General features: G+C 34.1%; 1 long non-coding RNA gene across 1 annotated transcript; it reads right to left on the bottom strand.

Moving 5' to 3' along the window:
* Positions 1–14520: 14520 nt before the first annotated feature.
* Positions 14521–68779, bottom strand: LOC149918112 (uncharacterized). The gene is made up of 4 exons (XR_016466380.1): positions 68744–68779; positions 18978–19118; positions 15835–15893; positions 14521–15103 (listed from the first exon to the last, which is right to left on the bottom strand). It is a non-coding gene; the product is annotated as an uncharacterized LOC149918112 (long non-coding RNA).
* Positions 68780–72089: the final 3310 nt, after the last annotated feature.

Raw genomic sequence — 72089 nt, 5'->3', positions numbered from 1 at the left:
TGCACATTAGTATATAAAACAAAAAGATAAATCATGTACTTAAAAATTCAGAGGCAAGTAGGAACGCTATACAATTGGAAAGTAAAGAAAGGAAATTGGGTAGCTTATCTACACATTAGAGTAGAAACACTAAAGTTATGACAAAAACAAATGGTGCCAACATTATTTTGTAAAAGACAACTATTTCTTTTGGCTTACAAATCCAGCACTATTTGGATTCTTTAAATACTTAACTACATAACTGTGAACAAATTACCTTTTTTGTACATCAATTTTGGCTTTAGGAGAAGTCAAAAGTACTACAAAGGTAGCATTCACAAAGCACACTGCTGGAATAAAGAGAATTTGAAGTTTGAATCTCAGCAGGCCTGTCTTCCACCTAAACAGTTTTAAATCACGTGCATAAATCTAGGAATGAGCAACAACTCTAAAAACTGATAAAACTATGCATGATCTTAGAGTTCAAGTATGACATTCTTACAGGGGATTATCTTGAGCCCAAACATCTCCATATTGAAGGTACATAGACCTTCTTAAACAAGCCTGAAACTCAGAGGGAATTGGCCTTATGGTACGGTCTTGAACTTAGGTTTTGCCCTGTAGTAACCTAATCAGGATGAAATGAATTCACAGGTGGACCTACACCACCCTTACTAGACCAGATGATTACTGGATTGCTCTTAAGTTCTGATGTACAAGTTCCCAAGTTTCCTTTCAACACAATGACCTTAAATCTTAACAGCTCTCAGTTCTTGGACATAGAAGGCTCTGAGAACCAGTACAAAAATGTTTTTTGTTCTTTTTTTTTTTTTTCCCCAAAATTGAACACAGATTTTAGGATGTCTTTTGCTCCTGCTGCATTTCTTTGTTTTACTACTTCAGTTTCTTCCAATACTACATATACATGCCAGCATCTAAACAGTTATAATTCGTAATTTAATCAGGAGAATATTGTTCCTTAACCTGAATGATAGCTCTTCTATTTTTTCTTGTTGCAGTTTAACAGAGAACTGGTTCTCCGACTGTAAATCAGAAAGTCACTAGTTACTTTACAAGTCAAAATCCAATAAGGTTACTTCCTAACTTCGTATTTGTAACTTCCTTCTTACATCCTTGTGGTATAAGATTATTTTATATATTTACCCTATTGTTCTCACACACCTAAATTTATGTAAATATTTATCAGCGTGTGCTTAGACAATTTGGAAAGAATCTAAACATTCACAGTTAGAGTTAAAACACAATGGGAATTAAAAAATATAATATAACAATGTTGTACAAGCTGGCCCAAGCAAGTAGAAAAGTACTGAGATCCTAGAAACACAGAACTTCACTTCAGGTGACATCTCAACAATTTAAAGACTGAAGGATTCTTGTGGGGAAAAAAATCTGACAGAGAGAATGATACAAAGAGCATGACTAATAAAGCATAAAGACAGTATTCAAGAGAATACAGTGTCTAAAAGAGCCTGACACCTCACACCCAAGTAAATCTATGTGCAAATGTGATGCTGCTTTTAGAGCTATTAAAGATTAGGTATAGAAATGTCAGCAAAAATTATTGTATACCAGTACTAGAAACAATTTCCTTAGTGAAACACATTTGCATGTGTATGTACATATATTTCTATATACTTTTCTCCTAAATTAAGCAACTTACTTAGCAAAAAATAACCTGAAAATTTTATACGTTAAGAAGTGGTGCAAGGAATTCTCCTTGCAGAAAACTCTCAGTGCCAAAAATCTATACGAAAATTAATCTGAAGCATTGTTTATCCAACAGAGAAGCTGAAATACCAGAAATAAAATAATTACATATATATATAATATACCAAAACAAAGGAATTAGACTTCATATGAGCAAACACAAAGGTTGATGGAACTTCTGATATATTTTTATGGTATTGGGTCCACATATTTTGAGTCAATATACATCAGTGCTACACTGAGGTCATGCTACAAGTTAGTTTGTGTCTGTAATACTCTGCTACCAAAATTGTCTATCAAGCGTGAAATCAGGAGTATGAAAAATAAGAGATATATTAGTCATAATACACTTCCCAATTTTTCATTCCATGTAAGGCATATCCTGCCCCACACTTTGTATACTGCAGGTAGCCTTACATGGAGGTATATAGCTACTTCTTTCTGAATCTTTTCATTTGTTCCTTTTTTCCTTCCTGCAATTCTTGCTGCGAGGAACATGCAGTTTTAGGCTTATATACTGCTAGATGCAAAATAGACTTATGTTCTGGACAAATCTGTATATTTTTCTCCACCATGCACTCATTTAGTCTTTTAAAACATGATTGTCGCCAGCAGCATGAGCACAACAAAGGTCATAGGTACCATGTAATTAAACTCAGAGTTTTCTTCAGGCAAAAAAAAAGTCAGAAAATATTCTGAGGACACCTGTTATTGTTGTCACTGGTAGAAATCCAGTGAACAAGATTTAAGGATATAATACAAAGTTACCCTATTTTCCCATTAGGATGTTTGCTCTCACTGTAATTCTCAAGATTATGATTCTGAAGAAATATAGAAAGATATAGGTTGCTATCTGCATATGTAAAAGCTACCTATATGACTTCTGAATTTTGAAAACGAAAGAAATAGTCTAGACCCTATACAGGGAAACAAAAAACACTGCTGCAAAACAAGGCCAAAACTTCTCACTGAATATGTATATATGTGACAGATTGTCATCCAAATGTTCACTTAAAGCTGCCTAAAGTTGTCAGATATTCCATTCTTTGCTTTTCTCAGCAAGAATATCAATAAAATAGTGAAAGAAGGAAATCCTTTATTGTTTTAAGTGCAAGCAGCTTAGTCAGCTGAAATAAGTGCATTTTTCAGAATGGTGAACTTTGCCTTCCATTGTACTAAAGATCCTTAAGTAAAACAATGCTGTAAGCCCTGCAGCAGAAAGGCCCAATAATGACCAGGACTATCATGGCACTCAAGGACTCCCAAGAAAAATAGCAATACTAAAACAAATCCTTTGATGGAGTATAAAGTAATTAATTGACAATCATTTCATTTGAGCATTTGCTCAGCCACTGAATTATACTGAGCTCTGCTGTGCTTGCATTTTCTTCCCAGTACTAGAAAAAATACATATGTAGTCTTTCATTTAAAGTAGTTTGCTCCTCCAGTGTTTCACTCTCTATTTTTATAGTCCAAAAACTCACTTAGTAAAAACATCCTACCAACCCACGCTACTTATTCACCACCCTTTCACAATTCCTGTGTTTATCTTAGCAAATCTTAATTCATCCAATGATTGTATCAGTAAAATTTGATAACACTGACCAAAGTATCTGTTCCCTTTGACTTGCTTGAAGAAATGTTGATCTATTTGACATTTATTTGATCATAGATCTAAGGAAAAATAATTTCTAGCCTTACATCTAAACTGCATCCTGTTCGCAAGCAAACTGAATTTTGCTGTACATCCTGTCATGGTCAATCAGAATTGATAGTCCATCTCTGGTGTGAATATACTCAGCTTCTTGAACTCAACATACACTGTAAGATGATATTCCCACAGAAAATTCACTGCTATAGACTAAGCATTTCTGAAACTACTCAAATGGCACACAGATGGCACTGAAATACCTTACATAGAAATTTTGTTGTTTCAAATAAAACAAGAATACCATTTTCATGAGAGCTATTTTGTCTTATATTACTTTGTATAAGCATCTAGCTTTCAAGGTCCTTCAAAATATGATTTCCATCACCAGTATTATTTCCACATACTACACAGAAGATATACTCCTATTTATTCCATATTTTAACCTAATTTGTTAAATTATGATATGACAGATGGGTCCCTTTCCTAAAGAAAGCCCAATTAAATATTTAAATTTTTCTGAAGTGTTATACTGGAACTTGTAATCAATAGATGCTATTACCTAGAGTTGAGTTTTACCATAAAAATTAGTGAAAAAATGATGCAAATTATGCAAAACGGAAACAAACACTGATCTCTAGAAGCTAACAGCAGGAGGTTATCTATTCTGTCTATTACGTTGGATCAAATAGATGTCAAAAATTTTTGACAAATTTCTTTTTAAAAAATCATTGGTGAAAGACGTTCTTTGACCTTCTTTGAAAGCCACTTAGGCTTTTTTTTTAACTAACAAAAAAAAAAAACCAACTTTTTAACTAAAAAAGTAAAACAAAATAAGCAACAAAATCATTTCCCTATTTTCTTTGCAGGAAAAACAGTTAGGCTTCCTATTACAATCTTCAAAATCATAAAATGCCCTGAATTGCAAGGGACACACAGAAATCACTGAATCCAACTCCTGATTTCACACAGGACCATACAAGACTAAGAGATATCAAAACACCTCTTGAATGCTGTGACCATTGCCCTGCAGAGCCTACTCCATGTCTAACCACCCTCTAGTAAATAATCTTTTCCTAACACTCAACACAACCCTCCCCAGTGTAGCTCCACGCTGTTCCCTAAAGCCTTGTCCCTGTAAATGAGATCAGTGCTGTACTGAGAGGAAGCTGTAGGGCACAAGTTCAACGTTCTGAGAGGGTGCCATGTAAATGGTCTATTAGGAACTACCAGAGATACTGTTGAGTCACTAACTATTTCTTTCAATGACTTGGTTTCCTTACTTGAAGTCCCAGCAAGGCCTAGCTTCAATCTAAATTTATAGACCATCAGGCACATCCTAAAATTAAATCAGTCCTTTGTTAAAATTCACAGGCAAGGTAGAAACCACCAATCTACTCTACTTTACACCAGTCATCCAGGATGTATTTAGTTTCAGTGGGTGAATTCAGATTGTTTTCTTTTCTGCTTCAGATAATGTTAATGCTTCTGCTCATGCAAAGTGTGTCTTGCCCTGTAGATTTATCATTAAAACAAGATAATTTGGCAACGTTAAGCCTCAAATCTAAATAATGTTGAAAGTTCTTAGCAACACTATATACAATGCATTTACATGGAAATGAAAAAAAACCTTCAAAGCATCACAGAAATGTAATGCAGAACTCTAGATATCCATGAAAAGGAAATGTAGCAGTCAGGGAATAGCAACCTAAATTTTTGCCTGCTAGAAGTTTTGCAGTAATCTGTTTATATACAACAGGTACCTACTGTACCACCTGGGAATCAAAGGCTCTGTGGCTACTTGCAGTCCTGTGATTTGTAACCAATTAATACTACAGGTCGCTCTGATCATTATTAGAACATGCCAGTGAAACCAAGTCTTGCACATAACTGGAATCCAAACATCCAGAGACTGAGAAAAGGTCCTGTTGTCTAGACTCTTACAGGAAGTGAAATACATTTCTGGAAGTTCCAATCTTTTTCAAATATCTTTGGGTTTAGGCCTCTAACAAATCTTTGGGCATTTATTTGTGACTATATTCATTCATTAGATTTTCCAGGTTTTTATATTTTCCAGGCTAGTTTATATTGTGCATTTTGCTTACTATTATTAACAGCAGTTTTTTAGAATGGATGCAGTCTTTCTTTGGGTTACATCCAAAACAACCAAGAGTCATCTGTGGCAGGGTGGAGAAATAAAAGCATTTAATTTGATTTCCATTTTCAAGGAAGATGCATAATTTGTTTTCCATTTGTTGCTTTCATTTAAGTACAAAATCGCAGTCTTGGAGAAATTAAAGATCATTTAGTTGATCTTAAGTGAAGATCATTACCAGCTTGAAAAAAATTGTCTCTTCAGATAGATGTGTTCTCTGATAAGTAAATCAAAACTTCCATATTTGAAATAAGAAAAATATGAAAAATAATTCTCATCAGTAGAATACTAAAAAAGTTGTCAGACACCTTTAGGCAGACAACATGTAAAAGAGAAATCTATACTTAGTCAGGATGGGAAGTAAATCATTCCCTCAACCCTCCATATGGATTTTTTTTTTTCCTTGCTTCCTCAAAATGTTGGAAAAATAAGTAAGACTACAATATAAAATACATTTAATGTGATATAGTCCTTAGGCATATGTGGTCCATCAATATAAAAAGATACTACCATATATTATCTAAAATGAAAGTGTTGCCAGTCTGCAAATATAACAGAAGAAAAGGATTTTGGTGCAATATGATAAACCACTACATTTTCTTCTTCCCAGCATCTCAGCTTACATTTAAACTAATACATGTGTAAGAGCTCTGCACTTTGAAAAAAGCATTATATAAACACAAAGACCACTGTTTGCAATGTTCTTATAAAATGTACCCTGTTGTTCTCATAATTTTTGGAAAAAGAATGTATCATCAGAACAATAATATTCAAGACACATTTATTACACACTGTAAAGTAGTGCTTGACATTCTCCAAGGAAGTGTAAGAAGAAAAGCTGTTAATCTGAAAGTCTCCCAACAGTGACATAGGAACTTGCCACTTTATTGTTTCTACTTAAAGCTCACAAAGTACGCTGAGTTATAGCAGGGAACACCTTTGAACTTCAGTGCACACATAACTACTTCCCCTCTTGCTCACCTCTAGCAATTTCCATTTAGAAATAGGAGCTCAGCCTTTATGATATGACACTTCAAAACAGTATGTAATTTAGCATCTTCAAACTTTCAGAAAAACAGGAACATACTCCAGAGTTTACAACTACTTGTGAAAAAGCAACACAAAACTTCTGTGCTGATTCAACCACTGAAACAATATTAGAAATTAAGATAAAATTCCTTCTCATGCTCAAGCATGATATCTTCTTCATTTTACTCAGTTGTGTCTCTGGTTTCTTTAACAGAAACAAAATCCCACCTTAAGTCAACCAGTTAACAATTTGCCTGAGTTTTTAATGAAAACATAACATCGAACATACTCTTTACTAGTAACTAAACTTGCAATAGCGCTTGATTCTGTGGAGAATGCTATCGGTCCTGGAACCAATCTGTCGATGAAACAGAAATCATTTTAATTTCCTCCCTTTCTGATTTGACTTTGGTTCCAAATGAGTCAGACCCATCCGAAAAGGTAATCTGTTACATAGCCTCCTCAAGGTTAATATTTTTGTACAGTTTAACTTAGCTACTGTTGCTGAGTCTATATCCAGTTGATTTGGATCATATCAATTACTACTCAGCATTTTATATGCAAGAAAAATTAAAGAGTAACCTTAATATTAGTATTCTTTTATAATCTATTATTTTGTCCAAAGTTCATGTATTACTTTTGAAAGTATGTAGATTCAGAATGAACAAGATATTAATAACCAGTCTAGTTATGACTAGTATTTCAAATTTTTTATATGCTTAAAGAACCCAGGTTTCATCAGTAAATTAAACAAAGTGTTCTTAAACTCGTTTATTCAATTGCTATTAGCAGCAGTGGAACAAGCAATAGTTTCTATCCACATGCTTATGCAGAAAATGCTTACCAGCTGTTGTTTTTTCTGTGTACCATTATGTCATACAGTGCGAAATTCTACCAAAACAGCTGACAGAGCATAAACTAGATGAGCAAGAATGAGAGATTTTTTTTTAGTTACCTTCAAAAATTGATTTGTCTACTGTGATATCTTCTGTTTCAACTTTATGATTAACTGAATTTGATGTGGTAAATCCAGTCTTATTATATTTAGAGTATAAATACATCAAGACCACCATAATTAAGCTATATTTTTTTTTTTTCAGGAAGATTATAATTTACAATTTTTATACTAAATTTTGGTAATTGCTTTTTGCCAAATATATACCACAGTTTAATGACTATTAAAACATTTCAGAAATGTTTTACAAATAGTACTAAGATTCTTGGAGTTTTTGTTTGTTTGTTTGTTTTGGTTTGGTTTTTTTGAGTTTATTTTTGGATCAGCACTTGGAGGATGCCTATCTGAGAACAAAAAACTCTCCATCCCCCAGAATAAGAAATCAGGCAAACAAGGCAAAAGACCATAATTCTACAATTTTGATATTTGTGAATATTTTAGGACAGGCCTGTCCAACCCTCAGTCCATGGGCTGCATGTAATCTTCAAGCAAATTCAAAGTCCTGGAGATAATTAAGCATATAGATATTGTAACGATCCATTTATTTTTAATTCTTTTCAATTGTTCTTGAAGAAATCAGGTTTCCAGACAAAAACAGTTCACTTCAAAATATCATTTTGGTGCTTTTCAAATACAAAAATGTGATTAAAAGGAATAAGCAAACTATTATCTAGGTGTATAAAAGCAAAGTCTACTTCAAGTGTACTCTAATTCCTCATTTTACTATAAGAAATAACAGATTAAAGGTACTTTAAAAGTTAATACTTATAGATTCCATCTTCAGTTATAAGTGATTATATTCAGTTTGGTTATAAGTGAAATATATGGGACGTAAGTCTGTATCATGAACGTACTTATCCATAACCATTGAAATTTTTCTGGAATTTTTAAGCGTCTAGATTAGCTTCCTTTTTAAATACCTGTTTTGTTTGTTTTTAAGTTTTTTTTTTTTTAAGTAAAAATATATTAGACATAATCAGATCAGGAAGTTCAATTTATTACAGCTATTGAACTAAGTTAATTCGTGTGGTTTCCTTTATCAGACATTAAGTCATCTTGAGATGAATTTCCATTTGTTGAAAAATACTTGAAACATGCAGTTTGTTATTTTCAATAACTGTTGGTAAGGTCCAACTCATTTTAAATTGCCATTCTAAAAACGTTGTTCATGCTTTGACAACTATAGATACTTATCTATTTACTAGCATATACATTGTAATTGAAAGCAGTAGGTTGGCCTAATGAAATCTGCTTCTAAGATTGCAAGTCACTTATGCTAAAGTTCTCTATGGACTGAGTTACTTCTTGAGTACACACATTTTACTGAAAGTGAAATATAATGAATTATATAGTATTTGGGTGCTTGTAAGTAATTTGCTTTTTTAATTCTACTGAAAACTACACTAAAATCACTTGTAACAAAACTAGTTCCAAAGAAATTGTTTAAATACTGTCATGCGATGTTAAACTAACAGATCTGGTCAGTCTAGATAGTCCCCAGAGAGATAAGACAGTTAAGCTTGTTTAGATCTATTTTTTCAGGGGTAGGCTGAGTAGATGTTATTTCATAGATGAATACAGGAATGCGGTTAAGTTCCATTCTGTGTAAATATGATTTGCAGAAAGTTTGTAGTAGCTATATTTGACTTCTGATTATTGAAGACATTTTAATTGTTGCTTAAGTACAGCCCTTTGCTGAGATCTTGCATCACCTTCAGAAAGAAAATGCATAAAAAAAGCCCACTGCACAATCAACTCATGTTAAAGAATGAAAGCAAAAGGAAACAAAGCTTTTCTCTTCTGCCAGTCAAAATAAGAATTGTCACAACTGCTTTAGAGCAGGACATCTTACTCACTGTTTTGTTGTTTCACAATCAACAAATATGCAAGATAGTTCCATCCTTGTAACAACAGAAACGTTCATTCAATGGAAAAAGTCCTAAAGCAGGAGAGCATCACATCTTCACTTTGGAAGGAACGGGCTCTGTTAAAGTACAACCGTCCTTCCTCACAAGAATTTAGTTAATCTTTAACTTCAGAGACAGAAGTCTAATCCAAAAACTGGCAAGTAAGCCTTGTGTGACAATATAGACAACAAAACCCACTGCACAACATAGGGAAGAATCTCTGATCAAGACACTACAAAACAGGACCCCTGAGGGAGCGTTTAATGGTCATCACTACTGCAAGAGTCAGGACCACATACCTTGGGTCTGTGCTAGCAAATTAAGCCTGCCTCAGAACATTCCCAGCCTCTGACACCAACTAGATCACCACATCCTACCAAAAGTTTGAGCTGCAAAAGATGGAAGCTGCCAACCAAAATTCTTGAAATTTCTACTGAACCACTTGTTGAAAATTCTACTGAACCACTTGTGAAAGTGCTATGTTGTCACTAACACCATTTAATTTACTAATACATACGCAGCTTTTATTTTCCAAGGAAAGCATCATTCAATACAATAGTTCCACATCAGCCAACATGAAGTAGGAAGAAATCGACCGCAAAATCATTTTAACCCCATCCTCCGTAGAAGTATATATATAAACAGAATCCAAAGATTGAGAAGCTGACTTAACTACAGCTACACAAGCATTACAGCTACGAAAATCCACAGTGGAAGCATCGTGTCTAAAACACATATCACAAATGTATCATACAATACTACTTGCACAGGTACTTAAATTAGGAACTAAGACACTGCCATGTTAGTTTAACATTAGTGTAACATCAGTCTGTTATGCAGTCTTCATTCTCCAGAAGTCCAATCATTTTATCTTTTATACTTGTTTATGTGAACATTGTTATTGCTTTCACTCACTACTACAGGAGGAGCAAAGACATGAACAGCACAGACATTCATTGCCACAAAAAATAAAAACAAATGGCAGAATGTTTCTGACACACTCCTTAATTCATATTCACAGCTTTTAGTCAACATGCAAAGTTACGACACATCTGCCAACCAAACTATACACATCTTTAGAAAAAACTTACATAGTTTACATCGTAGTTTTCAGGCAATACTTAAAATCCATCCATTTTGCACTGTATATTTTGAAAGTCTTTAGACATTAAAAAGCAATAATTTTTTTCTAAATATTTCCATTTGGCATAGAGATCAAACTGTGTTTTTCCCATTTAGTTTATAATTCTAATCCATTCTTTCTCTGACTGATAAATGGATTCTCAGGAATTTGTAGCACTAGTTTTGCGATCTAACCCAGCAGGCAGCTAAGTATCACGCAGCCATTCACTCACATCCCCTTCCCAGTGCAACAGGGGAGAGAACCAGGAAAAAAAAAGCAAAAAATCTTACTGCTTGAGATTAAAAAAACCTATTTACTAAGACAGAAGAGGAAGAGAAAAAAAAAAAAAAAAAAACAGTAATTATTATAGTATCATATGTATTTACCAAACAAGTGATGCACAACACATTTACTTACCACCTGCTGACCAATGACCAGCCAGTCCCCGAGCAGCAGCTCCCCCCTTGGCTAACTCCCCTTAGCCTTCAGGCCAGCTGCTCTGGTTCATTCCCTCCCAGCTCCTTGTGCCCCCAACTCCCTCCCTGACCAGGCAGCATAAGATGAAAAGCAGAAACATTCTTGGCTCTTTGCAGCACTGCTCAGCAACAACTAAGACATAAATGTGTTATCAATGTTGTTTTTCTTCCAAAGCTAGTACAGAGCATTGTACCAAACTGAAGGAAACAAACAAACAAACAAACAAAAAAACCTCCAGAACCAGAATAACAACATATGCTGGTCCACTTACTTACACTTTCACTGAACAATACTCTAGCTTTTAGCTCCATGGCTTAGATTAACACCAATCACAACCATGAGAACTATAGATACAATTACAATCCTCTCTCCTTGCTGTCCTCCAGCATGCTTATCCAACTAGCAACTTCTTGCCACGCAAATCAGGAAAACCTAACAGCAACATATCTATCATAAGCTGCAAGCTGCTCTCATCAACATCAGTACAGACTTTATCTGATGTCCTTAGTTCTAGTCTTAGAGTTCAGACAAACAAGAAACAAAAGTGTACAGCAAAAGAAGACAACAACAGTACCTTCTCACAGAATACAGGCACTACATACAAATAATAAATAATTTTAAAAATATCTTACCCTTTTCTGATGAGCAGCAACAATTCAAGAGTACCACTGTCTATCCAGAAAGATATTGCTCTTTCAGCTGGTGAGGAGGGGTGGATTTGGCTCCACTCCTCCTGGTCAATCAGGTGCATTGCTTGTACCTGAGCTCCCTGTTAGCCCTACCTGGTGTTCAACCGTTGGTATGAAAACAAACAATGATAACCAAAAAAAAAAAAAAAAAAAAAAAACTTTTTGCCAATTACTCTTCCATCAACAAACTCCATAAACCAGTAACACCAAGGATAATCTGGATCTTTCATAAGAATCAGATATATGTTTTGATAATGATCAGATTGAGAGTAAGCAGATGAGAGTAAGAGAAAAATCATTCTCTCTTCAGCTCATCATTACAATGATAAACTTACTTCAGTAATTGGATAGGCCTTGTGATACCTGGAGAATATCTTTTACATAAATTTAAACTTCTCAAAATGATGAGAGATACTGGATTACCTAAAGTATAGAGTGGTCCCAGATCTCATCGGAATTGTTCATTAATAAGCTCATACCTTGTCCAGCTTTATGATTCAAGAATGGATTTAGAAAGAAGAACCATTCTTGTCACAATGTATGCTTCTGTCAACATTGGAAATTTATTTACTGACGTGAGATTTCAGGTTCTTCTTATATCCTGCACAAAGCTACTGTAAGCTTCTGCTAGCATTATTTTTTCTGATTATTCTTTCATGGTGGACTGAACTTATATGATTTAATATATAAAAAATACATTTTTTTAATATTAAAACAGAATTGTTCTGTCATTTTTCCTTTGTTACCAAAGTTCATTGTGTAAAATATGCAAAACAAAAAAAAAAAGTTTTTAAAATGCAAGATACTTTAAGAAATAATTTAAAAAAAAAAAGTCAAGAGTACATTTTTCATAGATTTCTCCTGAAATTTTGTTTTCTATTGCCAAAACTTGTGAAGATGGCTCCACACATCTTACCACTATCAAGCATGCTCTCTCTCTGTAGGATGAGGTACACCGTAAGTTATTTATAGACAACTGTTATTGTCTTGACATCATTTGTTTACAAGTAAATCTTCATCCAGGTAACATACACCTCACAAGTCAGAACTTCCTTAAATCAGCATCTTTGTTGTGAGCGACCCACATCAAAATAGATTTTTTGTTTTATTGATGTGTGAAATTGAAATCCTTTATGCTTTCAAAATCTCAAGAGAGAACAGATTCAGTGAGTGAAGCAGATCTTGTTTGTTTTCAAAAATCTTGACTCATCAGCTGTCTAGCTGTTCTGCTCAAGCACCCACAAGGTTGAATAAGGTTCCTCAGTGTGTAGAAAAAAAATAAAGATCAGGCAGATTTGGAAGTGTGCAATAATCAGAAACTTAAGTTTCCAAAATACCATTACTATTTTTGATTTTTTTTTCAATTTTCAGGAGATTATATCTAGATTGTTCATTAACAAAAGTGAATGTGATAGATACTTCAATCAGTTAATATGATTAAAAGAGTGTAATGTTTGTCAGTTGAAGAAACAGACAAAAATATTTTTCCAAAGTAATTTAAACTGATTGATTGATCATTACAAAAATTTCAGGATGGAAAAATATAACCATTGTATATAAAGTATAATAAGCCTCATCAATCATCATAGATCATAAGGACCTGGCTAACTTTCAATAAATTGCAGTAGTGGTAATGTTTTGTTTTGGTCTGAGTTTTTTGGATTTGAGTGGTTGTAAATATCATAACAGTATGTTTTCTTAAAATGATGGGGAAAAAAAATATACAATTGCTTAATGAAAGATCAGGTGATACCCAGTAGAAAAGGAAACAGAAAGTTGAAAAGCAAAGAAAAAAACATCTCTGCAAAATATAATATTTTCCTTTTGAAAAGCATCTTGCAGCATTGAGCAAAATATGCTAGTGTGCTCTGATAGTTCTCGACAATTCTAGTGAAGGAAAACAGGAAATTTATTTTACCTGACTAGTGCATATATGAAAGTTACTACCATTTACTTCATATTACTTCCTCATGAATTTATAAGCCCTAAATTTTCCTTGACTTTTAGTTCTGAATTTGAGATAGTAGCACATAACAGCTAAGTTCCATTTTGTTTAGTCAATGTACATTTTACATATTTTAAATGAAAACTATAAATCAGTATACTAAGAAAATTGATGCAGAATCAATATAGAGATTTCTTTGAAGTGTCCAGAGGAGTTTTTTAAGGGCTAAAATGGAACAGGATCTTTTGCTTGGGTTTATGACACAAAACATCACTGAGTTGAGATCACTATTTTGAATGAGTCTGAATATTAGTTTGAAAGGATTCAGAAAATTATTCAAATACTTCATACAACTTTTTTTTTTTTTTTTTTTTTTTTTTTCCCCCTGTTAATAAACATATGTTTCTTCTCAGTGTTAGATTTTTCTAACCTGGTGTTTTTGCCGCGTCTCTACATACTTTTTACTGTCATGGTCTCTGATGATTCCAGGAGAATTTTTGGTTCAGGAGATTTGAAATATAATCATCAGAAGTAGTATACAGGTTGCCTTAAAGTCTGTTCTCAGGTTTGTTTTGGTCTACATTTGAAATTCAGGTTACTGTTAAAAAGATTTCATGTTCTCACTTAGGGAAATCATTTGTGCTAACAAAGTACTTCCTCTGCTTTACTATTGGTCCCTATGGCAACAGTTTCAAAAGACAGAATATAACCAGGTCAAATGTTCCACTTGTTTTATGTTTCTATTGCTCTTTTTTAACTTCTTAATGTCTTTTTTAATTGAAATGTATTTTTAAAGTTTTGTTACTTACATACATAAATTATATATATAACAACTATTTGGAAAGTAATGTCTCCTATTTTACAATGTTGGCCAGCAACATCAGAAGTGGATGTTGGTGGTATGGCAGTAGAGGCTGAACCTTCCCATCAACATTCCATTTTGTTTTGTTGCCATGTGATGAATGGCAGCAGAAGGGCAGTCTGGCAAACTGCTTGAAGTGGAAGTACTTATGAAGAAAGGGGTGTCATTGAATTCCTCCGTGCAGGAAAAATGGCACCCATTGACATTCATCAATGCTTTCTGAATGCTTATGGAGACCAATCAAGTAAAGTGAGATGGTAGGAACTGAGCTTCAGCAGTGGTGACAGCAACAGTGGATCACCTCCACAGAAGCAGATGTATAAGAGCGTTGCACGCAGGCTCTTGTTTATTACTGGTGAAAATACATAGCTAATGGTGGTGACCATCTTGAAAAAAATAGTGTTTTGTAGCTGAGAATTTGCTGTTTCAAGTACCATTATTGTGCTCTTCGTATCTATTTTGGTTTCCATGCAAATAAGCATGAGGCATTACTTTCAGAGTAATCTTCATAGATGTGGCACTGGAGAGCTCCTCTTCACTCACTGTAGTCCAGATAAGCCAAAAGTTCAGACATTCATGGTGTAATGCTTCACTTTATAGCAATCACTTTTTGGAGAAAATTTAAAAATATTAAAAAAATAAAAATAAAAATCAACTGTAAACCTTTAAAACAGTTTGATAGAAACACTAAATAATGTGTTTCATGTTGTGCCCTGCTAGAAAAGAACTGTTCTGTGGTATTTGTTTAGCCAGTGGTTTGTTTAAAAAAAGTAAATTTAAAAAAAAAAAAAAAAAAAAAAAAAAAAAAAAAGCTTATCAAAGAATATACACCAACAATTTTAACACTAATTCAAAATTGCTGTGAATGATCTTCACTATTAATGGCTACATTAATTTAATTCAATAACAAGAGTCTTCAAAAGCTAAAAGATCAGGCCCTTAAATATTTGAGTAATACATTTTCATCAGCTTCACGATAAAGAAAAAATGATTTTCCAGTCTCCACTTTCTAAACTCTGCCTCCAACAATATGCTTTTCTTCAAATTCACTATCACAATCAGAAGATCTTAGGGAGTATTGCAGCCACAAGAGAAAAGAAATAGAAGTCCAGAAAATGTCTTATAACAGAATTCAGAAGGAACAGGAAGATCGTTAGAAGGAAAAAAAAAAGGTAAATAACCATTCCTTGTTTCATCTCATAGGAAAAATTACTCCAGCATCTGAATTAAGTATTGAATGCTAACATCTGAGCACAAACCTGCCACCCATACATCCTCTTTAATATGAACAGTAAGACACTCAAGCGGACAATTTCAAAGAAAAAAATTTGTCTTACCAATCATAATTCGGAATCAACATGTGGCATTAATGTCATTGAAAACGGTGCAAAAAAATCTGAAAAGTAATTTACAAAGTTAGAATACTTACTTAGAAGGTTCAGAATGATTAGAACTATAATGCCTTTAACATTTTGGGGACAGACAATAAACCGTAAGTGTTGTTGGAAGATTAAATTATGAACATTTATTTCTGCCTGCCAATTTCACAGAAGTCATTCTCTGACCAGCTATTGGTCATTACAGATATGGCACTAAACAAGCTTCTGGTCCATTCAGGCATGGCGCTAATTATCTACCCTGTCTTATTGTCCTAAAGATAAGAGTTCCAAAGAACAAATTGAAATAACATTTAAAATACTCATTCAAGTTAAACTTTACAAAATAGAGTATTGAACCTTTTTATTAATCTGTAATGATGTCATTTTACTTACATCTTCAAAGTATATGCCAGCTTTAATTTTTTTTTTTTTTTTTTTTTTTTTTTCCTCTTTTCAAGGGCTTTCTTCTTTTAAGAGATATGTGATACAAAGTTCTGTCAATGTATCAAGCACAATAAGTCTATACAGAAAAAAATGTGTTTGAGTGTTAGTTCTCTCTGGTCTACACTGTTTATAAGGAAAGACAGCTCATATATTTCTTGTTATTAATAACTAAGTGTGCTGAATAGCAAAGAAGGAAACTTTCCTCTCACAGAAACCTTTTATCTTGACTCAGCCGAAAGTTAATATACTATAGTCTCAGCTAATAGATGATCAAAGACAAAACCCAGTGTGAGGATTAAAGAGAGTTCTGCTGTGACCATCTTCATATATTCTGCACAGCAAGGTATTAATGAAAGCAAAGATAAGTCCAAAAAGCCAATATTGATTTAAAAAATGAAACCATCTTTTCATCTGAAATAGGTGAATATGACAAAATGTCACCACGCACTTGAGAAACAACAATGAGAAGATAACAGCAGGAAATTAATTAGTTTACAGAAAAAGTGAAAATTTATTATATCAGGTACTGATTCAGGAAGCCAACCCTAGTCAGCAAAATACTTTACTGTATGTTTAACTACAAACATATTCATAAGTTCCATGAACTTGTTGGGTTATATCACACTCATTAAGTTTAATATTAAAGAACTGATTAAAGCTTAATACTGTTCTTGCTCAACTCAATAGCTTCTGTTGTAAACTACAGAAGAACTAAACTGCTTGATCCTTGCTTATAATTTCCCTTTAAAGCTAGTGTGCTAGCACTGTTTCTTCTTAGTCTTATTCAATTTTCTGTTGTTGCTTTTTGTTATCTGAATAATAAAGCATTATTGTAATATTTCATTCTTTTTATTTACATCTAAAAATTAAGTTTTCAAAGATAGGAGCTATTGTACATAATCTTCAATGTGGAATACATATATTGGCTTCGTAGAAGTCCCATGTATTTTAAAGAATCCAGAAGTGTTTTTGTTTTAAGAATTATTTTCCATTTCAGCTGTCTTATAAAGATTTCTGTTTGCTTAATTCATAAAAAACTGTTTTGTTTTGTTTTCCTGGAGTAAACAAAACTATCAAATATTGTTCATGTACATACCAAGGATGAACACTTGTATATTTCAGACTAAATGTACTATGAAAATAATTTTTCTAGAGAAATGTCTACAAAAAGCACAGACGTCAGACTGGAACACCAAGGGGATGGTACTATGAAGAAGTTATCACGAGGCATTTAGACTGCATTTATGCTTTACAAGTAGCACTGACCCTCACAGCAAATGAGGCAAAATTTGAGGTTGTGAATTCCTCACTGTAAGTGCAAAAAATTGTTTTTCATTATCACAGAAGATAAGAATAGAGGCTGAAAACTGTTCTGAAGTAGCCACTGCACTGGAAATCCTTATACATTGTAGTTTGGTTTTGATGATTTAGTTCACAAAACCAACTTGTACGTACTGTATGTCAAAGATCTATACTCTTAAAAAAAAAAATTTTTTTTTTTTTAAAAAAGGTTTTTATTCACATGTATATGGATAGCAAAAAAAAAAAATCCAGAAAAAAATATATCTTAAATTTTCAATTATATTTTAAATTTTAAAGATTAAGCAAGAAGGAAAGTAACAATTGCAGAAGGAATTATGAATGAATATATATAATTAGGCATATATATGAATACATATGCAATGAGCACGTTAGAATCAATATTCACCAGTGATAGATGTGAGATAGTCATCAAATATAAAAACTAATACCAGCTGAGTACACAGAAGAACACAATTATAAATTAGACAGCTATATCTTATACCATTTCTATTTTTAAAACCCAGAGAAGGTCAAATTGGCTATAATAACAAACTTTTTTAAGTTATGCCTTCTGTATGTTTTGAAAACCCCAGTGATGTGTCAAATATTCAGGCAAGCATAAAACTCAAAAGTATTCTGCCAGAGAAAACCTACTACTTCCTACTGGAAAGAATTTAATGTATACATCTGAATTCCTTTCTCCACAAGGCAATACAGTTACCGGAGACTGAGAAAAGAAAGTAGTGTACAGAACACACTTATGTTTTGTGTGCCTGTCCGCTTACAGACTAACGATGGGATGCATGCTGACAGGAAAAGCAAGGTAACTTTTAGTTCAATAGAAACTCCTACAGCTTGTAAAAGTAAAGGTACTTAGTTCAATTTTTTTGCCCAACTAATTCTTAACAAATAAGATTGATATTTCCTTTGATATTGCAGTTGATTACGTCACTGAAATTTCCACTTTCCTTATCAACCATTTTGATTTCTATTTGTTATTCCTTTTCAGGTTTTCATTTCCTTTCTTTTCTCACACACGCTTTACTGAAATAATAACATCAACCAAAGGACTTCAGTAATCAGTGCAAGAAAAGTATTTAGAAGTATTTTATTTCTTTTGTTTCAGTTTTGGATAAGGATTTGGAGCTATATAATACAAGGCACCAGGGTTATTTAATCCTTTATTTCACATTTCTGATTTTTGTTGTCTTTTTTTTTTTTTTTCCCCGTTGTTTGTTTTCTGAGTTCTGCTCACAAAGAAGCAACAGGTTCTGGGTGATACCAGACAAAGCATTTACAGTAGGCCAGTAGTCGCATACAGTAAGAAGAATCAAACACATCCATGTCAAACTCACCCAGCTAGCAATGGGGTTCTCTAGCTATACAGCATTCCTTCTCAGGAAGTAGCCTAGGTTCCAGCAATACTCTTCCCTTCAGCATCTGAATCTTCCATGAGCCCAGGGAGACTCTGCTGTGGGTCCACACCTTCTGATCATCTGTTAAACACAAATGCAAACAATTTGCCTGTGCTCTCTGCATCAAACATACCCTTTCACCAGGTGCTCAATTACTGATTCAACACCGGATCTAACAGTTCCCCTTATAGAACTGTGAAGTAAAACAGTGAACTTTACATGAAATGTTTTGGTAAAATTGTAATAAACTTGACTTCTTTTGTCTATCTGTTGATAGAGACTTCCTACTCTGCTCTACTAGCATAATACACATATTTTGGAAACTCAAATACATGATATAACAAGCCTATTATATTATAACTTGCATTGAATCTATTATACGTATATAATATATGTATAATATAAAATATACATAGATACGTATATTATACACATGCTACCTGATTTTTCTTAGAAGCTATTGTTCATACAATCCTTCCTATTTGAAAATCTAGATAAGGAGATCCTCTCAGCATCCAAAGAATTATATTCAACATATCAGCAGTGGAAGTCCTGAAGATAGCTTTTTCAGAAGTTAGGTACTTGCACACATTTCATTCTGTTTGTGGAAATCACTAAAGCACAAGGAAATTCTTGTGAATTTTAATTCAATCCAAGTTATACCAGATGCGAGTCTTGTCTTAATATTCTATAACAATTCTTCAACACAGTTTACAACTAAGTAACAAGTAGAAGACACAGATTTCAAGGCCTCTTTAGACAGAACTGCAAAAAATTAGCTGACTGATTATATCAATATAAGCATTCTGAGGGTATGCCCTTCTGTGCCACAGCTTGTACCAAATATTATATAAAAGAGATTTATGATAAAAGTCACAAAGCTATCAAATTCAAGGCGAGGAAAAGAACTATCTGTCATACTCCTTTAAAAATAGTATTTTTCTATGTACTCTAACTCTTATTTAATACAAATCTGAATGTGTGATTTCCATGAGAACAGCATATCAAAGATAATTTTATAGCTTTTTAGTTGAGCTGTTTTATCTAAAAAAACATCACCTGAAATTATGCTTATATTCATAATATAATATTCATACCACGCTTATTAAACCTCCATTTTTACAAAACTGAATAAAGTGTATCTACTTGTCATTTATTATATGATGAAATCACTGAATATTTTATATTATATACTGCCTTTTCAAATTTCTAGGTATTTGTAATGTTTACAAGGCTTTCCAGATATTTTGGATACACTTCTCTATTGACTTTGGAATAATGCAGATTAGAAGCAAAACATGACCTCTTAGAATGATTGCGTTTCATAATCTGCCCTCTACTCTGAAAGAACTGACAAAATACATAGAATGAAGCTGAAGAGTTTATGACTGTCTGTGTCCTCTTGTGCAGAACTTCTTTTTTTTTCCCCACATTGTTCTTTTATTCCTTTACCCTAAAAGATCATTCTGATTAACTATTTCCTCTTTGTATCTGTGAGAATAAAAGAAATATCATTGTGTGGTTGCATATGAGAATAGAATTTTAAAATATTCCACAAATAGTGACAGCTAAAACCCAAGAATAAGCATAAAAGAACTTTGATAAAGAATAACATTTGAAAAAGTCCCTGTAGTCTACTTGAAATTAAATAAAGCACAGATGCTGTTATTACATAAGATTACATAAACAGAGCAAGATGATGTTGAATTACAATGCATACACAGAAATTTCATAGCTGTCATCTGCACTTTTTTTCTGAAACTACTGTCAAATTTATATTTAAGACACAAAATTGTTAGGAAGGCACATATATTGATGAATCTTAGGTATGATATTTTATATTTTACCTTTTTTATGCTTCTATCATCTAGTGACAATAAAGAATGTTATCTTTCATTAAAAAAGCATAGTTCTGAATCACTGTTTTTAGATAGTCATTCACAGAGACAAACTCAAAGGCACAGAAAGACACCAAAAAAAAAAAAGTAAATTTTTCTATTGTTTAAAATAACTTGTATGTGTTAACAATGCTTTTAGCTTGGACTATATCAACCTATACTTCAGTATCAGAAAAAGGAAATTTGTTTTTTATTGCCTTCTTGTCACGGAGTTAACTAGATCAATTTATGCCTGTGACAGGGGGCAGTAGGCCCCTGCCCCCCCACCTGCCCTGGCCCCACAAAATGGGAAGGAAGGAAGGGAGGAAAAAAAGCAGCGGCAACTGTGTATGGAGGAAAACTTATTTTACTAACTATGATATCGGAATGCAAGATAACACAATATAATACAATCTAATTGAAATTGAGATTAATAAATCAAATAAAATAGGAGAGATAGAGCTCCTGAGACCGAGTCAAACCTGAAAAGCTTGGAACGGCTAGGAAAGCACCTCCAGCACCCACTGCCAGGCAGTAAGAGACCGCCCCACCCGGAAGGGTCAGATCCCATGACTTCCGTAATGTATAGGGATAGGTACCTGGAATTGGAGCATTAACACTTTAATTCCAATACATGATGTTTTGATGTGGAATACTGAAAAGCAAAAAACATAAAACCACGACACGCATACAGGGTGGCGTGTATGCCTTTACACAGTCTTGTGTAGCTTTTTTAGTTCAAGAAATTAGTTATTGCTCACACTGAAGCCTGTATGATCAGTACAAATCTCGTTACTCTAACCATGGTTGAGTCAGATCTGACCAGTATCTCTTGGAACCTTTGAGTTTCTAGTTAATTTGGAGCAGCATTTTTGCTGTAGCAACAAATTTAAAATAAGTCAACTTAAACCCTAAAATTTCCTAGGCATGTAAACACAATGAACTTGATTCAAATAAAAATATGTAAACATCAACATGCTAAATGAAGAAATGGAAATTTATGTAAAAGCCACCGAAACTGAATGAGTTTGAATGAATTTGTTATTAATTTTATTACAATATTATGTAATATCTTGCTGTTGAAATGAAAGGTCAGAGTCAAGAAGGTAAAAGGGACAATGTTGCTATCAAACTAAATAAAATTCTTCTACTTCTAAATGTATGTATTTCAGTCTTTTAGTTTAATTCATATTCATCAATATGCTTTTGAAGTACGTCTTTAACACTAAATAGAATGTTGACAAATAGTGCAAGTGGGGAACAAGAAAACAAGTAGCAAAAGCAGTTCTATAAGAATAGGCCACAAGTTATATCATGAGACATATATATTTGTTTTACTACAAAATGAAAGTGGGTTATCTCACTGAATACTGTCACTTGCCTTTCATAGTTTGTTCAAACTTTTCAGTAAGACTACCTAACTTTTCTACAAGACTGTTATTTTTTCAGCCCTAGTCTTGCATCATGTTAAGCAACTGTATTTACAATTATTTCAAACAAAAATAAATATAAGTATCAATCTTGTTTATATTATAATTGACATTTGTTTTCCTTTCTTATTATGATAACAATGATTTGTGCCATCTGGTCAAGTACCACTTCATTCATCTTTGATATTCTCCAGAACATCCTTCCCATTTATTTATTTATTTATTTTTAAATAAAACTTACTTAAAATCATACACCAAAATTTATTTAAAAGTTCTAAAATCAAAACGACCAAGATAGAATGCTACAAAATATTCTTAACATGCAGTGGCAAACTTCTGACTTCAATTTGAAAAATTTGGGCTTAAAATACCTAATCTCCTTATTTGCCATCTAAGTTCAGCTGTAATATTGCTATTGGAAAATGATATTGTTAAATAAAGGCACAGATATATTTTATACATTAGTCATTGCTCATACTTAATTAGCAAATTTTTATTATAATAACTGATACTTTTGTGGGTAGGAAAAAAATTTTGGCACATACTAAATGCTGACAAATATTGCCTCTTTGACAAGGTAATCACAAAAATAAATATTAGCGTACTTTTAAATTTGGCTGAAGATCATATTTGTATTATGGCCTATATTCAAAGCAGAAATTTACAACTTCTAAATTAGAAACCTTGAGATATTAAATATTTACTAAATGAAACACATTTCTGTTGCAGTCTGTGTTGAATTGATAAGTGTTAAATCATTTTGAGTATTTTGGAGTTAATTTATTTTGTCAGTTGGAAGACATTATTGACTCAACTGGCTTTTGTCTAGATTATCAAGATGCAGCTATCTACTTTGAGATTCTACTTGAAAGAGTCATCTACTTGACTGTAGTTGCTGATCATTTATAGAGCAGTCTGCTGTACTTAAAAAACTCTCAGTGAAGGAATTCAACTGAAGCATACATGAAATTCCTGTTTTCTAGAGACTTAAGAAAAAAAAAAAGTATTATTTTCCATGTACTAATGCATATAAATTTAGAGATGAAAATGAAAAGAGAATTCAGAATATTCTTTTGCATTATCAACACCATTCCAAGATTATCGAGGACACAGGGTGGAGTCATACTGACATGTGACTGATGAGGTGGAAGTAGGAATATGAGAGCCATTGAACACCATGAAGTTTTATAATATATCATCATTATGAAAACACCTGTGCTGAAGAACATTGTGCTGACACACAGAAAATCTCTTCTCTGTGCTTGACAGAATTTTCATTTTGCCCTGACACGATTAGAGAGGAGGACAACAGTGTCTGCCAGATAGTGTATATGGAAACTACATAAAAGACTTCTATGCTGATAACACATTGCAGATTTTTCTAGTAGAAGTGAGGCTGAAGGAAATCGTTCCCTTCTTTGAAGTCGCTGAACTGAAAAAGAGCCATTTCAGCAGGTATTTTTTAAGGATTTTGCAGTTCTAATCTTCTGTCTGTCTGCAAGATGAAAGGACTGAAGGTATTAAAAAAAGTTACTAATGACCTCAATGGGACAAAGCACATCTTCAGAAAGTCTGTAGATGAAACAAAGCTGTGAAGGATGGTTGATGTACCACACAGTTGTGCTTGAAGAATTCAACAGGCTGGAAGTGAGCCAGCAGGAACCTCAAAAATTCAAGAAAGGGAGATATGAAGCCTTACACGAGTGGAGGAATAATGCTATATGCCAGTACAATTTAGGGGATTACTGGTTGTAAAACAGTATTTCAGAAAAAGACCTGCAGGTCTTGGTATCCTAGTGGACACCAAGTTAAAAGTGAGCCAGCAATGTACTCTTGCAGGAGAAAAAAAAAAAAAAGGAACCAGAAGATTCTGTGCTAGGCAGTGAATCACCTTCAAATTGATCCTTCCCCTCTACTCATTCTCAGCCTTTCTTCATAAGGGAGGTGCTCGACACCTCTGATCATCTTCACAGCCTTCCTCTGGACTCAATCTAAGGTCTGTGTCTTCCTTGTGCTGAGGCCCCAGACTTGGATGCAGAACTCCAGCTGAAGTTCACTAGGACAGACTAGAGGGGGAAATCATTCCCCTCACTCTGCTAACCACTCCTTTTTGATGCAACTCAGGAAAAGACTGACTTTGACGTGGATTTTACAAATGTATGTGAACTTAAACAATTTTTATCTGCAACTGTATATGTTAGTCATGCTGTCTTGAAAAGATTAAGTACTTTTTTATCATCTCCAAAGAACATTCAACAAAAGATATACAAAGTATCAAACAAAGAAGAAAGATAGAAACCGCAATATAAACAAGCATATCCATTCTTCCAATTCTTTTATAGCTGAAGGTGCTAGACCTTCTCCTACTGGTTAGTATGGAGATCACAAAACTACAAAAGCATCTTGGATATTTTGATATTTATAGTCTGGTATCTACACAGCGTACTGTCCTGAAGATCATCCATTGTTTTCACATCTGAATATGATCATGCTTTACATTAAAATGTTATCTTTTGGCCTGAAAAAGTTTCTTCAGAGATATTGCATCTCCCTTATCTTTCCTCAGTAAAACTGATATACTTGAGAGATGTTCAGCAAATAATTGCCAAAAATAATATCTTCCAAAGAGTGTGAAATGCACACATATACAGAACATCCTTTCCTCAATATCATGATCTTATAGATCAGGAATAAGGCTCTCCCAGGTAAAGTACAAAAAGAACATTAATTCAGTTACTGACTGTAAATATCCACCACAGTTGAATATATAACTAGATATTTTTCTGTTTCATCCATTTTATGGAATGACTGATTCTAATACAATCAATTCAATTCTTTCCCTGTTTGTCCCTTTTGCTATTTCACTCTTCTATCACCTTTCCACTAATCTTTCCAATTGTAACAGCATAATTTTACTACATTACATGTAAGGTACAGCCTTACCACAATGATGATTCTTTTTTCACTCAGTTTATTATGAAGACAGAATTATTTATTCTTTATTATTTTACAGTTTTTATTATCTCCGTTACCAAAGTACCAAATATTTTTCAAAATTCCTGCTGGCTTGTGAGCTAACTACATAAAATTATGCAATACATAACTGAAGTATAGATATACTAATATTTTCTCTTAAACAAAAGCAGAGTCCTGGTATCCTGGTGTGAGACACCCTAGATGTCCTTCTGTAAGGGTGGGACAGTGTCATACAATGAGACATTGTATGTGTGCAATATCACATAAGCACTTTCAACAGGGGCAGCAATTAATTCATTTGCTGCTAAGAATCACTAGGAGGAATAGAAACTGCCCCATTCAGCCGGTTTGAGTTTGCTCATCCAATATTTCTGACTTCTCCTGGGAAGTCAGCCAGGTGTATTTAACTCTTTTTGAGTTGAGCCTACAGACTAGGCCCTTTCCTTTCGGGATACTGTTCTACTTAGTTGGTATTTGACAAATGCAGATTCTGAATTGTATGAGCTTGTACCCTAGGTGAAGACAGGTGCCTACTATTTAAGAAGAGTCAAATACTTGTACTTCAGAGAGTGCTTCTAGATAGCTACCTGATTACTATGGATTTTTGAGGATCCCCATGCTGATTTGTAGAGAACATCTTTTGATGCATTACAGATCACTCTTTGAAGACACTTTTTTCCTTTTTTCACTGTTTAAGAAATTCATAGGCTTGACTGTTTTTTCTTCATGTGTTCTACTGACAATTAATTGTGACATAAATGAATTGTGTAATTCTTTAACTATCACAGAATCACAGAAACACCAAGGTTGGAAAAGAACTACAAGATCATCCAGTCCAACCATCCACCTATCACCAATAGTTCTCACTAAACCATATCCCTCAACACAAAATCCAAACATTCTCTGAACACCTGCAGGATCAGTGACTCCACCACCTCCCTGGTAGGCAGCCCATTCCAGTGCCTGACCACTATATTACGCTTGTACTCGGAACTTCTCTGAAATCACTGTAACCAAAGGATTCTGCTGTAGCAGAACAAACAAATAACATCAAATATACTGGAATTTCAGCCAGGAGTGATTTTTATTTAAAAAGAAAAAAAAAGTAGCTTGTCAAGGTAACTGTATTTGGTGCCTTTTTTTTTTTTTCCTTTTTTTTTTTCTGAAAATATGCTGATTGGTAGTTCCATGACTGTGATTTTTCAGAGTTTAAAAAACCTCTGCCACTCAGAATAGGTTTACAAGCTTAAGTGAAATTGCTGTTTTTCCTGTGACAGAGATCCAGCATATTTCACAACTGAGTCACAATAAAAGTTCAGAACACAGCTTATCCACATGCCAAATTTCACATGGTGTTACCTATTCAGTGGCCAGTGAAGAAAGCCCAAGAGTCAACTTATTTTCAATATACTCTTTTTTTATAACTGGTATGACATGTAGAATTAATGCATGTTGATAATTAAAGTGCATCACTAATGATTTCCTAACTTTTCCTTCATTGTTATCCTAATGAGCAAACTTCTAGGTTGCTATCTTCACCATCACACCAACTCCAGCATCACATATTTGTATGACAAACTGATTCTACTGATAGGAAAGGGGAAGAATGATTAATCATGTAGAAAAGGATGTTGACAGAATCATTCCCACTTGGTATGAAGGTTATTTGTAAAATAGAATTTTTAGTTCTTGTCTGAGTCAACCCACCACTTCAGTTTGTCACAGTAACAGTCAAGGCAAGGCATCCTAAACACATGCACTGCATCTGTTAACATCAGTGCTCAGCACTTAATTAAACATAATTAAAGATTCAAAACAACAAAAAAGTTACCTTTTTAAAAACATATATATTTTTGTGGCTTCCAGGGGGGAAGACTTGTACCTTTTATTCATGCATTCATGCACTACTCTGTCCTAATATCTCAAATGTTGTAGTAATTTATGGACATATTAAAAAGTTGGAACACTGGGGAAAAAATGTGAGAACTGAGCAGCTAAGTGAGTTTAAGGCTGTTCTATATGAAATCATGCCAGAACAGTCATGCCTAGTCAAGAAAAACGGTAACAAATCTCAAATATTATAAAGGCAGCAGAGGAAAACATCTCTATATGTGACAGCACTAGCCATCTTATCCTCCAGTTTCAATATTTTCTAAATGCCCTAAATTTTTCTTTGTTCTTCTTTCCCATAAGAAGAAACATTTGAATATGACTCCAGCTTGATAAGCAACTTTCAATTTTGTCTTTGGAGGAGAATTTTTCAAATTAGAAATGTTGTCTACACATAACATTTAGTTTCATTAGATCTACATTTCAAATCAAAATCCAGTGATGGAGACCAAGGAGAAAATTCTCCTATGAACATCTGAGATATTTTGAAGTTTGTCCCATCTTCTTCAAAAATGTCTACTGTGAAACTTAACAGATTACAGCTCTCAGTGAACCCTTAACATGTTGAATTACACGTATGGGAAGCATTGTGCAAAACAAATGTAAAAAGACTTCTGATTAAGACCAAAGTTTCAAGATTTTTTTAGAAAAAAAGAAGGCATATAATTTGTAAGTCATGTATTATATTACTATTAACATTAATTTGAGCATAGACATATTTCAGTATCAATATGTAGCGTTCTCTGAATTACTCAGAGTTGCTATTTGGATGAAGAATAGCAGGATTACTTAAGTAATGCTGAAATATTAAAGAAATAAGTAGAAGTTATTACATGAGGGCAAATTTAACAAATCCAGTGTTTATTTTTATTTTATAGACTTCTGAAGAGATTTTTTTCAAGGAAGCATCCTTCCTAATATAAAAAATTTCTGAGATAGAAATGACTCATTAGAGAAATATGCTATCATTTTTATTTCAATTTTTGTTGCAATTTATAGAATTAATAAATTTTTAATATTACTTAGAGATCAGTCCATTTGTTCTTTTTTCAGTGTTTCCTTCCAGTGGGAGCAGTAGTCAAGTAATGAGTATCAGTCAAATAATGGTCATTCAAAGAATTTTTAAAAATCTTTTAGTTACTAAAAAAAACCCTTATTTATTTATTTATTTTAAGTGAAACATATCATTTGTGTGTGCTGTTTAGGGAAATGCTTAAAATATTTGTAAAGCTCTTCAGAAAGTATGTCATGGAAATCTGAAGGCTTAACAACCTAAATAACTATACAGAACACAGAAACTTTATAGAGAGAGTCAAAAATATATTCCATATTCTTTTGAAGTGGTTTTTGCTCCAATGACTGGAGCATTTAGTTAAACAAAATTGCTGCTAAAAATCTGACTGTACATTTTCTATCAAAGGTTGTTCCTTTTTAGGAGAGATCAACAGTGAGAAGGTTTATTATTTTTTTCCTCTCTTTTTGATCAGACATTTCTTTCTATTTTATATTACTAAGCATGCTCGGCATTTCAAATACTAGGTAATTTAACATTCCTTAGAAATGTAATATGTCAAAACATGTAATGCTCAAAGTTTCCCCAATACCCTACTAATAGCACAGATGTTGAAAGAAATTTAGACACTTTGATAAAAATTGCTGTTTTTTCTCTTAATACTTAGTATCATGAAATCTGTCTTCCACTTGGAAATAAAAATTATGCCAGTGTCTTCATTTTGTAGACTGCATCTTAATTCTATAATTTTGGTTTGTTACCTATATCCTCCCTGATATAATCCCACACATACTGAAGCTAATCTGGATAGAAATCATCTTTGCTTCAGAATTTCTACTGATCCTAACACAGGTGCTATACAAGTAAAACTATGATAATAACGAAGAAAAATTTTACAATGTCTGTTGCATCTTCAGCATTTTTTAAGCAGATGGAATTGTGCATCCATGTAATTCTTGCAAGATATAATTTTGTCGTTTCCTAAAGCTCCCAAGGGGTCCAGCCACAGAACTGGCTTCTTGTTAGCATCATTCTGTTGGAGGTCTGGTACTTGAAATTTCTTTAACTATCTACCCACCTCCATAGCATGTTTCATGGAAAATGATGATGAACTACAAAAAAAAAGTAAATTTATCTGTACTTAAAAACAATAGAATTATGATATTTCCACTATAACTGACTTTAAATCCCTCAGGTCTCTCAGTATGAACCATCAGCCTTGTAGAAGGAAGGCAAAACCTTCTGGACACGTGAAATTATTACAGACTTCTATTAAGGAATATGATGAATGTGCAGCATGCATGTCAAAAATTCCTTTGTTTCCTGCTACAATCAAATGCATATCATAGAATCATAGAATTACTCAGGTTGGAAGGAACCTCAAGGATCATCAAGTCCAACCGCAGCCTAACCATAGTACCCTAACTAACAATCCTCTGCTAAATCATATCTCCAAGCACCACATCCAAATGGCTCTTAAACACATCCAGGGACAGTGACTCAACCACCTCCAGGAAAAAGCACAAGTTCAGGCTAACGAGAAAATGTAATGGTCCAAGTTAGATTTCAGAACAGTATTTCTAAACCTAGAGTATTTGAAAATCTTAGTCATGCAAGGGGTTGATGCTGATAGACATATGAGTAAACAAAACGCAATTGCACTGATGGAAGGGAGTGGCATTACTATATCCCTGCTAGGCTTTACACATATTTGGGTTCTCATCAGTTACAACAGTCTATTTTCCAGTGTTACAAAACACTTACTAAACTAAGAACCTCTAAAAGAAGCCTGCAGAATTTACAATTATTCAAAAAAAAAAAAAAAAAAAAAAAGTTAATGTTCATACAAGTGGTCCTGTCCAACTCAGTGGGTGAGTCTTTCGAATCCTGCTGCACTCCAGGGGAATGACCCAGAGGAACAATACAGGACAATTTACTGAGCTTTCTAACAACAGCTAGCCAACTACTTCGAGGCAAAATTAAGGAACTTTCTAACAACAAGTTAGTAAGCATAACGGATTAGGGTTACTCGGCATAGGTGTTATTTTTTTTATCAACTACTTTAAGGCAAATTTAGGCAACAACTGCAGAAGATGATAAAGTAAAAGAAGATCGAGAGTAAAGAAGAGAGACAGAGAGAGTTAGAGGTAGATAAATTTCACCACTCCTCGATCCAGCGTTGTCTGGAGTCTGGGGTCTTTGTCTGCAAGTGGGTCGACAAAGGTAAACGTGCGTTTTCACTTTTATATAGTCCAGTTGGTCCAAACTCGCCTTCGGGTCGGCACACCACTTGCGTACTCGGGGGTTTTCCAACGAGGGTCCCTGGTGGTTTTGCACCTCCTCCTCCCTTTTCTGATGTTTATGAGCCATGAGGAGCCGCGACAGAAAGACAGTCTATGCACTCTGCTTCCAACCTTACAGCTTCCAACCTGAGTCGTTGAGACTCCATTCTTTCATTCTCCACCAGTCGTTAAGGCTCCTTGTTTGAGACAAGAAGATCCTTCTACAATCGTTAAGGCTTCATTCTGTAAGGCTCCATTCTGTCTCAAAGGCAAGCCAACTTAGTTTTTTAAAAGATGTGAAAGTACGGGAAGGAAGAGCAGAATGGAATAAAGTAAAGAAAGATAAATGAAAATAATAAAATCTTATCTATAACTTCATTAGAAAATTTGACTATGATGCAACTGGAGTTTTGCAGAGCAGTAGTTAAAGAAGGATTTTGTCGTGATCAATAAAAATTACTAATAGTTTGTATATGAAGAGCTTATTAAAGTCAAGTATCTTCCTGTGGATTTTACTGATGATTTTACTCTTCGGATAGTTATGAATCAGTAGCAGCTTCATCTCAATGTTCCAAAACTCCACTGCCTTTTCTGTGAAACTGGTGTATGAAACATAATATCCATTTGGCATAATAGTCTTATTAGGTAACGTCCAACTGCATTTCAGTAAATCACTCTACAAACAAATTATCCTGGAATATTTGTGACTCTCCTGTTTAATCCATATTAGTACTTGAAATAGAATGGCATTAAGTTTCCAGAGCAGCAATTGCTTCACATTATGTTTGCAGTATTAATAGTACTGGTTATGATTGAAACTTAATTCAACTTATGTATTGTTTTAGTCTGCAGTACATTAACAGCAGAATAATTAAAAAGTATTATGACCCTTAATAAATAAAGAGATAGCTATTAAGTAATAGGCTTATAACTGTGTAGTAATCTATACATTAAAAAATGGAACGTACTACTATAAACTTACAAAATGACTTTGTGCTCTGAATAAAGCAAAATAAAAAAATAAAAACATTAAATATATATATAAAAAGAACTCAATCATAATAGGTTTGTTCATTTTCTGAAAGCTGAGCAGACTTGGCACCTGCTCTCTAGTCCCAGTTGCCAACTGTATGGCAAATTTTTAGCTGTTGGCTTTGCCTCAGGAAAAATGCTTTAGCAGATAAGTCTGTCTGAATGTTTGTATTTTTCAGCTATCGCTGCCTCTGTGTTTTTATAGTTATATAGGCAAGATCAAAATAGTGTTCAGAGATTTAATGATTATAAGTTATTTCACTGGTAATTTTTGAGCAGTAAATTACCAGGAAGGTTCTTAAACAGTGTTTACTCTGAAACTACTCCTGTAAAAGTGGAAAAATGAAAAAAAAATCCTGTGGAAAAAAATTAACACTGGCATCTAGCTAGACAACCTTACTATGCTTCTTGAATATCAAATCTTACAGTAAATTTCTGGAGAGTCCTAATTAATTGTGATGAAACACAATCAATATCGAACTTATAAGCTTTTCTTGTTTTTGTTTTTGTTTTTGTTTTTTTTTGGGGGGAGGTGGGTTGGACAAATAAATTTGTTTTCAAGAAAGGCAATTTTCTTCTTGAAGCATTTAGTTTTTTCTGCCTGAGTTATTTGCCCACATAACATTTTCACGTATGGAAAACACAATTCATCCAGCCACACTGGAAAAGCCTTACTGATAACTGATTGTTTCACTTGATATTCATTCTCCTATAATTTCTCTCCCTTTGTTAGCTCTCTTTATATGTTCAGATACAACCCAACTCACAAACAACCTGTCTTTCTTTTTGAATTCATGTAACCAGTATCATGGAGCCAGCATGACTGAAGCCCTTGAACAATACAAACAATACGTGTAACTGATGATCAGTCCTATATGGTTATTTGATTGCTTTCTCTTTTGATGGAAAGGCATCATGGTAAATTCACTTCAACTTGTGCTTTTTAAAGTCCTTATTTTTTTCAATAATTTTAATAAATTGATTGCATTTTAATTAGGGAACTTTGAAAGCTATATAAAAGGAAACCTTTCCTTGAACTATTTTTCTCTATGCAGACTTATTTCCCAGACTGCTTTTCACTGTTATCACTAACAACAAACACATAACTGAGTTTGGTCAAAGGAACACACGGGGTAGATCTCCTTGGGAAGATCATTGGGAAGCTGTACCAAAGATCTGCCTTCCTTTGGGTATACATGCTCTTGACTGAATACAGGCTATATGGTTTGAATTTTCCACTGGCGAAAATGTTTTCTTTAGACATAGAGTAACTCTGTCTGCAAGCAAATTTTATACTTTTATCTGCCCAAGAATCAATAATACATACAAAATTTTCTTTTCTTGACTTGGCAATAGTCCTAAGGTCCTAACCTATAGCCAGAGGGTACGGCTGGCACTTGTAAAATTGGCAAAGAGCACTCATAATTTATTTAGTTGTCTTTTCTAATATCTTTATGTATGTATGTTTCTTCATGTTCAGGAAAAAAATTACTGGTTTTGTCTTCATCGACAAGAATAATATTTTGATTCAGATTATAGTAGTATATACCAAAAGAAGAACTGCAGTAATATAGTCAGTCCACTTGAATGAAATGCAGAAACATTCCTTTAGTTTAGCACAGATGAGTATGTTCAAGGAAAGCCTATGAGAATTCAAAACAAGAAGGATTCTTAGGGTTATATTTTCTTTCTAGACTTCCTGTAATTCTCAGTGACAGAGATAAAAATACTGTGTATACTGCTATGGGACAACATTTGGAACACAAATGACTAGGAAAGAGAGATGCTTTCTATTTATCAAAACTTAGTTTTTTATTAATATGGGAGAATATACATTAAAAAAAAGGAAGAAAATTTCTATACCCTCAGGTTATCTGTTGAATGTATATATATATAGATATATAGATATAAAATGAAACATAATGACAACAGATCAGCAGATACTAAAAGGCACTGAGATAAAAAAAAAGAAAGAAAGAAATGAAAGCAGAGGTGAGAACTGTCACTGAGAAGTGAAGAAATTAAACACTTAGTGCAATAAAAAGGAAAACCTTAGCTGACTGAAAGTCAGAATTGATGTATGAAACAGAAAAAAAAAAAGAAAAAAAAAACCCACCGCTTTTAAATATGTCTGCTTAGATATCTCAATGGACAATAGAAGTGGATGATTAAAATGCTATGTCCCAAACAGACCCCCTACAAGCCACAGCTCAGCCTCTCCTTTTATTCTCTCTCTTATGCATCTAGTCACAAACTGGGAAAGTTGTTTGTCTGTTCAAATTAAAGTAATTAAATAGTAGAGACTACACTTTTATATCTCTTTGGCATTCAGAAAGTGGCAACAGGACAGAATGTGATGTTAATTGCGAGAAGGAAAAAGAGGTAGGAGACAGACAGTCATCATTAGGAAAAGGACTGAGATTATTCTAAAGCCTGGAATAGTTGCAAAATTAGACTGGGGGAAAACAAACAAAACACAAGTCTTTGGCAATAAATGAGACTATTAATGTCTGCTTGCCAGTGTAGCCATAGTCTATTTCTAGGTCTTATCAAGCAAAATTAAAAGAATAGAAAATTCTGCAACCTTTATCTTGCAGCCAGATAAAACTTATTTTACTCTTTTGATATAGAATGTATTATTTATTCTGTCTCTAGTTATGCCAGGGAAACTGTATCAAAGGCAAAGAGATGGATCATCACAGCTATGATAGAGAAGATATAACAGCAAACCTGCCCACCAATATGCTCCCTATTTATTTGGTCTTGTTTTCTCACCAGATAACTTTGAAAAGCCCATTTCATTCAGTGCAATAAAAACTTTACAGAGACGCACATCTATCTCACTTCATTACGTGCTGCTGCGAGGACTTCATAATGATATGAATTAATTTACTTTTTATATAAACATTTGAAGTTTTGCTTCAGAATGCATAAGTCTATAGAATTGCACAGACATCTAAAAGCACAGTAAGAAGTGGTATAAAAAGAAATCCACATACAGGTATCAGAGCAATGTGCTTTCTTTCCAACAATAGGCTAATACAGGAAACTGCAATTGTTTTACTTTCTTTACCTTCTAAAGAAGCCCAAGAAATGGGCTTTGAAATATGTTTTCTGAGGTTAAGAAGTCTGAGAGATGACAGAACATAAGAGATTACTTCAAAGTGAAGACCCTTTCTGAGAGCCCCGTTAGCATTCATTTCTCATTAAAATGATGGACGTAAATGGCTTGAAAACATTGCATGAAACTATGAAAAACGTAGTTCTGTTTATCTTTTCATATGTAATTTAAATTACAGACACACACACACACACACACACAAATAAATATATAGATAATAAAAACAAAACAAAATCAAACTCACCACATCCCATTTCAAAATCTGTAACGTGAAGTTAAAAAACTACATTCACCAATCAGAGAAGAAAAAATTATGACAATAAAGATCCCAAAGATCCTGATGAAGGCATGAATCTGAGGGCACCTAGACTCTTTTCTACGCAGGATAAGCCATGTAACCACCAGGATTTCATGGAAGCGAAAATTTTGAAGGCTTGCTAATAACATTGTTTCACATTGAAGAATTTCTTCTGAGCCTTGCTGAAAATGCCTTCAGACCCCATAGATGAGTGCTCAGCACCTTTTTAACAGATTTGATGTAGGAACAGAAACCTGTTCTGCCATTATTTCCTTCTCCAGTGTAAGTGGTAGAGAGAAAGGGGACCAAAAATCATTGTATTTCCAAATCACCCAAATGGATTCAATTTATCATATGAGATCTTAATGGTTGTGAGCTCAGAGTATATTGAAGGATCTTCACATTTTGACTGTGGTATAATTGAATTCACCCGTCTAGAACAGGACTTTTTGCATGCAGAAAGGCAATTGAAAACTCCATTGAATGCTACAGATCACAAAGATACATAGAATTAGGAAGGAAAACTGATGTTTATGTAATTTAGAATTGCTTTGATTTAATTAGATCTTTAAGCCATTACAAGTATTTAAGTAAAAATTATTTATTAATTTACAATGCTATGCGTTTTAGTACAGATGTACATTATATCTGCATAACTGCAGATTTTTCTCAGAAAAACATGGATATCCAGTGATAAAACAAATTTAATGCACAGTTTCAAGTAGTTCATGGTATTCTTTGCCTTCTGAAATGCGTAGTCATGCTGAGACCTTTGGGAACTAAGAGACAGAAACCTCCAGGCATTTTGAATTCAAAGCTTTTCAAATCTAACATATTCCAAGGTTATTCCAGCTACGCTAAGAGAAATGACTTAACCCATTCTAAATATGAGTCTATAGCCCATTCTAAATTTTTAAGTAGTACATACCATACAGAGGAAAGAGTCCAAGCTGGTTTGTAAAACAAAAGTCCAGTCTTCTCTTTGGCAGAGAAAATTTGAGATTCAGGTATAAGCAATATGTTCAGGCACTGCTAATGATATCCCCACTGAATGTTTTCTTATTTGTCAATTTGTGTAATAATTTTCTTCTTTCCTACAATCATTTTTATTCAGTTAGCAAATTCATTTCTACATTTGTCAGAACTACAGACAACTCTATCTCAACTCTCTACTTTTTTTTTTTCTCATGAAAGTATCAGTTTAGATCTGATTACTGCAAACCTCACTACTGAAATAAGACACAGAGCATTTATCTGTGTAGCTATATCACATACAAAATATAAAAACAATTTGCAAATCTGCTTATTTTACAGCTGCAGCTCTGTCAAGCTTCTCTAACAAAACTTCAGCTTTCAATATATTTACAGTTCACTAGGAAGATATAGATGGGAAGAATGCCCAGAAGCGTTGATCTGCCTGGGAGTAGGAAGGCCCTACAGAGAGATCTGGACAGGCTGGATCACTGGGCTGAAGCCAGTGAGATGAGGTTCAACAAGACCAAGTGTTGGTTCCTGCACTTTGGCCACAACAACTGCAGGCAATGCTACTGTCTTGGGACAGAGTGGCTGGAAGACTGTGTAGAGGAAACGGACCTGAAGTTATTGGTCAATGCTCAGCTAAACAAGAGCCAGCAGTGTGCCCAGGTGGCCAAGAAGGCCGATGGCATCCTGACTTGTATCAGAAATAGCAGGAGCAGGGAAGTAATTGTACCTCTGTACTCAGCACTGGTGAGGCCACACCTCATGTGTTCAGTTTTTGGCCCCTCACTGCAAGAAAGGCATTGAGGCCTTGGGGCATGTCCAGAGAAGGGCAATGAAGCTGGTGAGAAGTCTGGAGCACAAGCCTTATGAGGAGCAGCTGAGGAATCTGGGATTGTACAGAAGAGGAGCCTCAGTGGAGAACTTATTGCTCTCTATAACTACCTGAAGGGAGGTTATAATGAGCTGGGGGCCAGCCTCTTCTCCTGTGTAACTAGTAATAGGACTAGAGGGAACGGCTTCGAGTTGCACCAGGGGAAATTCAGACTGGACGTTAGGAAATGCTTCTTTTCTGAAAGAGTGATCAGGCACTGAAATGGGCTGCCCAGGGAGGTGGTGGAGTCATCAAGGTGTTCAAGGAATGTTTAGACACTGTGTTGAGGGACATGGTTTAGTGAGAACTATTGGTGATAAGTGAACGGTTGGATTGGATGATCTTGTAGGTCTTTCCCAACTTTGGTGATTCTATAATTCTAGTGTATGTATCTGCTGTAGACTTTCCAGCCTAAAGGGGACAAGGAAGATGGGCAATTTGGTATTGCCATATGTATTAGCTTTGAATAATAATGATAAATTCCAAAATCATGTAGAGAAGGTCAGAATTCTAAAGGTCTGGAAGAGGACATAGAGAAAAGTCAGAGTTGCAGAAAGTGATCAGACTAAATGAATGCACATAAATATACTGTGGCAAATTAGTAAACAATCTGCAGCACTTAGAGGACAATGAAATGATAAGAATCAGTCATGATCTTTAAAGTCGTGTTGACTTAATTTCTCTTTTTATGAGGTAATTGGCTTACAGAATTATGGGAGTCAGAGATCTAATTTACAGCTCTCTTAACATTGCAGAGTGATATCTGACAAGAAATTCCATAAGAAAAAATGCAAAAATATTATCTAGACCAAATTAATTTCAAAAGGTTTCATGACTGGAAGAGCAGAAAAGACATTGAGAAACTTGTCTCAAATTAGACTGGCAAATCAATGAGTAACAGTAAACTCAAAGCCTGCACTTACCAAATACACAGAAGAAGCCAAGCTTTGTGAAATTCAAAGCAGTCTGGAGAGCAGTATTCAATTCAAATTCTTGTCAGTAACTTCTTGAAATGGACAGAAAGAAGTAAATAACATATCCTAAATACATTCTCTCAAAAAGAAAGTAAATGGACTACAAGACATGAAGTAGCAGTTCAGTAGGAAAGTATCTGAGAGCACCATTAGTAGTAGTGAATTGCACATGCAGTAACAGTCACATTATAATAATAAAGAAATAATTAAAAAAATAAGTAAGGAATTCTGAATCTTTATATGCATGAATATTAATATTTGAGATTACCTCAGAGATGAGATTTTGGCAAAAGTACACTGCAAAGTTCAGCCTTAGTTTAGAAAGATGTAGGCAGAGAAAGGAAAACCACAGAAGAATTTTAAAAAGGTAGTAGACCTTAGCAGAGTTCGTTACAAAATACAGTTTTAAAAAGCAATTTCTTCCACTGAAGTGCTGTAAACAATTATGGGCCTATGAAACTGTGTATGCTATGAAACTGATCATTCAGAATTATTTAGAATAAAATCCTTAGATTTTACTTTGATTCTAAAACAAAAGGAATTTCATAATGGATAAAACAAACCACCTGTTTTAATATCCATTCCTTCTCAGTCACACACCTAATGGAAACACATTTCAAATTTAGCTCATTGTTGCCAGAGAGCAAAAATCATTAAAATGCTGTTATTTTTAACTTAGTACAATATTTATGATGCTTGACATATATTTCATTGAGATGAACATCAGTCAAACACTGACAGTGATCCTGAAAGATCTCAAGAACTATTCATTGTAAATAGTAATCAATTATCATTCAATCTAACTTACTGTTAATTAGATTCAAAGTTTTCTTTCTCTGATTGACCAGTCAAAATTTCAGCCCCAAGAACATCTTTGCATTTTTGTTCATGGACTAAAATTGCACACAAATATATATTTTATCAAATATTTATATAAACTAGGCCAGAACTTACTCAAGTATTTGGACATTTGGTTTGTTTTTGTTCAGTCTTTTTCAAATTTTGTTTGTATTATCTAGAACATTTAAATGTGTGTATCATTCCTATTCCTTGTTACCAAAAACTAATGATAACTCCCTGGTAATCAATATGTTTTTTTAATAACACACATAATGGTTAAATATATGCATGTGCACACATACTTAAAATAAACAAAATAATCATAAACACAGACAGTTCTGTATTCTTCATCATTCTGAAAAAGGTAAGAACTGATACTTTTCATGTTTGAATTCACCAACATCTAATACAGCGGTAAAAGTACATTAAGGAACATAAGGCGTATTTAGGACATCCATATTTTGTTGCATAATTGCAAGCAGTTACTCAAAGATCAGGACAAAAGTCAGGCGTACACCATAATGTGTTCTTTTCATTGCCATGAAGTCAGTCAGTCAAGTTGTTACTTGTTTGAAGCCTGTTATCCAAAGTTCATTCATACACACGCAGCAGTTCCCCCATGTTAGGAAAATTTGCTCTTCCAACAGGGCTGCTGAAGCCCTCATATTGATTCATGTTCTTTCCCTAAGTAATCACCTTTGTGAAAAATTCTTTTTTTCCCTTACTTTTTAGACAAGTAGAAAGCTTAAAGGTAAAGAGGTAGTTCTCACAGCATGCATAGAAATGTGTACATGACTGCAGAAAAGTGTAAACCAAAAGAATTTTCATGCGAAAACAGTTCTGAAGAAATTTGTTTCTTTAGGTGATACACTATTTTTTTTTTTTAATTACAATATTAACAGAAATTACACATATATATGGGTGATCCTTAAATTGACAAGGAAATACAAAATCTGTACTCTTATTTTCATAATAAGGAGTAGATAGTATAGCTGAAATTCTACACTTGTCAGTTTTGCGAAGGTTCTCTGAGATAGGAATGAGAGCTGTAGAAATGGGTTTGACTCTGTTACATTTATGCTGATCCTTCAAGGAAAACTTCAAGAAAGCAAAGTGACAAGAAATATAAAGTTTTCTGTTTTTTCCATAAGATTCAAGCAATAAGTCAAGCTGCAAAGTGTCAGCATGTTGACTATAACAGCTGCATATCAGTGCAAGTGAAGCTTGAAGCCAGAAGTAAACATTCAAGATGATAAACAGTATTCTGGTTCACTGGCAAGTACACAAACAGGGTACCTACCTATAAGAGTGTTATTCTAACCCCTCAGCACAATTCCTTTCTGACATGCTGGATGCCTTCTTTGAATTTCTAAAAAATTCCATGGAAGACCTCCTTTACTGAATGGATAGAAAAACACTAAATCATTCAAATGTATTAGAAATTTATGTAATGAAGTAATGGGAAAACAAAACAAAAACAGAACAAAACAAACAGAACAAAAGAAACAGCTTTTTCATCTACATACTCTATTTTTGTTTATCAAACTTGAAGGTAACATCAATTTTTGCAATGCCTTTAGTAAAAACATACTCCTTAATCTGTGCCAAGTTCTATAAATAGAAAGACCTGAAAAAAAAAGATGAAGATACTTACTGAAATTATGAGAGCTCCTATATGAAAATAATTTGATATAGTGCAACAGCAGTATAAGAGCTTGTTCCATCTAAACTTATAATTACTTTTCTCCACAATATCATGAATTGAACACTATATTCTGGCAGTAATGATAGATTTGTTTCTATTTTAGTAAGGATTTTATCAGAGAAATTTTCTTCTCCAAACCTCACACCAGACAGAAATGCTGCCCAGACTTCCAGTTCCTTCCAGACTGATATATTACATATTTAGCGAAATAACAGGACCAATATATGCATCACAGCATAATGACTGAAGTCATTTTGATATGTTAAATCAGTGAAGTGAAGAGAGGAAAATGTCTGTTATTTAAACAATAAATTACTTTTTATGGTTCTTATTTAAGTAGGCACTGCAGGAGATGTTAGTTTGAGTTAAAAAATTCATACTCTAGTACAGATATGTACCAGAACCTCGACAGGTTACTGTTGAGGCTGAGACAAAGATTTTGGATTTGATCCACATTTGCTCCTTAACCCCTAAATAATAAAAGATAAGAAAAATGGTTTACTGCCTTATAGCACGCAGTATATAGAAATTATAAATGGGTTGTTTAAACAGAACAGAACACACTCCTTACTGGTATACTAACTAAAAAACAGCAGTTTGTGAAAAAAAGCTATTTAGCATTTGTATCAGTTTAGTCTTAAAAAGACATTTCTGTCTTTTTTAAAAATTACGTCTGGCAATTTGTGCATTTCCTTTCAAGAAGAGCTGTAATATAAAGCTTTCCTTTACACTGACATAAAACGTAAAACGTCATAGAAGGGAGAAAAAAATTTCTACAATGTTTTGACAGCTTCAAGTTTTAAACAGAGTAGTCTCAATATCTTTCCTACTGTTTGCTGAAGTTATGAAAAAGGTAATTATTTAGAATATAACGACACAACGCCTGTGCTTTTAAAGAGTTTTTGTCTGCTTTGGATGGGACACAGCATTAAAGGCAACCTCCCTCCACCCAAGTACTTCTTTGAGAAGCATGAACGAAAAATCTCATAACTACTTTCTGTGGAAAATAACTTCAGCAATTCATTTTAAAATAATTTAATTTTCATGAAAAACAATGCAGACTTCTGGACTAAAAATCAGTGTATTCAGAGTTACATATAAAAGAGAATGAAAGGCCGATTATCCTCAACATAATGACCACTATTTATGGTCTGTGTCAAGGTACTCAAAAAATGATCCAGTTCTGCAGCAGAAAAAAAAAAATCAATTATATATAAAACTCAGGTAAACATATGAATAATTTGAGATTGTCCTTCCCAATTCACACTGAACTGTTTTGATCAGGCAGTTGTAACAAAGCCTATTTCTAAATACAGATACACCTACATTACATGACAGGATATATATCACTCAAGATTTTCTTGTTGAAATATAAAAGATACATTTGAATGCATTTGTGATCCTCTATGTATGATGATGAAAATGACATTAGCAGCTAGCATTATATATGTGACACACAGTATTGTCGCTTTGAAAGTCTCTTCTACAGCAGCTACAATTCAGATTATTGCAAAGGTTATGCATAATTAGTTATTTTCTTTTGAGAGTCAAACCTTATTGAGTAACACACTAGGACATAGCATGGAAATAATATGATCACTTGTAGAGGCAAAAAAACCATCTTGACTGATTAAGACACAAAAATAGATTTACTATGTATTACCAATAGCAATTTACAAAAAAAAAAAAAAAAGCAGATTTTGCTCAACTGTTTTGTGGAATTTATATTGTTTCCTATCGTAGATAGCATCCAATGACATGTTTCCCACCTACAGCATAAATCCCACTTATTTTTTACAAGTCATATTTACAAAAATCCCTCACTGCCTTGCCACAAAGCGGAAGTAATAGTGAGTGAATTAGATACTGCTAGTGTCTGTTGTGTTCTTTTATTCCTCAGTCAATGATAGAACATAAAGTAATAAATCCTCAGGAGATTAAGAACTTCTAAACTCTGCTGAAAATTAAAAGAACTATTACTGACAACACATTAGTTGTTTTTCTTTTTTTTTTTTCTGTCTTTAATAAATGACTTGGTTGCTAAACATATGTTAAATTATATGGCTACAATGTATTTTACAAGTCAGACAGAAAAGCATTTTTAGAATGAAATTGTCACGTCATACAAATGTATTTGCCATATACAGAAATAAGCACCCAAAATATGGATATATAAGACAGTGAAAAGCAGTAACCTCTGATGCAAGACCTACATTTAGAGTCTCTAGATAATAAAATATATCTGATCTGGTTTTCAAGAAATTCTCATTGCTATGGTTGAGGGATATCAGTTACCAATTCAAAAATTTAAAATATTGAAAAAAAAAATCTATCTTAATAATATCAGATATTTACAAAAGAGAAAAATCAGTAAAGATGTATTTTTTCTTGTGAGAGTATACAGCTATGAGACTATCAGTATCCCTCATAGTGAGATAATCATGAGCAGAAGTGCAGCAGACTGACTTGCACAAAACTATTCTGCATCTAATGATAACAAATACTGAAGTTGTAGTACATTTCCCATGAGGCTGGTGGAATCACATTTCAGTGATATCTCACAGTTTTTAATCTCTTTTAACCAGGAATATGTGATGAATCAACTTTTCAGATTTAGCTTCTATTATTTAAGCATAAAGCATAACAGGACATGAAAATTCAGACACGTTTGCCATTTACTCACCCATATCTTTTTGTCCAAGCCAGAAGCAGATCTGTTTTTCAGTGAGGTCTGGATTTTAACAAAATTTCTTTTATCAATATCACAGCTGGGTTGGCTGAGGAACAGAGGAGTCAAACATCTTGTCAAAGCTTGCCTACTCTATGGCCCAGTTAGGATTAAAATTTGCTCTGGGCAATTGGTGCCTGTGTGGTTTCACTAAACATTAGATAACTGGCACCCAGATATTTTGAGAAGTCATTTTCATTTTCTGATTTGCTTTAGAAATCCCAGGAGCCAGGATTAACTGTTGACACCATCCATTTATTATTTTACATCAGAGATGCTTAATTTCTTTAAGAGATTTTGGAAAGGAACTTAGTTAAAAGTCCTTCAGAAATCAAAATAGATTGTATCAGTTTGGGCTTTTCTTGCCTTTTTCAAAGACAACACCAGAAAAAAAAAATGCCTATCACATCTACTTTTTCATACAATCTTGAAGTCGGCATCAGAAGAATATTGAGAAGGTTCAGGAGAGACTTTATTGCTATCTACAACTCCCTGAAAGGAGGCTGTCGTGAAGTGGAGGTCAGTCTCTTTTCCCAGGTAACAGTGATAGGACAAAAGTTGCCAAGGGAGATTTCAGATTGGATATTAGGAAACTAGCATCAAAAAGAGTGGTGAGAAACAGGCTACCCAGGGAGGTGGTGGAGTCACTCTCCCTTGAGGTTTTCAAGAAAAGGATAGATGTTGCACTGAGTGACATGATCTAGAGGGGTCATATGCATGGATCAATGGTTGGTCTAGATGATTTTATTGGTCTTCTCAACATTAATGATTCAATGAAATGAAAGGAGGAAACTCAGTTGTGCTTTTACTAATTTTACTGATGCCTGTCCTCCAAACACAGTACCAGGACTGTGGGACACGTGGGAAAAGATACCCCACCATGTAGGCAGTACATTCAAAGCAACTGATGCAATACCATAGCTATTTAAAAGTGGGTAGGCTCTTTTCCTAGTTACATTTTAAAATAAATCATTTATCACCTATATTATCAAGAAAACACATAAAAAAATAAAAAAACCCTATAAACTAGAAACAGCCCCATTTGTTTCTACAGTCACAGTGCTACAGTGAAATGCTACATTTCCTTTTCTGTCAGGATTTTGTTCTTATGCATAGCTTACACAGAAATGTTTACATATATGTTCTAACAAAACTGATTTTTAAAAAGGAAAGGCAGCATGAAAATACTATTTATCTTGGTCAGTTGGAATGAAAGTCTGTATGACAGTTTTTGAAGCTTATAAATAGTTTAATTCCCTACAGATGCTACAGTGTTTATCAACATATTATCTACCAGAAATACACTGCTCAATCATTTTGATTAAATGCAGACACATTAAAAACCAAGAATCTCAATACAGAAGTTGTGTAAATTATCTAAATTCATCCTTTGCATGACTTAAAATCTTTGAAAGGATTAAAATTGGAAAGTTACACAAGAGTGAATCCTTTTCATCCTAGGAACAGATACACTTGCTGATGTTCAGTTAAGTCTTTCCTTGTTTTTTAATACTTCACTAAATTCCTTATTTCTGCAGGGGAAAAAGAATTGAGATTGGTAAACTAGATGACAGCCCAAACTACCCAAATATTTGAAGGAATTACCCTTGACTATATGTTTTTAGTTTCAGTGAATCTTTTTATCTTCACTTTCCGAAAGCACTCAATTGTTCAGAATTCGCTAGGTACACTTTTGGCTTGATTGCTTGAGTATTTGCTGAACACAAATTTTAAACTGAACATCTGATTGTCAAATTTGAAGTCTGACTTCATGCTGGGTTGGTTAGTTACCATGGATCACATGATACATGGATTTTGATTGCCTAGCATACATTTCTGACACCTATTACAATCAAACACAGTTGGAAATCTAAACTACATTGCGTAAGTTAGTCAAATACATGTGCTATTGCACAAAAGTTGGAGCCCAAAGTGATGGTAATATTCATAATTCACAATTGAAATAACACACCAAGACTTATTTGCTAAAGGAATTGCAGAATAATGAATAAAGAAATGAATCTCTCAAAGGGAGGAAGGTGAGATTCATGAAATTATTTTTTCTGAATTACTTTTAATTTTCAACATATGATAATGTTTTAAGCCAATCAAATAACAGGAAAAAATTGACTACACACTATGCAGATAATATTCTGAATATTCCAAAGTGCAAGAGCAGAAGGCAGAGACTGACAGCAGAAATACAGAAAATCATAATCATTCTTTGCCTCAAGCTACAACGTAGATGTTTTAGTAATTATCTACCCTATAGAGCTACTTTTTAGTGGGGGATGGAGAGCCTTTTCTAGTCTTGTATATTCTCCCGAAATTTTTATCTGATGTGTAATTGGTTAGAAATATATGCATTTTGCAATTTCACTTGATGCTGTGTAATGAGCGTGTAAATATTCCTTTCCCAGAATTGCCTCTCATGGAACACAGACTATAAGTACTGTAAATTCAGTTAACTATTTCTTGTCCCACATATTGCAGTATGCATGTACTTCATATTAAGCAAATAAGTTTGTTCCTCTGAAATAAAGTATGAAATGGAAAATAAAAGTTCAGTTATGAATTGCATCCTTCTTTCTCTGAATCAAGCAGAGTAACTTAAATTAGACTCATTCTACCCATTACATAATACCCATCTAGAAATCACTAATCATACAAAAAACAATAAATCTGTTGTTATTCTCTTCAACAGAAGTAGGGGTTTTTGTTTGTTTGTTTGTTTTGTTTTCATCATTAAAATGCAACATTTTTTGAAGAACTAGTACCTTGGTCAGAATCCATACAGACCTGTGGCTCTGTCTTTCAAGTTTACAGCTAAGGCCAGGATAATAAAAGACATTTCATAGCCTGATCTAGACCAATATTTAGCTGTAATTTTGATGAGTAGTCAAAAATATTAAGCTTTAAAGTAATTCACACCCATACAAGTTTATACTGAGGTTACAGAAATGGCAACTTCTTTAATCATAAAAATGATGTACAGCATCCTGTGGAGTTACTCAGTCAGCTGTTTCCAGAGATCATGTTTGCTACAGAGAACGGAAGATCTGGGAATCCTTTTCTAGGATAGGATGTCAGGTTTTATGGAGCAGCACCACCACATTTGAAAATACTCGGTATGAAGACTATATTCCTTCAAACACATCAGGGAACATTTTCAGGACAGTGCACTGAGATTTAGCTGCTTCATTCTCATTAATGTCAATAGAAGTTGCATGGCTATATCCCAGTGGACTTAACTAAAACTTTGCTCCTTCCAGTTCACATCTGCATGCCACCTGCTTATTCAATGCAGTTTGGTTACTGGACTAGTTATCACAAAAGGTGTAATAACAGGATCTTGCACTGTAGTAAGTAACTGAATTGAGGCAGAGGTTTCGGGACATTAAACTTTAAAAAGTCATTGAGAATCATATGCCAGGACTAATTAATGCAGTGCAACAGAGAAGTTACAATACATGCACATGCTAGTGCCTTAAACACAAGTTATTATTTGAGGAAGTGATTAAAAATAGTGTCTGTGTATAGTAGCAGGCTAGGGAGATCTCCTGTTTATTCCGAGTTTTATATGATTCTGAGTAAATTATTTCATTTTTCCCTGCCCGGATTCCACAGTTGTGAAACAGAAATAGAAACATTTAATGTTAACTGAAACTCAACTATTCTCAAGCCGAATTAAGATATGGTGGACAGAGTAGAGAATAAAAAGGTAGACATACTCAGCATACAAAATTCATCCTTTTAGAGAATGTCAAATACTTTTAAATTTTAACATAAAAAGAATGTATCATCAAGAGTTACAAATACTCCTTAATCAAACTTCTTAAGAAGCAGTAATGGTAAAGTGATTAAAAAGTTTATCTTGAGGCAGAACAATCAAGAGAAATCTAGAAATTACAGAATATAGAAGAACCAGCAAGGACATACATAGTCTCAAATGTGACCATTAAAAATTTGAATTTTAGCCAGTTCAGAAATGCTATATCAAGAATGAGTACTACCACTACTGTCTGTTCTTTATGAAATATGAAACTGTTATCAAGTGTTACAGTTTTTATAACATGTTACTTATAATTTTGATTAAGAAACACTTCTGCTGGGATTCCAGGCTTTAAGCTGCAAAGCATTCCAATTCTTGTTGTCTCTAATAAGTCCTGAGCACCATGCAGAGTCTGATTCTTGAATATTAATAATTAATTTTTCAGCTTCCTTTATTTCAGGGAAACTAAGTATTTAGAGAGCAATTGAGAATTGAATTTATGGTCTCACAGCAACCCCTTAGGCAGTAAGTACTGATTGTTAAAATATAGGTCTATTAAACAAACAATCATTAATCCAATCAATAATTCTAGAAAATCCTTCATCCTTTCTTTCTCCATTTTCTTAGAACGCATGTGAAATTTTGCTCAGTCTACCTTGTATGATTTTGCAATAGTTACAATATACCACACACACACACACAAAAAAAGCATCACTAAATCTCATTGGAATCCAATGAAGAAAAAAATACATGTTAATGCAGTTGTTACCAAAATTATTAAATCCTGTAACAGTTGAACTTGAACACAAACACAATGAACAAACACTGGGAATAGGGTATACTTCTGATTAATGATGATGAGAACAGAATCTGCCAAAGAAATTTTATGCAGGCTTATAAAACTATTACAAAAAAAAATTAATGGTTTGAATAGGAATTTAACCTTTCAGCTTTCTTTACTATTCCTCAGTTAAGCTTCTTGATCTGCTAACTTCATTTACACAAATTCTGAAGTGCTTTTGAACTTGCACTAGTAGTAATTAATGATGCTAAAATGAGATAACTATTCAGCAAGCCCCCTATTGGCAGATATTGTGGGGTTTTGTTGTTGTTTTGTTGTTGTTTTCCAAAAATTTGATAGATTAAGAACCGTAATTTTATATGTATTGTGGTGCTGTTAATTCTTAGAGGAAGAGAACTAGAGTTGCTTAGATTTAGCATATAGAAGGTCATCAAAGTACAAAGGTTTTGTGACAAAAATAACAGAGAGCCAGGAACTACCAAGAGAGCTTGAGAAAATGTAAACACTGACTTTTTCAACACTGCTGTAGAATCCACAACACATGTCAAGTGCTTAGAGTCTATATAAAACATTTACAAGTTATACGGCCATACAGGATTTATCAACATCTCTGTGACAAATATAGAATCATAGAATGGATTCGATTGGAAGGGGCCTTAAAGACCATTCAGTTCCAACCCCTTTGCCATCTAGCCTATCTACTAGGAATACACTGAAAAAAGATGTATTAGACTCATACATTTAGTATGCATTTTATAACATTCTGGACTCGCTGCCCAGAATTCACTGATGAAGGTAAGCCACTAAGAACTCTTCTTCAGGAACTCAAGGTTTCTCACATAACACCAGATTTTTTTGCCTACATTCAGTTTTCTATTTGTATTTTCTTTTGAAATTGGTTTTTACTTATCATAGTAAGGGATTGGAATAAGTAAGGGGCATTTAACCTTTCTTATCCCTTCTTAATCCTCACTGAAATAAAGCAATCAATTTATATCTTTGATATTCAGCATCAAGTTTTTTTTCATCATGTTCACCCTTCAACTGCATATAGGACATGTTACATGACAAATCTTGAAATGGTGAGATTTTAACAGCAATCTACTCATCAGAACCACCTTAATATACTGTGTTAAAATAAATTTTACACTTTGCTTGAAGATATATTCAGGGCTTTTCCCATTGTATTAGCCCAAAAATACAGTGAAGCAAACGCGAACTAAAAAAAATGGAGTATAAAATCATGTGTCACTTAGACACGTACTCACTGTTTTAGGCCTAGACTATTAGAAAAAGTTAATTTTCTACATCACCGTTTTTATAACATTTATGTTATAAAGTGACTTTAATATCTAGCTCCATCAGAAAGAAACTAACAAACAAACAAAAAAACAAACCAGAAAATGAATTCCATGAAAGAGAAATAATAAAGAGGATCATAATGCCACTTCTATTTTCATTTGAATGAGAATTGAGAACACAAGTTCCATAAGGAACTTGGAAAATAACAAAGTATGTATTTTGGCTGAGAGTCTGTACATGTTTTGCTCTGATATCTGTATAGTATTTCCATACCTCATTCTCCACCCAGTTTAAAGATCTGATTATATTTTGAAGCAATGTCTTCATTTAAGGTCAAGAAAAACCTTGAACATGTTAATCAAAGTGAATACTTATTGTCATATCTCAATTCTGACATTTAAAAGAAAGTCTTCATGCAAATGAGGTATGTGACTGAATTACCAGAAAAGGCTATCAAATACTAAACACAGTAGCAGTATGAGCCCCACTGTATTGACTGAAGTTCTTCATGTGCCTCCTCTAAAGTGCAAATTAGACTTAGATTTGTGAACTTTGAAGTTTAGGAACCCTTGGATGTGTGTTTCTTAGTGCATACTGATGTGTATAATAAAATAAAATTTAAACTATCCCATAAAACAAAACATCCTGCTGTTGTTCCCTGTGCTTGTAGGCTCAGAATTGAAGAGTTGGTAAATTCAAAGTCGTCTGATTAATATTAAATTGTCTTTTAAAACAAAACAAAGAAAACATTATTTTGTGATTAATTTATTCTTAATATTTGGCTTTGCTACTTTCTTCTGATTTCATTTAAAATTAACATTTTCTTTAATTCACAGATCATTTTTTTTTCTATTATTGAAATATTTTATCAAACCTGGCAGCTAGTTCTTGCATTTCAGGAATGAAAATATACTGAAAACCCAAAGCACTTTTAATTGTCTAAGAAGGGGTGTTATTAGCAAAGAAATACATAGTGTGATGCATTGATTAAATAACTTTACCAAGTTTTCTCATATTTAACCTCCAGAAAATTCAAGGGGGTGTTTAAATTGATGAAATTTGATTTTGAACACATCTGCTGGATTTGTATAAATTCAGTCAATCGGTACACAAGGGGAGAGCAGTGTGTATTGTCAATCTTGACTTCAATTAGGCTCTTAACACTGTACCACATAGATCTTCGTAGAGAAGATGATGTACAGGCTGGACAGGCAGACAGTTTGTGTTCACTGAAAACTGCAAGAAAGAGTAGTGATCAGTTGCTGGAGGCCAGCAACTAGTGGTGTATCCCAGGGGACAATACTGGCACCAGTCCTGTTTAACATCTTCATCGATAGTCTGGATAAGGCAAAGTGTACTCTCACTAATTTGCAGAAGACACAAAAGCAGGAGCAGTTTGGGAGGTAATAATATATTTATTTTGGCTGTCATTGTGCTGTCATTTGGAAGGACTCCACCAGGATGGAGAAATAAACAGAAAGGAACCTCAAAAAATACAGGAAGGGGAACTGCAAAGTCCTGAACCTGAGGAGGAATACTATCAGGCACCAATACATACTGGGAACCACCTAGCTGGAAAGCAACTCTGCATAAAAAACCCTGGGTATTCTTGTGAGCATTAAATTGTGCATTAGACAGCAACATATACTTGTCATTAAGAAGGGCAACACCATACTAGGCTACATTAGGAGGAATGTTGTCAACAGGTAAAGGAGCATGATCCTTCCTCCCAGCTCAGCAGAGGTAAGAACATATTTGGAGTTCTTTGGTCGAGTTCTGTCCCTCAGTACAAGAGAGAAATGGACATACTGGATTGAGTACAATATAGAGCCACAAATATGACTAGATGAGTCTAACACCTCTCAGCTCAGGAGAGGCTGAGAGAACAGTGTCTGTTCAAACTAGAGAAGAGAAAGTTTAAGGTGATCATACTAATGTACATAAATATCTGAAGGGAGAGGATAAAAAGATGGAGCCAGCCTCTCTTCATTGGTTCCTTGCAACAGGAAGAGAGGCAATGGGCACAAAGTGAAACACAAGAGGTTCCATCTACACGTAAGGAAAATATATATATATTTTAATTATTATTATTTTTTTAAACTGAGCACTGACAAGTTCCCCCAAGAGGTGGTGGAGCATACATCCTTGGAGATATTCAAAAGACATCTACACAGAGTCCTGGGCAACTTGCCCTAAGTGCCTTTGTTTGAGCAGGGGAATTGGACCAGGTGACTTCCAGGGGTCCCTTCCAAACTCAACGCTTGATTTTATAATTCCAATAATTTACCATTCTTTTGGATCAGAGCAAATAAAAGGAGAAGGAAGTACTGGTAAAATATACTAAGATTCATTCAGTGAACTTACTCTAAAAGCCACCTATAGACATGGTTCCAGATCCTCGCTATAAACAATAAGTAAAGGAATATAAAACTTCATCTTCCATGTCTCAGGTGAATTCTTTAAGTACTGAACTTTGGGTAAAAAGGTAGTGGTTGTACTACATTTTTCATTTGCTAAGAGAAGTCTGACCAAATTTTTTCTATTAGACTTTTATGAACTCATGAATCTTCAGCAGGATTATTAATGATAATATCGCAGAATCTCCCCTTCTGTCACCTAATCTGGCAGAGTCCTGAAAACTTCCTGCTGAATGTTCATGCTTCCCACAGCTGCCAGTGGTAGGTGATAGCATGCAGCATTTCACAGATATACTAAACAGTATTACTACTTTGCAGATCTGGCATCTAAGCCAATTTCAGACAACTATTTTTTCTAGAAAATAGAAACATTTATAGTTAGGCACCTTCCAGAAGATTTACATAAATTGAAAATCCTTCATGTTCCTAATTGCTCAGACCATTTATACTCAAGGATATAGCTTCCTTTGGTGCATAAGAACATCTTGTTGGTGCTCACCACTAAAGAGAAGTGCTTACATATGGACCATAGAACAACACTGAAGAAGAATCTTATGGCTGGTTCAACTAAGAGCTAATACCTAAGATCTAGTTTTCTCCTAATGTTAACTCAAAGAGATTTATTATTTCTTATTTTTACCTTTTTATGAAGGCTCTATTCACAGGTAATGCTGAATGCCACTTTTTGCTTTAATTAAATTATGCTGTAATATACTTCAATGTAAGCTGCTAACTATGATCATATTATCAGTAGTAAAATAATAGAAAAATTGCATTTAGCAATATTTCATCTTATTTACAAACACTAGAAAATATCCAATAAAATTGGTGCCAATTACTTATAGCATTTGCTATGAAGTTGTTTTTTTTTTTTTTCTTTAGGAATCATATTTTTTAAATAGAAAATTTTCACTCCTTCAAGAATTCAAATAATTATTAGCAACACATTAGCGATGATTGGAATCAGATACGGCGCATGAAGAGAAGCTGGCAGAAGTTAGAAAGCTTTCGATCTAATAGAGGGCTCTGACTTAAGGCTAACCCTCCCATATGTATTCACAAATATTCTATGCTATTGGAGATTGTGAACGTGTATACACTGCATGTCCAGACTAAGCACATTTAATAGCTGTTGCCGCTATACCAAAGGAACTTCTGTTAAGATTTTATAAGAGGACTCTGCAGTGTATTACAAAAACTATTTTGCCAGTAAACACTTGATTCTTAACACATAAGAAATTATGGTTAGTTCAAGAGGTAGTTAACAAAGAAATTTCTGGAAAGGCATTCATTGCATTTTCACATAAGCAATAGGAAAGTAACCACAAACAGAGCTTGTATGATTAATATCAATTTTCTAGTAAAGCAAGCAAAAAAAAAATCAGTATAGTTAAGAAAACACTAAAACAATCTCATTTTACCAGTTTTTGTATAGTTATTGTAAATAGTATAGTTTTTGTAAAGTTATTGTAGCCCAAATTTATAAAGGAGAGAGGTTCATACAAGATGAGAGAGAAATGGCACAATAAAATAGAAAAAAAAATGATAAACAACTTCACTGCTCCAGGAACTGAATAGAATTTTCTTAATTGCAGCACGAGACATGATATTCACTTCAAAAATATTCCAAGATAATTAGGGAAACTTAGAGATGATTCAACTGTTTCAATGCAAATCCAGTGAATTTAAAAAGTAAAAATGACAAACTATTAGATTTAGTTATGCATAATCTCTACTGTCAAGTCAGAATGTAATTTTTGACAAGTTTTGCTATGACATGATAGTGGCAGCACACCATCATCTAGATCAAATGTTCCACACAGAAAAATAAAAATATAGAATTACAAAGTTACTTAAATCCAGAAAGAACAAAATTGGGATGATTTTCACATTAATATGTGTAGGTGTTTCAAAAAATGTGCAGATTTTAATGAAAACAATTTTTCATGGAGGAAAATCCTAACTTTCTGACAAAAAATAAAAAAATAAAAATCCAAACAGCTCCAGTGAGAACAACTTCAGTCTTGACTCCATAATCAATAGAGTACATGTTGTTTTACACACAAGGTAACATGCATTAATTAGCTGATGTAATATTATGACTAACAGATGGGATGCATTAAACAGTGCCAAAAACACTTCAGCAGCTCTTATTTAATACATTCACCTTTAGGAAAGTCATGAAGATTCAAGGATAATGTCATTACCTTTTGCTTTTATGTCTTCAAATGCCCTGCTTTGAAACTGATGTTTAAGTGTGAAAAATATTTTACTCAAAGCATTGCCTACATTTACTGAGTCTATTGGAAAACTGTGACACTGTATGAAAATATTGCTTATTCAGAACAAAAATGCACACATTAATGTAATGCCCTAATTTGAATTTACATCTTTTTAAGAGCATCACTTTGCACTTCATTTCAATCATAAATGTTGGTATAGAGTTAAATGCAAAAGAAAGCCTGAACTGAAAAAACTTTATATGCCTATGCTTACTCTATTGCCACTTGAAGAAATTTCTTATACTTTTTAAATAAAAGAACCTTATGTTTTTACTGGCAGTTATTACATATGGTCAAGAACATGTAGCTGTGATTAAAGTAAACTTAAAAAAATGGAGTAAGAGCTGCAAGTAGCTACTTTTCTCAAAAGCTATAGATAATAAGTAAGCTCCATGGATGATTTCCAAACATGCCTACTGCAGTAAAATAATTATTAAAATGGATGGCACAAACACTTAAATTGTAGAGAAGTGGAGCTCCAAAACAGGCTGCAAGAACATTTCAAATTATGATCTTACCTAGTGACTACTAGGAAAATCAAAGATATAAAACCTGGAAGTAGAAATTAGATTTTTTCCTTCCAAGCTGCAGCCTATAGACTAAATGGATGTCCTTCATAGGTTCCATTTTTCCAACATTATTTGCACATTTCGTTGTTGGGATTTTTTTTTCTTTTTTTTTTTCTTTCTGGGAAACTGTAATAGTCTCAGCAATCACTCACATCCAAATTCCAGAATAACTTCCTTGAATAACTGATCCATAATTTGAAATCTTGCTATCAATAAAAGTAACACACTGCATATACAAAGGCAGGAATTTAAGTCTATTTTAGGCCTTTGCACTTTAATTAAAGAGCCCTTATTTGTTCATTTACAACTATACTATACAAACGCTGGTAATTTAAATTACAGAAATTTCAAATTACTCAAACACTAACTTCCTTCTGACCACTCCTTCCTCTAGCAATACACTCTCCCTTTCTATGTCATGCTGGGCTTTTTTTTTGTATTTTTTGTATTTTTAGAGTAAATAACCTGTCTAGGGGAAGAGAGTCATAACTAGTCATAAGCATCTCCATTCCACAAGATTATGTTATGCAAGATCAAACAATCTTTATTTCCTACCAGTATGTTTTTGCCTCTACATAACCTCTGGTGTAGGAATTTACAAATGTTCAGGTCTGAGCTAGGCACCTGTAACTGCTGTAGATACACAAAATACTAAAGTTTCCTAGGCACAGAGAAGTAGTTTCAAACAGGGACAAGAATATTTTTAGCATCTGCAGCTGAAAATTTCTTGGACAAAATCCTTGAAAATTTACCTGTTGTGATTATTTATTAAATCCTGCTGTAGGAAACTCCGATTTTGTTGGATCAATTAATAAATACGTTCCTGATGAAGGTATGGGTGTTAGATTCTGTATGACTTTTTACCTTATCCTGTATCTGAATACACACATCTACATAGGATCATAAAGATTTTCGCAGAATGATAAAGCTTTTATTTTTTTGTATCAACTTGTACTCTATTCATTTCCCTGGGTTACTGCAATCCAAACATAACATCTGCTCAACAAAACTCTATATCTTATTTTACTCTGTTGTCTCTTTAACATGATAAAAATATAGATTTAAATTTTTATGTCCTTAAAAAACTGCCTTTTTGTTTAGATGTGTCACAGAACTGAATAAATTTAACCAATTAATTATTTTATGCTGATCTTTCTCATACAGTGGTTTAAAAAAATAAGTGATCTCCTCAAATGTTAATTTTCTATAGTCCATAAATGTTCATGAAATGCTTCGCTTTTTGTTAATAAGCTTTTTGAGCAATTCACTTTGTTTTTCAGACAGACAACTATTTTCACTTCCTTTTAACTATGTCAGAATCAGTATTCAATTTTGCTTAACAGCCTCATTAAATGTTATTTAGAAACCTCAAATCAGGCAGAATCTAATGAAGTACATGATTTCTTTTGCCATAAATAAATCCTTTATGCATAGTTTTGGGTTTTAATCCTTTGACACTATATCCCATTAAGGAGGACAAAATAGAGAATTTTAAGTGAGAGAAAAAGGATGTCATTTGTAGTTCTTAATGATAAACAATATATACATTTTAAACTGTAAGTTGCTTTGTACAGTCTCAGCTTTTTATTAATGATTTAGATTGTCATGTGCATGATTAAAAAGTAAGGCAGATGATTACGACAATTATTTAAGGAAAATCTTATGCCTTTTTCTTAATGAAAAAGAATGTATAAATGGCTTAGAATGGAAGGCAGTGCAAGTCAGTAGCTCTCAAACTCAGAGAAAGTCCCATTTCAAGTTCCTGTTGTAAAGTAAATCTTTATTTTAAAATCATGAGGTCACAGATCACTCAAATTATCCAGAATATGCAGGACTTTTCCCAGTTCTAGCCAAAGTTTGTTTCTATCTGTGTAGATTATACTTCCAATATTAGTACATCAAGAGGCAGAAATTGGCCTGTTTTTCAGGATTTTATTGATTTTTGTGCAAAAAGTAGGTCTGTTCTTTGTATACACATTGGAAGAAGACAGCTTGAGGTGGAGTAAACTAGTGGAGTTTAAAACAGGAACCTAAAACCAGCAGATTTGATATCCCCTATACTACTACTAGTGAATACTTCATCTGTAAGTTTGACTCATTCAGAATGATCCCTTCCCAGAATTTACTTTAATACAAGTTTTCTTGCAAGGATTTCTGGATTCTGGTTGCTGATTTCCTATTTTATGCATGTGGTTCCTTTCAATGCTTATTATAGCTAAAAAAATAAGTATATCTTTCAGACACCAGAGACATGTAAGTCTGTTAATTTTATACATATAAGATGATGCACAGGGAAATAATGACATATCTAAAGACACATGGGAAGTATTTGCCTGATATCTAGAGCATCTTGTCACCAAAGTAGCATGATTACTAAAATTAGAACAGCCTAGGAGACATCACCTGCCAATCCAAAACCTGAAGATTAATCATGAAAGCTTTAAGACTGTATATTTAGACTACATTATTTGTAAAGCACAGAAAGACAAAAGTGTAGCTTTAAAAGCAAATTCAGTGTTTTTAAGTCATATTACCCCAAATCAAGATGCCAGAATTGAATACTCCTCTGCCTAAACCAGAGGAAAAGCTTCATCTGAGGGAGTGTCAATAAATGTCAGTCCTTACAAACAAGGCAGTTTCCAGGACACGTCCCATCAGAAGAATGCCCTGAGGGAATCAATTTTTTTTCTAAAACAACTCACTCCCTCTTCATGAAATGCCTTTGGTTCTCTCATTTGCCCAGTGAGTCTTGATTTTATTTATTGGTAAAGAAGCCCTGCAGGAGGGAAGATAAGCAGGCCTGGTCTGCCTGCCCAGTGCCATTGTTAACCCAAGCTGGTGGAAAACACAGCCCTGTAATCTTCTCTAACAGTATCTTCACAGCACCAGTCACTGAGCTAGACAATATTTTGCTGTCACACATCTCTGTAATTCAAACAGTCTAACTAAAAAATTGATTCTTTCTGAGAGTTTTGTAACACTTAGCTGGCTGCTTTCTGCATCTTTTTCTCTCTGTGGACTCCTGGCATTCATCCTAGAGCACAATCAAGTCCATAAAGACCAGCAGAGTCTAATTATAAAATTCACAAATGTATTTATTAGCAATAGAGTGAGGTTAATTTCTTGAGTATGTAGGTTAACAACTGGTTAGCTCCCTTTGCTAATGGCGGCACAAGCACACAATTACTTAGTAAGATTTAAGAATTCAGTTCAACAATGAAAATAAGGGATTGTTCAGGCAAAGTAGCAAGCTAACAGAGACAGCATGAGCTTGGCTGCTTCCCATTGATGATTAATACAAGGCAGCTGGGCCATCACCTTACCTTAAAGCAGAGTATCATGGCCAAAGCCAGTCAGATAGGACAATAAGATGGCCATAAGGCCAGTGAGAGGGGAGTAAATCATATCTGATGTTAATGCAAGAAACCCACATGCCCATGGAAAGGATAAGGGCAGGAAGGACTGCAACATGTCTGGGGTACAGACTGAGGGACCCAGTTGGGCTGAAACGGGGGTCCTGTAGGAAGGCCTTAATTACTTTGAGAGAAATTTTGTTTATCTTTAAAGTAAATTAATGCATTTCCTTTAAATCCACTTTTAACTTCTCCTGTTTGTTTCAGTTATGTAACTACAGTTTAACAAACCTACCTTGAAATATCTCTTTCAGAGGAAGTATTAACACAGACACCCAAAATGTTTTGTCATGAAATGCAGCAGGATAAAAGTGCTTATTCTCTTTATCTTTACTGACAGACATAACAAAATCAGTGGGATTTAGATATGTAAACTTCACATATACTTTATGTTTACTTTAGTTTAGAGATATAATGTAAATTGGAATCTTTCTAATCATCATAGAATTGCTCAGGTTGGAAAAGACCTATTAAACCTGTAAAGTATATACTATTGGCTTAGTTATAGATAAGATGCATTTCGAAAAGTTATAGCCCATATGTGAAGATGATTAAGTAATTAAAACAGTGAAATATTTGATCAAAATAAAAGCAGTGTATTTTACTGAACATAAGGACACAACACTGGCAGTGACATGAGTCATGGTTTAGATGGCAGACCTGCCTCTCCTACAGCACAATGTAAAGCAGAAGGGATAAAATGTAGCTCTTAATTACCTCATGCTTCTGTTTTGCAAATAAACATATCAGTCTTTCAGGGAATTACACAGGAATGATCATTACTGAGAGTGCTCTCAGAAGGGCTACCTCAGGATCTGTCGTCTTTCATGGTACATGTTGCAGGGTTCCTGCTCCTGATTCATAGTTCCACTAAGACTCCAGAAGAAAGTAAGATTTACATGTCCTAAAGAGTTCAAACTGCTGTTCTGACATCTAGTTCCTCTTGCAAACACCAAGTAAAGGAATTTTCAAAGCAGGATTTGAGAAGAAAAGACAAGCTTCCTGTTAATGAAGCAGGCATATCTTTAAATTCCATTGTCATGAGGGAATGTTTTAAATAAATGAAACCAATTTCACTGAAACTCAGAACATCCACAGTCATATTTAAAATGAGAAGTGACTAACTGTATTTCTTTTTCACAAGAAAAACCTTTAAGCATGTGTATCAGAAGATATATATATGAGTTTGAAAAATGAGTCACTAATTAGAATTACATTATTAGTAGTTATTCAAATACATTTTTTCTTAATTACAATAGTGGTATTATTATAATTTCAATTATTAAATGAACGAGCAGATTAACAAACATCTCCTTCTGTGTTTGGTATATCCATAATTTATTTTATCATGTTCTACTGTCCTTGTGTTATGCAATGCTTCCCTCTCCCTGTCTCTTTCATATAGCCTGTATCACAAAGGCTGAATCAATCATAATCAAACCATCCCAGCCACCTGCAGAAAATGGATAACTGCTGAAGATTCACTCTATATCTTTCAGATTTAAACTGAGACCCTAATTTGATACCACAGTAACAAAAACAACCAAAAAGCCTTATGCACCAGACTAGAAGGTACAGTCCTATCCATCAATAATTAATGCTTTTCTGAAATTCCTTGTCTTTATCTCCCTAGCTTCATATGTGTATATTGATAGATTCTTTTTCTTCTGTGCCTGAGAATTTAAAACACCCTTAAATTCGTACTGTATGGTAATTGTCACATACAGTATGTGTGTGTGTATATAGCGGTAACTGTTTGTTAAAGTCTTTGCCACATTACAGTCTTTATTTCAGTGGCTTATTTTATATGTACTGTGGTGTGTAAAAGCTGAGGAAAGCAGATGACTTTTTATGAATATGCATCTTCTAATTGCTTTCAAAGAGGACAATTAATAAGCATGTACCTAAGAAAAATAGGAATCATGGCAGACAGAAATTAAGATCATTAACATTCTCCATCAAAGGAATGAAAAACCTTCTCAGGCCTGACAAGGGTTTTTCTGGTTTGGTTTATTTGTTTTTTCTTTTTTTTTTTTTAAATTACTTTTAAGCAAAATTTAGACTGAGGGGATTTTTTTTTTTAATACATCATTGAATAACCACTTAGGAGGAAAAAGAGCTATAGAAGAGAAGGCATACTGATGGCATGAAAACCAACGTGTAAGCATGAACTAAAAATAAATTTTTGCTACTGATGAGAAAAAAGTCTCTAGTCATCAAGGAAGTGATTCTGTGGAATATTCCAAGAACAATACCTGGTGACCCAGGCAACCACATCTCATCTTAGGTCTTCAATTTTTGTATGTTTAGAATGTTGCGGACTGTGGTATGCCAACTTTCCCAAACAGCTGTGGTTTCTTGCTACATTAGCTAAATATTATTCCAAAGAGAGCAGAGGAATACAAAAGGAAAGAAATCCAAGCACTAGAAAAAGAAACAAATATTTTAAAAGCAATACTAAACCTGAAATCTTCATTTTTTTGTGGCTTTCTGACTACAGTTCTTCAAGATTTTAAAGTATTTTGACAATTTGTCAAACATAATGTTGTCCTTGAGGATTTACCCTGCAGTTTTATAGCTACTAGCATTCCTTATTTACAACCGCATTAGGCAGGTCACCTGATAGTAGCACAAATAGGTTTGAAGCTGTGGTGCTGTTTAGTCATTCTTAATAAGAATGCTGGCTAGAAGATATGTGTTTCAAGGGGACAAGAGAATATAGATGAATTTTGTACATTACAGAATATGAAGCATGGAAACCCCAAGCTATCAATTAAATTCTCATAATTTCACAGGAAGAAAATGTAGATTATCAGCAAAATCCACCATTCTGAAATGCTGATTTTGAAATCTCTGGTAGATTACTATGAGTTGATTGTGCTGCAAACAGATTTTCTGGGAGAGATGTGCTTGTGGGCCTGGGAGAGGCTTATCCCCATGTTAGCACTGGGTTTTGAAAGGTTTGCGTAGCAGTTCATAATGGTGCATGCACGTTATTCCTATGTAGTTGACATGACAGCCTCCTCTTTATAAAATAAAAGTGTTTTATTGTAATAAGTTACCTTTGATTGGTTTGGTAACTGTTTATTTTTTATTATGTAGAAGTATGCAAACAGGCCATAATGAGAGGACACTCAGTTTCTAGCTTGTTGCTGAATAACAGAAGACTGGAGACTGCCTGGACTAAGTCAGCTGCACAGGAATGGTACTGCTGTGCCTCCATTGCTTCATTCCTGTACAGGAAGGCACTCATGACTGAAAGGAGTCAAGTTACAGAGCAGCTCAACGGAAAGCTACAACATCTCTCAGATCCTCACATAAAATGGGAAAGAAATAAGGCTGTCTGAAAGCACTTTTGTTACACCCACATACATTTCTGGCAAGAAGCCTCAAATGGATGTTAGCATTACAAGCTTGTTCTAATGCACAGCACCAGGAAACTCCCCTCCCTGGGGATCATTGTTTTAAATAATGTTTTTAAACAATGCAGTTTCCCCACCTCCCACTGTCTACTGGTCTTTTCAGATCTAGAAATGTGCAATAAGCACTGTAGTTGCAATTCTTAACTTAATTGGCAGTCTTTCAAGTGTAATTATATCTAAAAGACTGGCCTTTAATCTTGCCACATTGCTACTTTAAATGCCTGATTTTTTTTTTTTAATACACTGACCATATTCACTCATTTTAAATATCACTCTGACAGCTCTATACAACAAAAATCACTGGGTTTGAGAAGTTCATTCAATAAATTGTTTTAACATTTAGAGTAATATAAAGTGGATATTTTCCCTGTAAAAACTGAAGTTGTTTGGTTCTTTCACCAAAATAGCATAAAGTCAAGGGAAATAAAGAATTGAAAATATACTTTGTCCATGATCTTGCACATTTTTGAAAGCAGTTATTCATTTTCAGCAAACTTTAATTTACTCTAGCAAGAAGTGGAGATAATTTATTTCAAAGAACACTGTTAGTGGAAAGGTCTCTTTTTTACTACTTGCGGGTGAGCCACATAAAAGTTGGCTGCTATTCCTGATCTTTTTTTTTTCCTGATCTATTCCTGATATATACTTTTTTTGCTTCATTCTCTCAATGGTCTGAAATTTTTTAAGTGTTCTTGCCGACACATCAGTAAATGTTGTATTTGAGATTATGTGATGCAAGTAGTACGACAATGTCTTAAAGGCTTTCAGTGTCCTTAGACTTCACAGGAATAGAAACAAAAGCTCAAATTTGTCAATTGGTAACTAGTTCAGAGAAAATAGTGTTATATTTTATATATCTGTAGTTTTAAGAACAAGATATAAAATATAATATCTTTATCTTGCTTTAAAAACAAGCAATACACAAATTGTTTTGAACTGAAAATATAGTTTGTCAGTATCTAACACACTTGCCAGTTAGATCATGGTGCAGAGAATCTTTTTGAGAACCAGAATAAATGGACAATACTGCCAGATTAGTGTATTCTATTTTAATTTTCCCAATATTTAACATTTTAAATAAATGTTTATGCTAGAATTACTGTTTTAAGGTGTCTATATTTTAACTTTATTGTAAAATAAACTCTGAAGATCTAGGAAGGTGAAAATAATTTTGAAAGTATTATGAATGTCATGAGCAATACAATATTTCTCAGTATATGAGTACTTGCCTCACCATGTTTAGCATGAACAGTTCAGTGACCTCTTGCTAAGTACCTATTATAAACAGATTCAATCTGATAAAATTTTAGGAAAGAAAACTGTCACAAACATCTGGATATTCAAATAATTTATCTCATATGAGAAATTCTGAATTTCCCTCTTTTCCTCTACTTGGAAGCCACCCTCAGCAGGTTCAGGAACAACTGAGAGGAAGAGGCTCTGGATAGTTCTTCTCTGATCTTTCTCTATTTTATGGAACTTGGATGTCACAGTATTTCATGAGCTGCTCTAGAATGCTGAAGGTCCACCAGATTTGACAATATGGAAGACAGCAGCAAAATATAATTTACTGCTGCAGTGTTAATATTCATATATAAATTAAACAGCCGGTAAGAAAACCTAGTAGAGTAAGCACACCATCAGCCTGATGTTTACAGAGAAGTTGGCCAGAAGTCATCCTGGACATCGCAACCAATATATAACAGAGTTCACTATAGTAAAGTCAGGGATGGGAGGCACCCTTGGACTTACAAGGGTGGACTTTGAACTGTTCAGGATATTGGTTGTGAGAATCCCCCTGGAATTTAGTCCTGAGAGCCAAAGGGACTCAGAATGGCTGGATATTCCTCAAAAAGGAAATGTTAAAGGCGCAAGAACAAACTGCTTCTGTATGCCATAAGGTGAGCCGGTGGGGAAGACCAACAGTCTGGCTGAAAAGTGAGCTTTTGCTAAGACTCCAGGAAAGAAAGTTACCATCTTTGGAAAAAGGATCAGGCAAGTTGAGAAGAGTGCAAGGATGTGGCTAGAATATGCAAAGGGAAAATTAGAAAGGCAAAAGCATAATAAGAATTTAATCTAGCAGCAACTGTTGAAGACAATTAAAAAATGTTATTAGAAATACATTAAGAGCAAGAGAGTAAATTAGAATCTCCACTCTTCATTGGATGCAGTGGAGAACATTGTCACTGAGGATGAGGAAAAAAAACCAAGATTCTTTACTTCTGTCTATAGCAGTCAGGGCAGTTATCCTCAGTCTACTCAGCCACCTGAGATGGGAGACCAAGATGGGGAGCAGAGTAAGCCCTCCACAATTCAGGAGGAAACCATTGCAGTAACCTCTGTACTTGGCAGCAATGAGGCCACACCTGAGTACTGTGTTCAGATTTGGGACCCTCAATACAAGAAAAACTTCAAAGCCCTAGAATATGTCCAGAGAAGGACAAAGAAGCTATGAAAAGTCTGGAACATAAGTCTTAAGGAAAGCTGCAGAAGGACCTGGGATTATTTAAGCTGTTGAAGTGGAGACTCAGGAGAGACCTAATCACTCTCTACAACTGCCTGCAAGGAGGCTGTAGCAAGGTGGATGTAGGTCTTTTCTCCCAGGTAACAGTGATAGGACAAGAAGCAATGGATTAAGTTGTGCCATGGGAGGTTCAGGTCAGATAAGAAAAATCTCTGGATGAGTGGTGAGTTATTGGAACAGGCTGCCCAGGGAGTTGGTGGAGTCACTGTTCCCAGAGATGTTCAAGAAATGTGTAGATGTAACACTGAATGGCACAGTTTAGTGGTGATAGATTTATGTTTGGAAAAAACCTGTAAGATCTAGTCCAACCTTGATTATTCATTATTCTATGACTTTTTCTTGTTTTGTAATTGTTAATTGTGTAAAAGCACATTTCATAGAGAGTAGAAGATATAAAATAATATGTGAAGTGATCTCAATATTTCTAAAGAGTTTTGTTGACATTGATGACAGAATACCTTAATAATGAGCTTTCTACTCTGTATTATTTAGGAAATTACATGGATAAGAAAGCAATCTGTATTAGCACATTCACCCTTAAGTAATAAAATGTGGTCAGCTTGGAAAATGTTTGAAAACTTTTGATTTAATGATGTATTTGAGAAAAAGAGAAGGTATCTCTGAATGTTTTTATTTTCGAAGCAAACAGACCATCCTATTCAAAAACATTCAGACTCTGGAGAGCATTTTACATATTCAGTAACTATCACTGCCTCAGTAGCTATTCAATACTGTTTAATCAATAATATTACATATTATCTAAAAGTGCCAGACCAAAGGTTACCCATAAAGAAATACAAGAATTTTTGCATAGTAATTACTTAATTTAAATGAAGAAAAGAAAATAATGAATCTTTTAAAAACCTGAAAACTTCAGTGTAGTTATAAATCCAGATCTACTAACATATACCCAGTCTGTCTCTTTAAAAAAAATCACAGAAGTCACATAACAGTACAATTAAAATCACCTGACTATAATCATTCCTTTTCTGTCTTGGGAGATTCTTTTAATTAATAACGACAATAATCTATGCCTCTGTATTACATTCTCTCTATGGTTAATGAAGTGTTTCATAGGTTATTTCAGATATAATATATAAAAGAGAAATTAAGTATGGAGAAGTTAAAGATCTTACCTAGCACAATGTGAATACAGATAAATATTAAGAAGCAGGATTAGTTCCCAGTCTCAGCATTATGAGATGGGTCTAAAACTATGTGGTTTATGTCTCTTAATGCTATTTTTCCACTTGCTTTTACTTCACTGGATTTTGGGGTTCAGTTCTTTTTAAAGATTCCTTTCCATGACCACAGAGTCTAGAGAACTTTTTTTCTTGAAAGAGGAAAAGCTAAAATACTCTCATAAAAACTCATCCCCAGAGGCTTAGACTACAAGCAGAACAACAAATTATTTGAGATTGAAACAAAACAAACAAAAAAACCCAAAACAAACAAATCAAAATATCCAGTCCTTGAGAACTGAAAACTTTTTTTCTTTTTCCCTGGTTACGACCTAAAAACGATCTTTACAGTTATAGATGTGACTACAGAAATAACTTCACTTTTACAAGCTAATTGTGCACATCCTTTTTTCTTGAGTTTTCCAGAATTTAATGAAAAACTCTGAACTGAGCACCCACGCCATTTTGGGGGGCTGTAATTAAAAGTTTTGGACAAAATTTTAATCATAGAATCATAGAATTACTCAGGTTGGAAGGGATCCGCATCACCTCAAGTCCATCCGCAGCCTAACCATAGTCCCCTAACTCTAACAACCCTCTGCTAAATCATATCTCTAAGCACCACATCCAAATGGCTCTTAAACACATCCAGGGACCCTGACTCAACCACCTCCCTGGAGAGCTTATTCCTATGTTTAACCACCCTTTCTGTAAAGAAGTGTTTCCTAATGTCCAACCTAAACTTACTTTGGCGCAACTTGAGGCCATTTCCCCTCATCTTGTCACCTGTCACCAGTGAGAAGAGACCTACCCTGCTCTCACTTAAGTTCCAAACCTATATTTCTTCAGTTTTACTCTTTTGACTTACTAGTACATTTTTCTTCATCACACTGTTGTTTATATTGTACTTGTCACCATGGCAGAGTAGGGCAAATTAAATCCATAATAATTCACCCAAACTGTGATTTCTATTTTAAGATTGAGAGCAGTTGGATCATCATAATAAAATATTTCCATGTTAAATTCATCGTCTAGGAAATGATTAAAATATTTTTATAACAATATTAACACTCCTAATATATGATGCACAGAAATAATAAGTTAAAGGGAAGTTAAATTTAAAAATATTCTTCCCAAAAGCAGTTTTGTAGCTTTGTGCAACCTTTGTTCAAAGAAGGCTTTTTAACAGATTTATTTTTTCAGTGTTGTCTGCATAATTAAATTCATCTCTTTTGTAGTGCAAACAAAACACATGTAAATTCAGCAGGTTCATAATAATACTTCTGGTGGAATTGCTCAGCTTTACGATGCCCTTCAGCTTCAATATTGTCTCCAGCTTTTCTGTTACAAGTTCCCACAAAGTAAGAAGCAGATAGTTTAATATTTTGGCCTCTAACTTAAGTTTGAATGGAAACTACACAAGAGATCAAGCACATCTAAGCACTACTATAATTGCCATCAAATAATAGAAACAAATTGTCCTTCCTTCCATTGCAGTACTTCTGTTTTATACTTCAGAAAAAGGCCAAAAAGAGGTAAGGAATGATTGCTTCAATGACCATATAGATCAAATATGAACTTCAGCATATAAGTATGTATCTAAAGGATTGTGCTCTTTGATTTACTCCTGGGCCCAGCACTGTCATAAATATAAGGTCGCTCTCTTTTTCAGTGTCTGAACAAGCCATTACTTTATACTTTATGAACTGTATGTTCTATCTCTATACTGTAGGGGATTAAACATCTTCCACAGTTTCCTAAATAACTGATACATTGCCATTATCACAACAGAACTCTTCCACAATAGTACTTCCACTGCGGCCTGTCCACTACCAACCAGACCTGTGTTTGCAAAACAGTGATCCATAACCTACGGACCATTTACCTTTTCAAACTAAAACTATTAAGAACAACGTAGCCCAGATGAAAGCAGGACAGTCTGGTTAAAAAAAGATCTGTATACTATAAACATTTAGAATTTCTTGAAGTACATATGTTTAACTTTATTTCACTTAGAAAAATATGCTGTATATAACAATAGTACAAAACCACATTAAACTTCTTCATTCAGTATTTTAGTGAACATCATTTAGGGATTTCATGATTATCATAGAATTGTCTGCATTGGAAAGGACTGTTAAAGGTCATCCTGTTCAACCCTCCCTGCAATGAGCAGAGACAACTAGATCAGGGTGTTCAGAACCCAGTCCAGCCTGACTTCAATTATCTTCTTTTCTGCATTTCAGAGTCTCTTCACAACTGAGGGATATTCCCAAGCCACCTATTTGTTTATTGAACATCTTTATCATAGTGGTTTGGAACATGCAGGGGGAGGGAGGGTTGATGGTGTTGTAGACTCTGTGGTAGTGAATAGGAAGTTATGTGTGTGAACTCAATTCAAAAGAAATCATTTTCAACCATATATATAAAGTGGGAAACAATAGTCTTAAGTAAGTGGCAAATTCAGCAGTTCATTCTCATCAGTGTACTCTCACATATTGCATCCACTGACCATTTTCTCCTCTTTCTTCTTTTACCATTTCTTCCCCTCTTGTAGTTACTGTTTTAGTTATGTATTTCTTCTTCTGCATCATTCTTTGGTCCTACGTCTGCGTTTGCTTAAATGTGTACTTTGTTTAAGTTTGGTGGCTTACCAAGAGAAATGATAAAACATCATCGTACCTCAATTTTATAAATTGCCATTTCACTGCATAGGGTTCAAACTGGCCTTCCTTCAATTCTATACATATGGTATGAAATAGATACACAGCTGCCTCTGACCAGCATTTTGATAACCCAAGAACAGCATTAGTCACAACCCCATAATAAGAAAGGAATATCTTATACTGCACTAAAAAGAAGGTCTCACTAAAAAACTCCCCTAAAGGAGCTAGTCTCCAAGTAGAGGTGTTTCCCACATAGCTACCAGCCCTTAAATGACAACAGGGAGTGGTGGACTCAGGATCCACAGGTGAATTACTTGCACCTGTGTTGGCCGTGCCTCTTCACCAGGTGCTTAATCACTGGTTCAGGCTGTAACCTAATATTTGCCATACACTGAAACATCATAACAGAACTAGCAAAATCATCTGATCTACTGCCCATGCATATGTGAACACAAAATATCTTTCCAGGATACACGTTATACATTCTGCATAATGACCTCAGGCTACAAAATTACACACTATAACTTTAACCTCTATGAATGGTACTATAAGGGAAATTTTAAAACTGAAATGATTTAGTGTGTTTAAAAGTACATAAACTATGTTCTTACTGTCCATACTGATAAGAATTCAAATATAGATTTAGCTTTTAACAATATATACATGTATTTGTTTTTCCTTTTTATGTTAAAGTTTCTGTAGCAAAAAAAATATTAATCTGTAGAAAGATCATATATGTAGCAGCATCAATAACAATAACTCTTGAACTCCACTGAAGGCCAAATCACTGTAAAAATAGAATCCCATATTATACTTTCATTTTCTTTCAGATAAAAAAACTATCAGTTTAATTTGTCACACATTTATTATCCTTTGTTATAGGTCTGTTACGTGTACTACTTACACTGTTTAAGCATTATCTGTTACATAAGCCATCTATTCAGCTAGAATGGGATATACATGCATATACTGATAAACTATTTTACCACAATTTAGTTGTAATTTATCTCATCCAACACAACAAGGAAACGTAGAATATCAGAGAATCTTCCAGATGTATTGCTAGTCAGAACTAGATTTGCTAAAGGCTTATATATTTCCACCGTGCTCTTCTTAAAACAACAATAACAACAGCAGCAACCTAACACTTCCTATATTATTCTATTTTCACTTAGAAGAGTAATACATAATATTAAACATCAATGTTTTGAGCATAGAGTTACGCATATGTACAATTAACAAATGCATAGTCAGAAAAGCAGTGTGGTTAGTTATATAGTTATATATATATAGTTAAATTATTGTGGTGGAAAGAGAGAATCAAAAATGAAACTTTTACCTGTGTCCTAGACTCACAGTACAAAAATTCCAAAAGGAGGGATCTCCACTAAAAAAAGAACCTTTTCCAGTGGCAGTCAGCCCTTAAATGGGGTCTAGGAGAGGTGCAGCCAGGATCCACCCCTTCCAGTCACAGCTGAATTGCCTTCACCTGTGCTCCCATGGTTGACTCAGCCCTTAACTCAGGTGATCAATCAGTGGTTCAGGCCATGACTCAACAGTTCCCATATAGCATAAATGATTCAATCAAGCAGGCAATTTCACTATCTTGGATACTGCACAAACACACATGGAAGATGAACTTGAGTTCCCCGTTACTTAAAATCAGAAAGAATGTCAAGAAAAAAAGTCTATAAAATAAACAGTTTAGTTAAGGAAAACAGAACATAACAAACATAGTTGGGATGTGATAAACCATTTTCTATTGCATTTGTTTTCTTCACAAAATGTATTATTTTCTTTAAAATTATAATTGGTAATATTAGATGGGTATATAGATAGTAAGTGTCTAGATCATATGAAAATATTTTTAGTGACTGCACATTATCTTTATGGAAGAAATTTGAGCTACTTTATGACTTTAAATAAACTGCAAAATGGTTTTGCCATGCTTTTTCTGGACAATACAGTAACAATTTTGAACTACTTATTTTCAGCTACTTATTATTATTACCTATTATTATTTTCAACTACTGTTGACATTAAGGACATACCCCATATCCTCTCAATACCTAATATAAAACATCTCTGTTTCTATGACCTATTGCAGATGCTCCTCACTCTGCACACTTCAGTTAGCTTCTATATCAAAAAATATCAAAAGCCATTCTGTGCAGCTCTATAGTGTACCAAGACAATAGGATGAAGCACCAAGCACAGCAACCTGGGTCAGTTTAAATCATATTCTTTTGAATCAATTTTTTTTTTTTTTAAATGAAAATTTCTACATTGATCCTGAAATAACATGTAGTCTGTTCGGTCATCCTAAATTACAAAATTGTTCAAAATGAGAAAAAACCCTCAAAACAATCTTTATAAAAATGATTGCCACAAGGCTGAGAAGTGTATAAATGACATGTAAATGTATATAATTTCTCCTCCTCAAAAATATTCTCAATTTCATAGTGATAACTCTTAGCAACCAATTCTGTGTCACAGAAAACAAGATAGTCCATACTTACAAAGACCACCTTTCATTGTGAAGGCCTGAGCCATAGAAATTAAGAAAACTAATTAGAATATCTGTCTTGACATATTGACTTTTGTGTAGTGGACATCTTGGAGTCTTGTTAGAAATACATTAATGAGTGAGATATTGTCATTTGAGGGAGTAAATTACAAAAGAGTGACAGAACATTTCACAGGAGTGTTAAACACTCCAGCCAAGCTTGACAATGTGCTCCACTGTCTTCAAAGTGGCATGGGGCCTGGCATTATCATATTGCAAGAGAAAAAAAATGTCTTCTCTGTCTTGACTCTGGAAGTTCAAGCTTTCAACTTAGTGAGTTTTATGATGTAGCAGACAGAGTTTATGGTTTGTCCAGGTTCCAGAAAGCCCAGAAGGATTCCCCTTTTCCTATCCTCAAAGACAGTGCACATCACTTTATCTGCTTAGTGCTGCATCTTGAACTTTTCCTTCAATGGGGAATTCACATTGCTACACGATGGACTGCTGTTTTGACTCCGGCTCATAGTGGTGACACTACATCTTATCACTGGTAATGAAACAATCCAGGGTACTGCCATCTTCGAACTTGCATTCGTTCAATAGATCCCGATAAACTTGCCTACAGTGTTTCTCTTGCTGCATGAGCATTCATAGGTGTAAATTTTGCAATATTCTAACATTACCACCATTGGTTCCAATGCATTGATGCCACTATTCAGTTCCGTACACAGTTTCCTGGTTGTAATATGCTGATTCATGCACATGAGCTGATCAAGACACTCTTCATTTCATGATTTGAGAGTTCTGCATGCCCATCTGGAATGTGGCTTGTCTTTCATATTTCTGTCACCACTTCTGAAATTCACCAACCAGTCTCACTGTGCTCACATCCAATCTTTACTCTCTATAAACATTCAGTAAAAGTCAATGAATGGCAATGAGGGCAACTTTTCCTCACAGAGGAATTCCAAAACACGCTTTTTCTTCATATGCACTTCCATGTCAGATGCTGTGCAGTCAGACTGTTCCTCTGCTGGCATCTGTCTCACAGTAACAAAATGTAATGGAGTGGGAAGTTTCAACCTCTACAGCCATAACACCTCCTCTGATAACATAATAAAATAGGAGACGTTGCTTTCAGAGCAGCCCTTGAATATAGCAAAATCATAGACCATTTGATCAAATCTGAGATGACCAATATCAGAAAAGAATATGGCGCACAGAAAACATAGAGCAGGACTGACAATAAAATACCCTTTGCCAATGTGTGAAAATATATTTTGGAATTACTGGGGATAGTTCTCTGAAAATATCACCCAAACATGTAGCAATTGGTAAGAAATTTAAATAGAATGTTAGAACTATAGTGAACAAGACATAAAACATTGTTGTGCTACAGTGGAAGTACATGGTACCTCCATGTGTAGAAGTCTTGTGCAGTTATGGAAATTAAAGCAAAACATAAGAATTTGAGAAAGGCTAGATGAGCAGATAGAACTATTAAAGAACTGTTCTCATGGATTCAAGCAGCCCTCTCATTGACAGAAATTTGTGGGATCACACTGAATTTTGTTTCTTGCAATTTTTCCACAGGCAACCACAGCCATCCACTGTCAGAGGATGGATATGAGCTCACAGAAAGCAAAATGTAAATAAAGCTTCTTTTAGAGTAGCTGACATATAGTTGAGTTTGTAGTTGCTCTTGCTAGGAAGGTAAGCCAGTTTCCTCAGCTTTCCTTAGTCTAATCCAACAGTAATAGCTAAATCATTTAGCTCATTTTCTTTAATATACATAGACAAATTTTACTCCAGAGTCTATCTTAGTAGACTTCTCTTTGTATATAATAGCCCTGTCCCCATTAATACGTTCAGAAAGATTTTCTATGCTAACAAAATATAAATTGAGCTAAGTTGTTTCTCTCCTTCATATAATGTTATGAACTCAATTAACCTTCCTTGCAAAAAGGAGAAAAAAATTGTATCTGAACATTAAATATTGTTTTAATTTGTTTTTGACTGGACACAGTAGTACTGCTAGTTTCAACAAGAAGGCAATGCTTCGTTTTAATTGTGTAGATATCCAGCTCCACAAACAGCTGCTGTAGGACTGCTTTGAAAATTCAGTATTTTCATTTCAGACTTTTATAGGTATTCTAGTAATTCTCTTTATAGAATAATG

The sequence above is a fragment of the Phasianus colchicus genome, chromosome 4 (assembly GCF_987193195.1).
Source record: "Phasianus colchicus chromosome 4, bPhaCol1.hap1.1, whole genome shotgun sequence".
Lineage (NCBI taxonomy): Eukaryota > Metazoa > Chordata > Aves > Galliformes > Phasianidae > Phasianus > Phasianus colchicus.
This window is presented reverse-complemented; position numbering and strand designations above follow the sequence as displayed.